The sequence below is a fragment of the Gossypium hirsutum genome, chromosome D13 (genome assembly GCF_007990345.1).
Source record: "Gossypium hirsutum isolate 1008001.06 chromosome D13, Gossypium_hirsutum_v2.1, whole genome shotgun sequence".
In the NCBI taxonomy this organism is placed as follows: domain Eukaryota; kingdom Viridiplantae; phylum Streptophyta; class Magnoliopsida; order Malvales; family Malvaceae; genus Gossypium; species Gossypium hirsutum.
The window spans coordinates 41,450,634-41,522,722 of record NC_053449.1 but is presented as its reverse complement, the minus strand read 5'-3'; the positions used below and the strand labels follow the sequence as shown (position 1 = coordinate 41,522,722).

The window sequence follows — 72,089 nt, the reverse complement described above, 5'->3', positions numbered from 1 at the left end:
CCACAACTCTGACACATAATCTTTAGCTAAACTGTCTCCCTTTTCCAATTGCACCTTCTCTGACCATATACAGACAATGGCATTGTCATCCACTTTATCAAGAAATTCGTTTGCCATGACATTTTCTAATTTAGTAACTGAACTCGAATCGACACTTCTTGAAATATGCAATGACATGCAAAACATCAACAAAACACAAACAAGTCAGTATAACACATCAACAATTCAAAGCAAGTATAAACATTAAGCACCTATCCAGGCAATCACTAAGGATTGGAATAATCCTAACTAGGTTGGGTTTCTAAGTCCACTATATGGGGCTTGGTTCTAGAGTCGAGGTACCCGAGCCAGCAGATTCCTCAGTCTTCACCTATTATAGGCTCATACAGACTGAGTTCAGTTCAGGGGAATACATTTCCCTATGGCTGGACGGAGATGAAGATCTCACGAAGACATAGGTACGGATGTATCCCGAAAGTGATCCACTATCCTGCACAGAGGTGAAAACCTTACGAAGGAGTAGCTTCTCACTTCCACTTAAAAAAGGGTAAGACCACACAGTCTTTATGCAATATGATGCCAAGGTATATAAGGACAATTTACAATGATCATACAAATAAATGCAAAGAGAAGATCGTAAAATTTTAAAAACCCAATTTTTAATTTCTGACAATAAGACAAAACAATCAATTTTACGGCCTGACTCTCTTGGGGTCCCCAGTGGAGTCGCTAAGCTGTCGAAACCACCCTTTTTTGAAAAACAAAAAAAGTTTAGTTGTCGAATTAAAAAAGAAAATTGGGAGTCGCCACCGATCTTTTATTAAGGTGTGATTGGATCACCTCGAAAATAATTTTAGGTCTGCCAGATTTGAGAAAATAGGTCCGGGAGTAGGTTACGCAAGAAGAAGGGTTAACACCCTCGTAACGCCCAAAATTGGTACCGAATCGACTGTTTAATGTCTTGGTGTCGAGAATTTGAAAAGATTTTAAAATATGATCTTTGAAGTTTAAATTTAAATAAACCAAATTGAATAATAAGACGGACTCATTTTGAAGGAATAAATTACTACACTCAGTGAGTTAGGGTGCAACAATTTGATCTTTGAAATTAAATTTGTTCCTTTTTAGAAAATCATGTGTTTAAGAAGGTTATTTGATTATCTAAGTCCATCGAGGAACCCGAACCCAGTAAGTTAGGGTTCAATTTCTCGAAATTCTTAAATATCGAACATTGCCTTTATTTTAAAATCGAGATAACAAAATATCGTATCCGGTAAGTTAGGATCCAATATTTTGAAATCTTAAGAATTTTATTTTAATAGCATGATTTTAATAAAATGGACGCTTGATCATCTAAATTCATCGAGAAGAATCGAAGCTCGGTAAGTTAGAGCACGATTTTCTCAAGAACCTATGAACATCATGCCCCTTTTTTAAATTTATAAAATGAAACGGTTATGAAGCTTTCATGAAATTCAACTCTAACGAAACATGTTTGAATAACGATACATGCAATAATTTAAACTTAAACTAGAAGCGATTAAATTAATAACAGGTAAATACAAACATCGACTTTGATCATATTATAAACATCCATATTAAGAATAAAGCATCCCACCAATTTATAATCAATTTAAAACAATAAAAGAAAAAAAATAGATAGTACAAATATTTTATACAATTTGGTAATAGAACTAAAAAACAAATAAAGGTTCACATAAAAAAAAAGAGAAAAATATAGAAAACGTGAAATAAAATAAAAGTGGATAGCTTAACATTAATATCTACATTTGGATTTGTATAAATAAAACTTAATAAAAATGTATAGTAATAATATATAAAAGTTAAATAAATATAATAAAATAACAAATTAAAAAAAGAATAAGGTTTTTATGCATAATAAAGTATTATTTGAAATTAGTGTATATTATTATACGTATACGTATGCTAAAAATATACTATGTGCATATATAAAAAATATAAAGTGTTATTACTAAAATTTCGAAGTTGGTTATATATACGCATATGAACGAAAATAAATAAAAGAGTATGTGTAAATTATATTAAGTTAATATCTAAAACATAAAAAAATATTTATAAAATCAAGTAATGATTACACGGAAGAATATTAAAACACAAAGATGAATTAACGGGGATTAATTTAGAAATTAAACAGAATTAAAGGGGAAATATCAAAAGCGGAATAACAAGGCGGGTCAAAGCGTAACGTGCGGATAACATGGGGACCAAATGGGAAATATTTCTCGTGCCCCAAAACGCAACGTCTTAGCTCGGACCAAATCGGAATGAACGCAAAAAAGCATGGCCAAATTTAGACGTAACATAAAGGTTTATTTGAAGGCAATACAAAAAAGAAAGACTAAGAGCGCAAAAATCCCATCAAACCCAAAATGCGCGGATCCTGCCCTTGGTTCGGGTCACCGCGCGGGTCGAGGGCAACCAGACGATGCCATTTTGAAGCTATCGCATTAGCTACAAACGATGACGTTTCAAATCTGGCGATTAAAACTAAAATAAGCCCTTAAGGAAAACCTAGCATTTATTTTTGTTTTAACACCTAAACTCTTTCTCTCGGTGCCTCTCAACAGTTCATCGCCTCTTTCAGAGGCTCTCCGAACCGTGCCCCCAACTCTGATGATAACGGAGAAAGAGAAACAGGTCCAGTCGAGAGGTACGCCTTCCTTCTTTTACTACTTTCTTTTTTCTTTAGTAAACGACTAATAGAGTCTCATAACAAAAGAAAAACGAACTGCGAAAAATAAGAAGGAAGAAAAAGAACCAGAAATCACCTTTTTGGTGTGTTTTTTTGTATTCTGATTGCATAAGTGGGTATTACAGCATATTCTTGGCCTTTTATAGTCTCTATTTACAAAAAATGAGAAATAAAAATCGAAACCAATCGCCCTCGCTCTGCCCTTTTGTTTTTTTCTCTGTGCTCCTTTTTCGTGTTGTTGGCGTCTGCTTTTCTGCTTGTTTGTGCGTCTCTTGCAGGTACGGAGAGCAGGGGTGCGGACGTGGAGGTACGGAGGAGATGGCGCATGCGTGAGGGCCGAAGCTTGGCACGTGCGGAGGAGTTAGGGTTGCTGCGGCGCTGGGGCTTACTTGCTGCTAGGGTTTCGACCTTGATCTGGGCTGGGTATTGGGTTTGTAGTGTTTGGGCTTAGTGGGTCTTTGAGACTTTAGGCTAATTGGATCTACTAGGATTTGGGCTTATTGATGTAAAGGACTGGACTGTGTTACTTTTTGGACTTTTAATTTTTAATTTGGTTTTATTTTATTCATTTGTTTATTTGGTTTATTTAACTAATGGGTCGGGCAAATTGGGCCTATTACAATGTGCAATATATGTTGCATGAAACTTATATTATTTGCGAACCATGCTCTATTACGAATTGTGAATTGCGAACTGTGTTATAATGTGCAATCTCTGTATAATTGCGAGCCCTATTATACTGAATATTGTAAATATGGTAAAAAGATATTTTGGCATTATGACCTTATGGAACCATTGGATATAGGTGGCATGCCATAGGATTGTGAGTACTCGCCCTTTTTATTGTGATGGACATTGTGGCCCAGAGATGCACTGGAGAGATAAGGGAATGTCGAGCATAGCTCCATTTGTCGTAAATAGCGTGGTGTGTCTGGAAAGTGTGAGCATACGTGCTACACTTACATGGAGATAACGTACGACTTTATGAGTGATATGGTGTGTTTTGGAGATCTTTTTATCTAATGTATGGTGATAGAGTCCACTTATAGGTGGTGATAAAGTCCCCTATAAGTTTCATAATCACAAAAATGTCAATTTATCATTATTTGAAATATATGAGTTATGATGGAGAATGAATTTTTATTTTGCGTGAATTGTTATATGTTATGAACTGTCATTTATTGTGAATTTTTATTTCTTATGAACAAATGTTTTATGCGAATTGATAATTTATGTAATCTGCCCATTTTATGTGAATTATTTATCATATGTGCACTGCTTATTTTATGAGAACTGTTGTGTCATGTGAGTTACTATTTTGTGTATACTGTAATAATATGTGAACCATTACAGTATGTCACCCTTTAACCCAACTGATGTGTTTATTTGTAGTATGTTTGAGCACTCACTGAGCTTCAATAATCTCACCCTATGTAGTTATATAACATGCGAGGATGTGTGGAAATAAGCTATCCAAGTAATCCATAATGAGCCTACACCTGGGTATGTCGTTGTGTTCCCAAACCTAATGAGGAAGGCAATATGGGACCAAATTATGAGATTTAGTATTAGGCTTACTTATAATTGTTGGGTTGTAATTGGACACTATGGACTATTTAATTGTTTGGTTTAAATCTTTTATATTGTGTTAGATAGATGATTGAATGAATTATGATTGTTTGATAATTGGTTTGAATAATTGTTCGACTAACTTGTAAGTGCAAGTTGAAGAGTTGTTGGTCATCGAGGTAAGCTTTAGATGTTTTATGGGTGATTTGGATATAAACATGTGCTTGGTATGCATGAGATGTAACATAGAATTTGGTCATGTAAATTGTTAAATGTCTGCTAACTAATTAATTAATAATGTTATGAGGTTGTGCGAGATGCTTTAATAGATTTTCCAAAATAAGACTTATACATTTAATCCTCCAATACTATTGTTAAACTTTGTGAAATGGAGTTTTTTCCCAACATATTACTATATATTACGTTTTAAATCTAATTATACATTTTTAAACAAAATGATTTTTCAAGTCCTTACAAATATAACCCTTTTAAAAAAAATACTCTACTGTATGCATGTATGTTTAACTACAGTTTTTGAGGTAATTGTTTGTTAAATATTAAATTATGAATTAGTCTTGTTGATTGCTGATCATAGTAGCACAATGGAAGCATGATATTAGGTTTTTATTAAATATTCCATGATTAATTGTGTTGTGTGATTGGTCGGTTGGTGTGTTTGTGGTGGTTTAAACAGAGAGTCACTTCAGTGGCTAATGTGACATTCAAAATACGAGCCGGACCGCCCCAGCCGAGTTTTGGGCACCACAAGGATTATCGTAAAAACTAAGGCTTTTAGACACCAATAAAATTTTGCCACATCATTAAATTTTAAAGACATGAAATTATAATTATACATTCATCTATAGAGAAATTAGTTTATTGACCCTTCTCACCACATTATTCATGGTCATTTACAATTATTTAATGACATTTCAACAACAGTTTCCATGTAATTGACACGCTATTTTTATATTTTTTATCCTGAACCCTAAATCAAGAATCATGAACCATGAACCCAAAACCTAGAACCCTAAATCTCAAACTTGTAACATATAACCCCAAACCCTTGAACACTAAACTTGAACCTTGAACCTTGAACCCCAAACTTGAACCTTCAACCTTAAATCCTAAACACAAACCCCAAATCTCAAGTTTCGAGGTTCAAGGTTTGTGGTTCAGGATAAAATAATTATCAAAATTATGTGTCAATAACATGGAAAAAATTGCACAAAAACTAAGTAATTTAATTAAAGTTAAATTAATTTGGAGAAGGTATTATATATAAATGAGTGTTTAATAGTAATTTGTTATATTTAAAATTTAATATCAGGTAACTCCCTACAATTTCATATTGCGGCAGAGATAAATAGCGGTTACATAGTGTTTCCTGTTAACATGGTCTCTTATTTTCTTAATGTATTCGACAGTTTTGAGGTTAGGATATGGGTTTCGCCAACTTTATCTTAAATATTCAAAAATGTCAAAAATGTGAGTAGGAATGCTGTTAAAATAATGAGAAAAAGAAGATTGTAAACTAGATCGAAATAAATATGGATATAGCTTACCCATGTCTCGAAATTAAAGGGAAAAGCAAGAGGTTGATAAAGATGGAAACATGAAAGTAGAGAAGAGAAAGAAAAACAAGAGGTTGATCAAGATGAAGAGAGAAAACAGCCAAGTGCAACTACTGTATATGTATAAATGGGGGCTGGCAGGGGCCCAACCGTCCAAAAATTAAAAAGAAAATAGATTTACGTAGATTTGAACTAAAATGTATAATTTTTAATAAATACATGGATCAAATGGAATAAAAATGTAAAATAGAATGATATATTAAGAAAACTTAATATAAAAATAAGTAAATTGCAGATGGCTGGCAGAATTTGATTTATAAGAATTTCATATTAGCAAATTGGGAATAACTTACATTAGAATGATCCTAAAAATTAATGTTTTTAGGCACTAATAAAATTTTGCCACATCAAAAATTTTAGAGACATGAAATTATTATTATACATTCATCTATAGAGAAATTAGTTTATTGACCCTTCCTACCACAATATTCATGGTCCTTCCCAATTATTTAATGACATTTCAACAATTTTTTCCATGTAATTGACACATTTTTTTCTATTTTTTACCCTAAAACCCAAACCCTGAACCCTAAATCAAGAATCCTTAACCATAAACCCAAAACCTAGATCCCTAAACCCATAACCTCAAACCCTAAATCTCAACCTCATAACATGTAACCCTAAACCCTTGAACCTTGAACTAATAAGTAATTTAATTAAAGTTGAATTAAGTTGGAAAAGATATTGGATATAGATGAGTATTTAATAATACTTTGTTATCTTTAAATTTTCATATCGGAAAATTTGATAATTAAGATAGAAAAAAACAACAACTAAATAGATCAATGATTTGAATAATTAAATAGGAACAAACTAGAATAAAGAGAAAAATAAAACAAATAGATGGAAAAGATGAAATTGGGGTGTAGAAGTCCTAAGTAACCTTGGAAACCCGATGAATCCACTATCCCTTTCAAACAGTTCTAATTTTCCTTCCAAGAAAGAAAATTTGGCAAGAAAAAGCTTGAAGATGATCCCCGCAACCTGAAAAGATTGTTAAAACTCTTTTAAAAGAAAACTCATGAAAAATTCTTAAACAAAAAAACTCAAAGAGAATTTTATAAACACAAAGTGAATAATGAATGAATTCCTCCCTTATGTATAATGCAAAGGCTTTTATACAGTCTAGCTAAATAAATCTAAATAAAACTCTTTAGTATACTAAAACTCTAATTAACCTAAACAAGAGGTAGTTTTAAACTAAACATTCTTATTGACATAAAACTCCTAAATAACTTAAAATATTTAATAATCATAAAAAATTCATAATAATAAAATAATAAGAGCTTATAAATACAATATTTGGTTTATATATAATAAAAATTAAGCCTAAAACCCGAACCCAATATGAAATGCCTAAGCTTGTGGGATTGTTGGGGTCCTTGAAGTAAACGCCTAGGCTTGTTAACATCTTCCACATGCTTGTCATCATAGATTGAGAGTTTAGGCACACGAACAAAATTAGTCCTTTCTAATTCATCCTTGCTCCGTATTGAACTCCAAAATACATTGTCTTGAAGCTTTAACTCTTCTTCTCAAATTTCTTTATGATAAAATCTTGAACGAATAAGTTGAGTTTTGACTTTAGCTGCTTGGATTTGGATCTCGTGATTGGGCCTTGAGGGAAACTAAGCCTATATCTATTATGGCCTTTGAATTGGACCGAGTTGCTAGTATCATTCCACCCTTACACAAAAGGATTCGTCCTCGAATCTGCAATATCAAAATGAGAAAGGACAGCAACATTAAAAGTGACACTAACATTATACTCACTGGGAAGATCGATTTGATATGCATTATTGTTAATGTGCTTGAGTACATGAAAATGTCCATTGCCACATGGGTCAAATTTTGTTTTGTGTTTAGTTAAAAATCGTTATTTTCTTATATGGACCTAAACCCAGTCACGGGGCTCAAAGATAACTTGCTTGCACCCCTTGTTAGCTTTGTTGGCAATCGCTTCATTTGTTTTGGTGATTCGTTGTCTTAATTTCTCATGCATGGATTTCACCAATTCAACTTTCTTCTCACCATCTAAACTAGAAATGTTTTCTATAGGCAATGACACAAGATCAAGTACAGTTAGTTGATTAAAACCATAAACAAGTCTAAAAGGGGAATAGTCAGTTGTAGAGTGAATAGATCAGTTATATGAAAATTCAACAAATGACAAACATTCTTCCCAATTTTTAAGGTTCTTACCTACAATAGCTCGTAATAAAGCACCTAAGACTCGATTGACTACCTCAGATTGTCCATCAGTTTGGGGGTGACATGTAGTAGAATATAATAATTTAGTACCAAGCTTACCCCACAACACTTTTCAAAAGTGGCTTAGGAACTTTAAGTCTCTGGCAAATACAATGGTACGAGGTATCCCATGTAGGCACACCATCCCTCTAAAGAATAAGTCAGCCACATGTGTAGCATCATCCATTTTGTGACAAGGAATGAAGTGAACCATCTTTGAAAACCTAATAACATCAATGAAATTACTATCTCGACCCTTTTTAGTTCGTGGCAAACCAAGAATGAAATCCATGGATAAGTCTACCCACAGAGAAAAAGGAAATAGCAAAGGAGTATAAAGTCCATGAGGCATTACCTTAGATTCTGTTTGTTTACAAGCAATACATTTAGAACATACCTTTCAACGTCCTTCTTCATGTGCGGCCAATAAAAATGTTCTTGTAGAGTATCTAGTGTTTTGGCAACACTAAAGTGTCCTATTAAGCCTCTACTATATGCCTCACGAATTAATAACTCTCTCATGGAACATTGTGGAACACATAACCTGTTTAGGTGAAAAAGAAACCCATCTACAAGATAAAACTTGTTAAAGGCACCATTCCCACAATTGGAAAAAAATATTTGCAAAATCAACATCATTTAAGTATAAATCCTTTATATGTTCAAACCCTAAGACTGTAGCATTTAATGTAGTTATCAAGGAATATCTATGAGATAAAGCATCAAAAACTACATTTTCTCCACATGTTTTGTACTTAATAACATCTGGAAATGTCTCTATGAATTCTACCCATCGAGCATGTCTTTTGCTCAACTTACCTTGTCCTTTTAACCATTTTAGGGATTCATGATCCGTATGGATAATGAACTCATTTGGAAGCAAGTAATGTTGCCAAACTTGTAGAACTTGAACTAATGGAAGCAACTCCTTGTCATAAGTTGAGTAGTTTAATTGTGCCCTATTCAATTTTTCACTGAAATATGCGATTAGTCTTTTCTCTTGCATCAAGACGGCACCAATTCCAATACTTGAAGCATCACATTCAAGCTTGAATGTATTAGAAAAATTAGGTAATCTAAGAACTAAAGCAGAACATAACTTATCCTTTAAGGCTTGAAAAGCCTTTTCTTGAGCTTCTCCTTACTTAAACCCCATAGACGTTTTAATAACCTCAGTTAATGGAAAGGCAATAGTGGAGAAATTCTTCACAAAATGTTTATAAAAACTTGCTAAACAATATAGAAACATCTATAAAGATCTCATCTCGATAATTGGTTTAAGAGTGGGTCACTCCTGAATTGCCTTTACTTTATCCTTATCGACATGCATACCTTGAGCACTTACTATAAAACCTAAAAAGATTAGTTTATCATAACAAAAAGTGCATTTATCAAGGTTGGCAAATAACTTTTTAGTTATTAAAATGTCCAAAACAAATTTAATATGAAAAAGATGATCATTTAAAGAAGTTGAGTAAACCAGAATATCATAAAAATATACTACCACAAATTTACCCAAATAAGGTCTCAAAACATGGTTAATCAAGCGCATGAAAGTACTAGGCGCATTAGCCAAACCAAAAGGCATGATTAGCCATTCATATAAAGTAAACTTATTTTTGAAGGTTGTTTTCCATTCATCCCTCTTCATTCGAATTTAATGGTAGCCACTTTTTAAATCAATCTTTGTAAAGATACAAGCACCATAAAGTTCATCAAACATATCATCAAGCCTTGGAATAGTATGTCTATACTTAATAGTAATTTGGTTAATTGGTCTACAATTGACACACATTCTATACTTACCATCTTTCTTTGGCACCAAAATTACTGGCACCAGAAAATGACTTAAACTTTCACGAATGTGACCCTTCTCTAAAAGTTCATCCGCTTACTTTTGTAGCTTATTTGTCTCCTCGGGATTGCTTCAATAAGTTGGTCGATTTGGAATTGTTGACCCAGATACTAAGTCAATTTGATGCTCAATAACCCTCAAAGGTGGCAATCCTTTAAGTGCCTCATAAAAATATCTTCATATTCATGCATAAGAGACACAAAAACACTAGGCAAAGAATCGTTAAAGTTTGTCAAAGATAAACAATTTTGCCTAAATCAGACAAGGACGCAAGGCTGTTTAGTGAGTAAAGCTTGTCGCATATCTTTTTCACTCGCATAAAAATTTTGAACCACTCTTTTTTTCCCACAAGACGATGCACTCACCATTGGGCCATCATTAATTTGACTATTTTCACTAAAGGCCACTTTTCTCTTAGCCTTTTTTTGAATTTTGTGTCTCACTTCCTATAACCCCCTTACAGAATTTGATCATTGTGAACATCTTTCGGATTCAAAGGGGGCCAAAGTATACTTCTTCCTATGGAAAACAAGGGAATATCGATTCAATTTACCATGGTGAATAACATCACGATCGTACTGCCATGATCTACCAAGTAACAAGTGTGCGACATGCATGGGAACGACATTACACTAAACGTCATCAATTTAATTCCCGAGTTTAAAAGTGCTTAAGGACCGTTTACCACATGTACCTCTTAACCTTCGTTAATCCATTAAAAATGGTATGGGTTAAGGTGTTTGCTACATGGCAAAGTAAGAGAGTCCACAAGGTAGCTGCTCACAACGTTAGCACAACTTCCACTATCAATGATAAATAAGTAAAGTTTACCTTTAATAAAACACCTCGAATACAGTATATTAGTCCTTTGAAGATCATGCTCATCCCTCAATTGGATGTTGAAGGTGCACCTCACAACTAGACAATGGAAATCATCTCCCTCTATTGGTGGTTCTACCAACTCTTCTTCACCATAAAACTCACCTCCATCATTGACATCATCAATTAATTCAAGCATATACGGATCTATTTTTTTCTAAACCAAAGCTATACTCACCATCTTCTTTCATAAAAAAAAGTATTGTGTTGGCACAATCACAACTATAGTGCCCTCGCCCTTTGCACTTAAAACATTCAATTTCACAAGTTATTTGTTATTTTGTTGAAGAATTAGTAAAAGTGGGTTGCTTAGAAGATGTAGAAGAAGGTTTTGTAGGAGCCCCACTTTTCCACTCAAAAGGTTTAGTCTCATCACATTTTGGCAATAACTTATTAGTAGAATAAGGAGGTTTCAAATTCTTGAAAGTAGAATTAGAACTCATACCTCTATAATATTATAATGCACCAAATGGATGAGATTGACGTTGTTAAAACTGCTGTTCAATCTCAATTGTCTTGTGTACCATCTCATCAAGATCAATGTAGGTTTAAAGATTAAGAGCATTGGTTATCGAAATGTTCAATCTATCTACAAACTGCACCATAGTAGTCTCTTCATCTTCTCACACATTTGCTCTTTACATAAGCATCTTCATCTTCTTAAAGTACTCATCAACAAATCGATTACCTTGAAGAAGGCGTTGAAGTTTCCGTTTAATATCCTTATAATAGTGAGGTAGGACAAAACATTTTCTCATGGTTTACTTCAATTTTTTCCACAAATCAACATCTCATTCATGATTCATTTGGCAGTTCAACACAAGTTGAGTCCACCAACTCAATGCATAATCTTAAAATTCCAATGTAGTCAATGGAACTTTCTCCTCCTCCAAACATCTATAATAACGAAACATGATCTCAATTTTAGCCTTCAAATCACATTATGCATCTGGATCATTCTTCCCTCAAAATGGTGGAATGTTGAACTTTTGTTTAGCTACAGAAGGCCGACAACGATCATGGGTACCCAAAGTCTCATCAATGTGACGATATCCTCGTCTACTAGTATTAGAACGAGTATGAGACTATTCATTTTCCCCATCATGAGTACCCAAAGTCTCATTATGAGTACCCAAAGTCTCATCAATTGTTGATGTTGATGATTTACCATCCCTACAATATTCTCACATGTAGCATCTTATTTTTTGTTGTTGGATGGTGTCTTATCATGGTTTTTACGGTTACGAGTGTCACTAGTCATTGTGAAAGCCTAAAAAAACACAACACTTAAAAGAAAAATTAAGCAAACCTCACCTTATGCACTCAGAAATAAAATTAAATTCTAAATGAGTTAATAATTAATCTTGTGAGTCTTTTAAAACTGTTTATATCAATTAATCAGAATGTATTAGAATCAAACTAACAAAGCAAACCTAGTAGCATTAGGAGTCCAAAATCGGCTAGACACAAAAGAATTGAGTTGCACGAAGGAATGAATGTGCAACGTGATTTAATCTACTAATACAAGAAACAATAAAGTGTTAGAATGTGTAATGGAACAATAAAAAGTAAAAACAAATGAAAACCTAAGGCTAAGAGTCAATGAAAATCCCTGAAACCCGAAAAACTAAAAAATTGGGAAACAACTTGATAAACTTCGTTCGAGGTGTTCCTAATTTCCAAAAACCACAAATTTTAAACTGGAACCTCCTCAAATAATGTAGATTTGATCTAAAAAATTTCAGCACGAAATTCAACGCACGAAATATTTTTATTTTTTTGTATTTTTATATGTTTTCACTTGTTCAATCACTTTTTGGGGGGAAATATTTTTTAATATTCTAAAATAGTGTCAAGAGTCAGTATGCAAAATTTCAAATCGTTTGAAAAATATTTACCCATTGAAAAATATTTTTTCCCAAGAACTTTCTGGATAAAAAAATATTTTGACGATGTTTGCTGGAAATCAAATTACTAGAACATAAAACACCCAAGAATCTGATACCAAATGATAAAGAAAGGATGCGGAAGAGGATCGTAAGTTTTTCCAAGTTGTGAATTTGACTTAGGGCTCCAAACGTTCGGAAAGAAACTTGGATTTTGACACAACCTAAAACGCAAACAAATCCAAGTCAGATATAAGATTTTAAATTTTAAAAGAAGTAATTAAAATTAGATAATTAAGATAGAAAAAAATAACCAAATAGATCAATGATTTGAATAATTAAATAGGAACAAACTAGAATAAAAAAGAAAAATAAAACAAATAGATGGAATGTAACACCCGAAAACCCGGCCTAGAAGTTTTGCCCAGATCTCGGAGGTTACATTGATCACTGAAGTGATCTAAAGCATTTTATAAACGGAATGTTAAAATCTCATTTCAAACACAGTTTGCTACATCTGAACTAAATCGTTTAACCATTTAGGTTTCAAAACAGAAAATTTAGCTACATAAAAAAATTCAGAAATATAAATCCGCAGTTTCTGAAATTCAGTCCAAAATAACCATATACGAAAACCAAAAATAGACTTATACCACAATCCCTATAAATACTTATAGTCCAAAATAGTTTGAAAACTAAGAATTTAAACGAAACACTTCATTTAGCTAACTCGAAACTTATCCGTATGATACCTCTAGTCGCCAAGTCTCGGCTTCAGAACACGAGAGTACCTGAAAGGGGAAAAACTAAGGGGTGAGCTACGTGAACTCAGTGTGATTTCGAAACACAACCAAATACCAAAAGACCGAATGACACAACACAATATTCCAGTGTAGCATATGTTTACATATCACATGCAAATACCTCAACGGCAGTCCGATATACAGAAACATATCGATCCATATGTACCCAATCGAATGCTTCTATATTAACATTCCAAACACTCATGTACCCAATCGCATCAATACAGAAACATATCGATCCATATGTAGTTAATCTCACAATCATACAGACAGACAGACTTGACCGAATGTGAAATGAATGCAAGAGTATAAATCCCACCCTAACCATCCGAACACCACTTCGACCACCCTGCACACGTATGAGATATATCAAGCCCATCCACCCTGTACACCACATAGAACCTTGAAAGGCTTATCCACCCTGCACACCACAATGTGGAACTAAGCCACTATGATAGCAATATGCAGCTGAGCTACCATATGAATATGATGCGGTATCACCGCTAATAAGTAATGCAGTTAAACTGACGGATCAAACTTCATTCTCTTCACAACCAAAAACCCAAATTTTCATGCATATGCTCAATGTACATAGCTTACAGATAGTCACACAACAGTCAAACAAAACAGAGGTACACATATGCGTTCGACCAAAGTAAGAAATAGTTATGACGGTACTTAATTTCTTAGTAACATCATTTAATACCTAAACAAATCATTAAATCAATGCTATGATTATAAATAACGCATAAGTCTAGGCCGAAATAGAGTCCCAACCACCCTTACTAAGGCCTAGCCGAGGTTCAAAACACACAGTAACACAAACGAGTCAAAATCTGACACAAAACGAAAATTTGTGAAGCAGGGCCACATGGCCGTGTGCCCCGACCGTATGGAACTACCTAGGCCGTGTGGAGGCCTACATGCCCATGTGAAGGAGGCACACATCCGTGTGAAAACAGGCACACGGCCGTGTGGTTATGAAACATGCCTGTGTGACCTAGAGACATGGTTGTGTGAACAGCCCGTGTAACTCTCTGTCCAAAATTGCTAAAATAAGGTACAGGGCAGACACGACTGTGTGAAAGTCTCACACGCTCATGTGGTTACCGACTAAAATCCCCAAATTCAGCCACACGGCCGTGTGAACTGCCCAGGTGTGGCAGACACTCGTGTGGCCACCCGTGTGGTCACGAAACCACACCGAAATAGCCTGAAAATCACATAATTTACCACCAAACTGACCCTTAATTGCTTAAACTCAAAAATATACCAGAAATTACAGAATTTCCTATGATTTAACAATAAATCAAAACCTGAACAACACCTCTATTAGTCAATTGCGGAAACACACAGAAATTACCGAATTTCGGAAAACCTAAGCAACAATTCAATAAAGGAACAGATTAGTTTCCGAACACACACCTAATTTCGGAAACCAAAGCTCCCGAAAGGATCGAATGTCACATCCTACCTAATTGAAATCTCAATTCCACAAACAAACTAATCTAAGAAATCGACTAATTTAATTTAAAAGTCACAACAAAAATATACCAAAAGACGACACTTACCCGATTCAAATCCTATTAGACAGAAATGCGAGGACAATGATATATGGAATTGAAAAAAAGCAAGAAGAACAAACTACAATGATTCCCAAAAGCAAAACCACCAAGAAAAACCAAAAGGGAGAAGGAGGAGAAGACAAAAAGAAAACAAACGTGCTAGAGAGGGAGAAAAGAATGTGCTTTAATTTTTTAATTCCCTAACTACCGTAAAACTAATAAATAAATAAAATAATAAAAAAACACATAAATATTTAAAACACTCGTAAGGAATCGAACACGAGACCTAAATGCAACCTACCACACTCATAACGACTTAACCAGCAGGTTCATTCTGACACTAAAACACGAAAATAAACATAATTGTTCGACCTAGCCACTAACCCTACCTACAAACACAAAACTTCTAACCCCGAAATCAAGGTGTTACATGGAAAAGATGAAGATGACGTGTAGAAGTCCTAAGGAGCCTTGAAAACTCGATAAATCTACATCCCCCTTCAATCAGCTCTAAGTTTCCCTCCAAGAAAGAAACTTGGTAAGAAAAAGCTTGAAGATGATCCCCACAACCTGAAAAGATTATTAAAACTCTTTTAAAAGAAAACTCGAGAAATTCTTAAATAGAAAACTCAAAGAGAATTTTATAAACACAAAGTGAATAATGAATGAATTCCTCCTTTGTGTACAATACAAATGCTTTTATATAAAAGAACTAAATAAATCTAAATAAAACTCTTAAGTATACTAGAACTCTAATTAACATAAAAAAGTAGTTTTAAACTAGACTTTCTTGTTGACATAAAACTCCTAAATAACTTAAAATACTTAATAATTATAAAAAATTCAGAATAATAAAATAATAATAGCTGATAAATACAATATTGGGTTAATATATAATAAAAATTAAGCCTAAAATCCGAACCCAATATGAAACGCCTAAGCTTGTGGGATTGATTAGGGTCCTTGAAGTGAAACGCTTAAGCTTGTTAACATCATCCACATGGGCTTGTCATCATAGATTGAGAGTTTAGGTACACGAACAAAATTAGTCCCTTCTAATTCATCCTCGCTTCGTATCGAACTTCAAAATCCATCGTGTTGAAGCTTCAGCTCTTTTTCTCAAATTTTTTTGTGTGATAAAATCTTGAATGAATAAGTTGAGTTTTGACTTTAGCTGCTTGGATTTGGATCTTGTGATTGAGTCTTGAAGGAAACTAAGTCCATCTCTATTATGGCCTTTCAATTAGACTGAGTTACTCGTATCACCTTTTAACATTAGGGGCTTTTGGGCCTATCCCATATCAGGTCTAATTAGAAGTATGTCACAGACTTTTAACTCAATACATTATAATTCGATCCAACCCGATATTTATTTATTTTCTTTCCAAAAATAAACTTCCTAACATATTTCCAATTAAATAATATTCTCAATATAATTCTAATTCCGTTAAAATAATGATGTCTTTATTGTAAGAGAATCTATGAGAAAACATATTTAACTTTTCTGTATTCAATGGTTCATTATAACCAAATGGCTTATTTCCATTTTGAACTTCATTTAATTCGAAAAATATAAATTTATTTTTCAAGTTATTTTCATTTTCATTGAGGAGAAAAACCACATTCATTTCCAAAAGATTTCATTTCTCCATTTTCATTTTCATTATTGGAGGAACCATAATCATTTCCAAATGATTTCCCATTTCTCCATTTTCATTATTTCTACTCATTCTTGTTCATTTGATTCAACATGCAATTCATTTCTAGTTTCAATGAGCTAGCGGAGGGACCGACTGGACATATATAATTGAAGCTCAAATGATTTATAATTAAGTTTCAGCTTTTTGCCTATTACTTATAAACTCATTTAGTCACGAAGTCATTCTACTATAGTATCGTGATTAAGCTCTCCCTAATGGCATACCATTACGAAAACAACTCAATCAATGCTCATCCAATGACATTGTCATAAGTGTGTTACCCTCATAGGTTATCCTTAATCTCTTTGGGATAAATTTTCTCTCCCAATATGATCCTATTTTATCTTATGGCAACCATTACATCTTCCTTCATGAAAAGCCAGTTACTATCAAATAGTAATCAAGTAATTCATGACAAAGATGAATGACTCGTTACCACATTTACTTTTCATCTACCATGTAATGCTAATGAGAGGATATCATTTACCCATATCTTGGGTTATAAATTCCATTGTTGTGAATGACGCTACCTACTGTAGAAGTCGTATACCCAACACACCAACTTTCGGTTTCTTATCTATTTGAACTCAGACTTTACTTACATTAAAGTATACGGGTCATGCATACATAGTCTGTCATCCACTCAGAATTTAGGTATGCCACACTTTGAACGTCATAAGTGAATAAATCCATAAACAGTTTGAATTTAGGTATGCATACATAGTCTGTCATCCACTCAGAATTTAGGTATGCCACACTTTGAACGTCATAAGTGAATAAATCCATAAACAGTTCAAGATCTATTCTTCTTAGGTCCAGTCCAATGTATTATCAATTTAGTTAGTCATATCTATGTATTTATCTTCTAGCAATCATTTACTCTGATACCCAAGACAAGACATCTTCCCAATTGGACTTTACAGATGCATATTAGTCTTTCAATTGGTTTGCTCATTTTTTATTAAACTAATGACATGTTTAGGTTAGTCTACTAATATAAGTTGTCTTTCCGTATTACGCCCTGACCACGTAATACCGCATAGTATTAGTTTAAACATTAGACAACCAATGAACCAATATTTGTTTTTATTTTGTTTTGCATACAAAAACAACATGAGGACATTATACTAAGTATATGAATGTTACCAAAATACCCTTATTTTAAAGGGTAATTAATATTATTTTAAGAGTAATTTTTTATCTTTTCATACTTTTATATAATTTTCAAAAAAAAAACAATTGAAAACATTATTTGGGATCGAACATAAAACCAGCAAATCTCTATAAAAAATTATTATCACTCCACTAATAATCACTCCAGTAATAAGTGTATTATAAGATGTAATAAAAAAATAAATTACATAAATAAATATGATACTTATCACATGTGTCAAATACTTATCTTTTTATAAATATTTTTTGAATAACCCAAAATTTTTCTCTAAAATATTTTAAACCGGTTTCACCTGAGCGTAACTGAGGTCACCCTAGAACTCCCGGTAGTTTTCACTTTCATTTCTACAATTTGATCGCCGTCGTGATTTGCCGCCCATTGACTGATTTTTTGAGGCTTAGCGCTCAGCCCCCAAGCTCTTGTATCTCGTCAAGTCTAAGGTTCTCAAATTTCCTTACAATATTTAATTAAATTAATATTGCATACTTACTGTTTGACAAAATGCTTGTTAAACAGATTATTTGGAGTATGCTTAATTAAAACTTCATTCCAATTAAGGATTGCCCAGATGGAAACATAATGTAAATTACTTATCTTTGGATTTCTTCGTAGTCGCAGAGAATGAGGAGATTCCTTTTCTCTCAGACCAGTTGTTCCCTGTTGAGAAGACAAAGAAGACCGAAAGACATACCCCACCGTTGGTTCCTATCATCCGCTTCCTTCTCTACTGCGGAATATGACGACGGCGACGCCTTTCAAAGCAGTCCTTCTAAAGTCAAGATCTTCGATCGCCACCTCAAACGCACACAGGTAGGTAGTATAGTATTTTTATTTTCATATTTATATGAGTCTACTAATTGTTGATTGATCAATAAGTGATGATTGATTTTTGAGCGGCAGCGTGATCGAGCTGCATGGTTGCTTCGTCCCAATGATTCCTTTGTACATGCTGTAGCTGAGAATCTAGTAGATCGCTTGGAGGTTGTTATCTGATTTGCTTTGCTTACCATTTTATTTCACAAAGAAGTTTATTCTTGTTTTAGTGACACAATATTCTTGATCGGCCATGCTAGTTTCACTTCAGGAAATTGTGAAAAAGACGGTCAACTGGTTTGCTCTACCGTACCTATTCTTCGTGCTCATTTGCTTCAGTCTTCGGTTCTCTAGGACATAAATGTCTCATGCTTCTATTAAGTATTCAGTGGCACAAAATTTTGTACTGACTAGTGGTAGTTGGAATGATCTTAGCTTTTAGAAGGGACAACATTTTTTTAAGGCTGAAAGTTTTCCTTCGTAATTTGGGTACTTTATGTTTGTTTCTTTACCTTCTATCTTTATTTTGAAATTTATGTCTTTTTTTTAAAGAAAAAAGAATAAGAAATGCATAATTTACTTTTCCACTGAAAAATTATATTAGAATTGAGGATGCTTTTATTCCTTTTAATTAATTACCCTTTTCTTTTAGCAACTTCTAAAGAAACAATAAGAAGCATGTAGCAAAAGCAACAGTATAAGCAGAATAATAATAGTAATTGTAGAAATTAATTATGTATGTATTTTCAATTTTTAGGACTGCAAGAAAACATTTCCTACTGCATTATGTTTGGGAGGCTCGTTGCAAGCTGTGAGGCAAATGCTGCGGGGACGTGGTGAGTGTTAGTTATCAAGTTCCTCTCCTATCATTTATATTGCTATTTATGTCGTTTAACACTATAACTAGTCAGTGGCTTTTTTAAATTTTAGAGGAAAAATAGTTTAAATGATGGGATTCTTTCCAATGATAGAAATGTGGAAGATAAATGTGAGTGAAAATTTTCTTTTTATATGGTTGTGGTTAAAGTTGTTAAGAGTTAGTGTATGAAGTGATTGACGCTTTTGTTTTCAAATGAACTTGTATGGTTTCTGTGCCTGTTCTAGTACCTTTTTTTTTTTCCTGTTAGAGATATGTAACTAATTCTGATTCTTGTTATTTCTGTTTCTTTATGGAAAAGGCTTCCTTACCAATTAGATAAATGCTTTACAACACCCATTTGAAATCAATGAAAATATCAAGGATTTTGAGCAGATCAAAAGCCAATTTGCTAATAAAGTGTACAAAATTGTATGTGTTTGTAATCACAGTTTTACTGATTTAGGTTCTATTATATGAGATGGTTGTTGCTATGTTAAGGCAAAGGATATAACTTCTGCAGATTTCCATCCAAGAATGATTCTTATAATATGCTCAATTTTTGTTTATTTTGGGTGCTTATGGTTATACATGTGCATGTTTATTTCTTGGAGTTTATTTTTAAGCCCCTTTTGATTGTTGATTTTGCTACTTTGCAAGTAAAAAAGAAAAAAATAAAAAAGAAGAAAGGGATTTGGATACAAAAACAAGAAACATTTTATAAGAGTGTAAATTAAAAGCTTTATTTTAAAGGTAATAGAAGCTTCATTTATATTGCATCACATAATTGTGCCTGAATCAGAGCTATTGTTTGGAAATGTGCTCGATTTTAATGACATATAGTTTTTGCTTTTCAATTTTTACTCTTTTGCAAAATGTGAGGATGTACTAAGCTAGCAGCAAAAGGTCAAATAAAGGGAGCCTTGTTAAGTAAAGGCCAAAACAGCAAAAAGCTATCCTACTCTTATGAAAATTGTGTTTTTAGCACATTCTTACATTGATCAATTTGTTTTTCATATTTAACTTATGCTGCTGGTGTTACTTCTTTATATGCATTTGTTTCCTACTACCACATTCGTTTAGTATCTTTTGCATTTCTTTTACCTTATTTTCTCCCTCTAAGTTCAAATTAATCAAGACAATTTCTTTTCTTAGATCCTGAGTTTTTGATTTTACACCACTTTTATATGTGTTATTTGATATCTAGAATGTCATTTTTGTATTCCCTTACAGCCTTACTGAATATTCAGTGGTTGATCAAACTTCCTCCTCATCCTTGCAAGTTGCAGTTATTTATTTAAAACTCATTTTAAGAATGATCTTCCTTATTTCTGAACTTCTGCAGAGATATGTTATTAATGTTGGTAAATATATAGTGGTGTTTGATTTATTTGAATGATTGAGTCAAAGATAGCCTCTGTAGTTAGTAACCATCATAAATCATAATGATTCTGAAATCTGCAGGTGCAATTCAAAAGTTTATTATGATGGATACCTCTTATGATATGTTAAAGCTGTGCAAAAGTTCTCAACTGGATTCCGGCAATGAGAATATTGAGACTTCATATGTGGTTGGTGATGAGGAGTTTCTGCCCATCAAAGAAAGGTACTCATGAAAACCTTACTTTATATGTTATCGTTGAAATTTTCTTTCAAATTCTAACTGATTGTATTTGTTGATGTAAAGTTCAGTAGATTTGGTAATCAGTTGCCTAGGGCTCCATTGGACAAATGATCTTCCAGGGGCCATGATACAGGTATGTATTTTATATTTTTCAGTGCATTAAGCATTAACATTGGCTGGAGCAGGCGATGCATGTTATGACTTATGGGTACATTATAAGCGAGTAGTGTGGTGCTTGAGATATTAGTAATACGCTTGATTATTGTGCTTAAACTTGGAATGCTCACATACACATGCATATGTGTGTAGTCTATCCTTCTAGGAAATACTATCTTTTTCTTATATTCCCTTTGGACAAGTTTTGATTTCCATACTCTTAAAATATATCACAAAATAGTAAAATATCATTCTTGTTAATGTTTTTATGGCTGCAAGTAGTAAATATGCATCCAGTGTTAAACAGGAGTGTATATACTTTTGTGCAATGTTACCAGAGGTAAACCTTGGCTGCTAGCTGTTACTGTATAATAAGATCATCAATGGTTGATTGAAAGGTATAGAATCATTACTATGGGTAAAGATGTATTTTAGTCTAGGAGAGGAGTTTTATAATTCATCATAAGGGCCTCAGTTATATAAGCCGGTTTTCTCTTGTTATAATTTATTTTAGTTCTGCTGGCACTGAAGAGCAGCTCCCTGCTTTCCCTGCCTCTCTTTGTTATATTGCTTTTATTGAGTTTCTAAATAAACCATACAATCAAATGCAAAATATTCAGGTTGCTTCTATATCCATGTGAATGACAATGATATTAATTGTATTTCTGACAGTGTAAACTGGCATTGAAGCCGGATGGCCTATTCTTAGCAGCTATTCTTGGAGGAGAGACCTTAAAGTTGTCTATACCCTTTCATTTTTTTCCTTTGCTGATTAACCTAGATTATACATTGTTGCATGTTGCCTTTCTGGCTCATGTTTGTATCTTGTATTTTTTAATAGGGAGCTGCGAATAGCTTGCACTGTAGCTCAAATGGAGCGTGAAGGAGGCATTAGTCCACGGGTATCACCTCTGGCACAGGCATGTGACCTATTTACATGTTTTCTCTCATTTCAGTTGTTCACATGGTGATAGTTTTGTGTTTCTCAATCTTTATACTAAAACTGATTCTGTGGGTAGATATGTGTGTTTTTTTATCATTCGTTCTTGTTCACTTTAGCAATTGCAATTCAACCATTGATTTCTGATGTTCATGCTTCTATTTGCATATCTATATATCTATACACATGCTATATATAAAATGGCTTAAAAGTGTTAAAACTTCTGAGGAGATATTACACAGAGAGAGACACTCAGGGACAATTTTTCTGCATCTTGCAATTTAATTAGGTTCTATGTAATTTAACCGTGTGAATCTCTCTGACTAGGCATTAAAAATGAGGCTAATTTGTTTTGCTTTTTTACTTTTACTGTTAATGGATCATCTTCTATCTCCAATTAGAACTGTTTTACTGTTAGCCTGTATAAAAAGCAAGGCTGAATCTCTTATTTGAGTTGTTGATCATGATATTGTAAAACTAAAGTTGATGGTCATGTTCATATTCCAAACTTAGAAAACAATAAAGAAAAACAAGCTATTAATGTTATTTTGCTTTTGGGCTGGGGTGGTTAAGAAAAAGTCGGTGTGAAAAAAAGTATCGGTAATAATGGTGCAAAAGTAACACTTGCAGCATCCTTTATAGTAAATGTGAGGGAAAGCTAGCTCCCTACTGCAAATTTCGGTTTGGCTTTTCCGTTGTGATCTAAATTCAGATAGAGAATTGATTAAGCTTGTTTTGAGTTAAATAATCATAATTCAATTGCATAATGATGTCCTAATGCACCTGTTGAATATGAAAAATAAAGCCCTCATAACATTTCTTTTTTCTTTTTTTAAATAAAAAGAAAAAACATTGTCTATTACCTTGGTGTTAAATAACAGTTTAGCTTTTGTCTTCAGGTCAGGGATGCTGGCAACCTTTTGACCAGGGCTGGTTTTGCACTTCCTGGTGTTGATGTTGATGAATACGTGGTTAGATACAAGAGTGGTAAGATTCCCTCTTAAAGTTTTTCAGTTTTGAATGTGGACATGTACAGTTGTAATAGCTGTCTGATAAGGTGGAATATATCAAATTTAAAATGTTTCCAACTACGGGCTTAAAAAATGTCTGGGTGAAATTTCATGTTCATTAAGTACAACTTATTTCCAGGATTGCTTTAAACTGGTAGAGATGTATAATAGAGAGAGCTCAAATTGTTGAATTATTTGTAAAAGGGAATGCTAAGTTTTTATTGTTGAAGGTTCTTTAAAACGCTTATCACAAAGTTCTTATGAAATGTCTTCCACATTTATTTGTGGATTGTAACATAACAGAGTAAGAAACAAAAACAAATGAGATTTGACGCTGCAAGCAACATGCTTAGTTTCCTATTAGTGATATGCTGTATTTCTAGCAGCCAAAGTGCTTCTAGCTGTAATAATTCACCATTATCAGGACTACAGTCATAGGAAATGTGTATCAAGATGATTTCTAATGCAGCTGAGTATTTCATAGATGCTAATGTGCCTTACCCTGTATAGGTTGTCTTTGATGATTAATTGGCCTGCTATTCTTGACATTGTTAATTTGTGAACGTTATTTTTCAATATGAATTAAACAATGTTTCTCTTTCATGCAGCCTTGGATCTAATTGAACATCTGCGAGCAATGGGTGAAACTAATGCGCTTCTGCAAAGGACCAATGTAAGACATCTTTTAGACAATGATGTTCAAATCAAGAAATCTAGGTGATGTTCAAACAAGGAATCAGCTAAGCTAACCTTAACCCTTGCTATATTTTGTTTACTCTATCTTGAAACCAGATCCTGAAGAGGGAAACAGCTCTAGCAACCGCAGCCATCTATGATTCAATGTTTGCAGCCAAAGATGGCACCATCCCTGCAACTTTCCAGGTCAGTGCATTAATATCCATTCCAAGAGCTGTAATTTGGAAGAAGAGAATATGCATACCATCAATCTTTTGTTCTCTAATTTAGCGATTTGGAATCTATGATCTAACTTCACTCTAATTATTCCCCATTTTCTACTTCTACATTATTGTTTGTAAATTGACTGAAAGTGGAAGAGCTAACTCAGCAATCTAACCATATGAGGAACTTAATAAAACAACCAGTCCAGTAGGCCTCTCTCCTTTTTTGGTAGAAATGAGGGCGAGGTCCCTAAGAGTAATATGTTAACCTAGGGGACTAACACCTACCACATCAGCTACTAATATGGACTGCAAGTTTGTAACACTTCAGGGCATTATGCAGGATGCAGACTCCATTTTGTTGCAATAAGCTATTCTTGGAAAATGAATCAGCTATGGTTTTCTTCTTCTTAGAATATGATCTGTTTTCTCTCCTTCACTATTATTCTTGGTTTTGAAATTCTCTGTTTCATTGACGTGGCTTGTAATCGTCATTGGCAACAGATTTTGTTTACCTTTTTTTCTCTGTTCTGCCTGTCTCTTTAACTGTTTCTTCCTTAATCCACCGAGATAGTGATGGATAATTCCTATCACCCCTGGGGGGCTATGTGGGAAGCGATCGAAAGTTTAATAACTCGAGTCGAGTCGAGTCCAATCCAATCTCCCCTGCAGGGGCTTGGAGGGGGTAGGAGGTGAAATGGTCTGATAAAGAAAGCTTTAATGACTAGATTAACTTATCAGCATCTAAATGCGGGAGTTGAAGTTGAGAAAGTCTCTATTCCATCCCACCACCTCTCGTAGGGCTGGAGCAGCTTATATGTTTGACCTTTGCTTTAGCCTCGTCTAGGTTAATCGCAAAACTACTAACCCCATTCTTTGCTCTATGGCACGGGCATGAATTGATCACCTCAGCACATGTAAACATGGTTGAGACCCATTCAGTGAAAGATCACAACCTTGCACTTTGTAGTCAACACTTAAGGAAGGTGAGATTTTTTGTGCACTTTTCTGGCATTTTCCGCACCACTTCATAAGTTTCTTCAAATCGAAGGTCTGACTTGAGTCTTGGAATGAAATGATTAAATAATCATCAAGTTATGGTTTTTGACCTTATCATTTATTTGTCTTGTAGGTAATATACATGACAGGTTGGAGAGAACATCCTTCTCAACAGAAGTCCAAAAGGAGGGGTTCTGCCACAATATCATTTAAGGACATACAAAAGCAATTTGGAAATGGGAGTTAATCTCTATGTTTGTGTGGCAGTGTTCGTCTATTTATGCAAAGAATATGTAAAATACTAAAATCTGAGAGCTGAGAATAGCATAGACGTGTCAGGTAACAGAGAAGAAGGTTTAGAGATGATGCGAATAAACTCCTTTGTAATTGCCATCATTCACTTCTATTTGTAAGCTTTAGGTAGGAAGTTGATGGTTAAAATAAGAAACTGGGAATGGACGTGTTAAAAAAAGTGGGAAGTAAAATTAAGAGTTGATGAACGTCTACGTAATAAACGGTTAAGCATACACAATCAATACTTTTATTTTATTATTTTTTTAATCCACTCTATAGTAATTGTCTCATATATGCTTCGATCTACGCAGCCAGCAGGGTTTTGAAATTTACACCATATTATATCTCCACCCACTTAAGACGTGGTAGTATGGTATGCCACGCCACTTGAAAAGTGACGTCCATCCGTTACAAATCGGGTGTTCATCAAAAACTCTTTCCCAATTTGACTATCTGATCAGAAAAGATATAGCCGTTCAAAGAAGTTAGCCGTTTGCTTTTCTGCCGCTATTCGCTCTTTCTGTGATCTTTTGTTAATGTGATTCTTCAGGCCATCAAATCTCATGTGAATTCAATTATTCTGTATCACAATTGAGAGGGAATGATAATGCGTCTCATTATAGACTTTTGTTTCACGCATTTAATATTTCTACATTTAACGGATTTACTATACCCAAATAATTTATTTTTATTTTCGAACTTCATTTATTTCGAAAACTATAAATTTATTTCTAGGTCATTTTTATTTTCAAATGTTTTTCACTTCTCTAACATTTCTATTTTTATCCATTTCTGTTCATTGAATCATGCAATTCATTTCTGGTTTCAACGAGCTAGTAAAGGGACCAGTTGAACATATGCGATTAGGGCTTAAATGATTTATAATTAAGTTCCAACTTTTCGCCTATTAATTATAAACTCATTTAGTCATGTAGTCATTCCACTATAGTATCATAACTGAGCTCTCCCTAATGGCATACTACTACGAAAGCATCTCAATCAATGCTCATCCAATGACTTTGTCATAAGTGTGTTACCGTCATAGTGTGGCACCCCAAACCCGATCGGGATAGTCTGGCTGGGATCCAAAACATCACATTAGTCATCGAGGTGACTCAAACCACATCGCAATATTTGCACACACAAATAATTTTTTTTCTATTTATCTGACCTACAAAGAAAATCATTGACATGCAATTAAATCATACATAATCATGAATAAGAAAACAAACCTAGTTACATGCTTTAACTAACACAAATCGTTCAAATTGTAGCCAGGGGCAAAATCATCATTTCACATCCAATATATGAACACACTCATATAACAATGATTTAAAAATACATTTTAATTCCAAAATCCTTTTAGAACCATTGTTGAAAGAATCAACTTAGTCCAATTAAGCATTCTCAGTTAATTTTGAATACAAGAGTTTTAGGGACTAAATTGAAAGTGACAAAATATCGAAAATAACCACATTACAAAATTATCTTTGGATTTACGAAAATAGACATCTAAATATCAAGTAAGTATGTTTTCAAAGAATTTTATAGCATTTTGGACACCAATTACATCACTTAAACATTAGGACTAAGTTGCAAAGTTAGAAAATCAGCCCATGAACGGATAGTGTATCACGCCCCAGCGATACGATTCACCACAGCGCAGTGTGATCTGGAGGAGGCCTCTCATCACGACGATGCGAAAAAGGGCATCCCGACGTTGATCCTCGTCGCAACCACATCCGAACGTCTTCGCGACGTTGCCTGCAATTTCTATAGAATCAGCCTAATAACCTGCAATTTCTAACTTTGGTCACTCCCAAACATACCATTTCCTGCATTTTAACCTATTTCACATTTCTAACAAGTCATATTCCCCACAACTCACATTTAGAACATGCTCTAACATACCATAACTCACAAAAACATATTTTGACACTTTAAGTAAATGTTTATGCCAGCATATACACTCTTAACTTAAGTAAATCAATCACACAACATACACATATCAGCATACCATAATTTCCTAAGGCTCCCACATATTCAAATTAAGTCATTTGTTTATTTTTGACATGCCAAAATTTCCAGAATTCTATTTTAGTTTTTTTAGCACTTTTTAACCATATTCCATGCCTTTTTAACACTTGAACTCCGATTAGACATAACATGCATCATCAACAATATTCTCAAGCACCCGAAAAATACAAATCAATGTTCAAAGTCCTTATTAACAATCCAAAGCCTAGTCCCACATGACAACCCACACTGCATTTATTCAAAGAGTTCAAAATCGTTATAACATACTCAAATGTTATGCCTTGTAGGGATCACCTCTCTTGCCCACTTTATACTCCTTGTAATAGTACTTTTCTACAAGGTAAATGAAAAACAAGGGTGAGTTTAACCAAAGTCAGTGAATGTTCAAAAGCACTACAATGCAAACACGAAATCAAAGGTTAAGCAAAAGCATGCTAAAAGAAAACTTATAAACACTTTCTCACCATGTCAAATCATCATTCCCATGATCCATTTTGCCCACATAAGAAGGTTAAACATTTTTGCATTATACTTACATAAGACACCAAAGAAACATCATGATTTTGCTCTTACACAAGATATTCAAGGCATAATTCAAACATTTCAATTTTGATATATTGGCTCATTACGACTATGAAACATATGTACATAAGCACATTTCATTACATTAGATGAACGAATCTCCAACACACCAATGACTCCAAGAGTTTATCATGTCCTAAAAAAATGAAGCGTTAAGCCAACACACCAACCATGTCTATATGAATGGAGCTTAGCTAAATATTCCCTTTTTTGTCTAACATGTCCCGAGCCTCAATGCTTATATACAAAGGACATGTGTGAGTGCTCAAATCCTATGGCATGCCACTATATCCAACGGTTTCAAAAATATCACAAGGCCAACATATCCACTTTTTCGCCTGTTTAGTTACTGTGTTACGCACATTTTTTCTATTCATATTCATCATAAGCACAAACAATAATTTCCACATAGCATGCTTGTCATATTCACATTTGATCCACTTACAAGTGCTAACACAATGCTTAATAAGCCAAACCATATTAAATCACATATATGTGCATAAAACCAGTAATTCCCATATCATATACCAACAAAATCACATATTACTTGTTGCATTAACACATCATATTACACAACATCACATAGGTACTAGTTTGCAAAATGAGGCAAAATGAGTAAGAAAGCTTACACACGAAACTTAGGATAGGTGTTGAGGCTAACCTAAGCTCCCGATTAACTCAATGAATCATGTGTACAAGCAACGACTCCAAAACACTTACCAAATCAGCTTTCGCTTGCACGCCAATAGCTTAAACGAGCTTCACCTTACCATTCACCTTACTTATAGAGGGCTACGATGGATCCGAAACTTCACATATACATTACACACAATACAATATGATCCTTAATAGGCATAAACAGATCAGAATCTCAACAAAAATACAAATCCACACTACCCTCTCATAAGCTGAAAATTTAATTAGTTTAGTCAAAATCTTCGATTTCTTAACTATATCTTGTTTCCCTTACTTAAACCTGATTCTAATAATCTCCTTAATCATTTTAGGATGAAGCTAAACTACTTAGTACACTTAAGAACTCATAATTAAGTTTTCAGAAAAATCACCTGAGAACACCTTGAATGAACAAGAAAAATCATCAAATCCTTGAAATCTCGTAATGATCTATTAAAATAAGATTAGAAACCTTTTAATCTCATTAAAATATGATGGAAATCATTTAGAAACTGAATTTTAGATTGGAAATATGAATTTCACCCTTTTAGAGCTTAATTTCGACATATTTCTTTAGATCTTTAAAAATCTTGTTTTAAAGGATCAAATCTTGATTTGAAAATGCAAAATGCATAAAAATAGAATCTCACCTTGTTTGGAGAAGTAAAACAATTTAGAGCTTGAATTTATTAAAATCCTTTAAAAATGAATAAAGAAATTGATGAATATTTTAATAGTTTTCCAGAAAATTGAGAGGAAATTGAGTGTTTGGGAGAAAAGAAAATCAGGGTTGTTAGTTTGTTTTGAGAGAAAAATGTGTAGATTTTGTTTGGCAAAATTTTCAAATGAAGAGGAATAAGGAGGGAAGGGACATGAATGGGGGGTTTTAAAGCTACAGGGGAAGAACTAATTTTTAAAACAAATGTATAATTGCTTTTGACCAGCTCTTAAGTTTGACCCTTTTAAAAATCAGTCCTCTTTTCTAATTAAAAGTCTTTTTCTTGATTCTTTTTAAAATCTATTTTATTTTTTAAAAAAACCATTTTAAGGAAAATAATTTCCAGACACCTAATTCCAATTTCCCGAACCTAACTTTAGGCCCTATTTTCGCAAATCCTCTTGAGATCCAAATCGAATACCTGGTCCACTAACTCGAATCTACTAGACCAAATTTTGGGATGTGACAATTCTCTTCCTCCAAAAAGAATTTCGTACTCTAAATTTTCTTGAGTCAAACAAATAAGGATACTGATGTCTCATTACGCCCTTGGCTTCCCAAGTAGCATTGTTCATGTTGTGGTTACTCCAGAAAACCTTAACCAACTAAACTCTTTTATTACGCAACACTTTCTCCTCTCGAGACAAAATCTCAATCGACTCCTCCTCATTCATAAGATCAGGTTGAACCTAGATCTCCTCAACTAACACTATATGCAATGGGTCAGATCGATACTTCTGCAACATGGACACATGAAACACATCATGAATACACTCAAGTTTTGATGGGAACTTGACTCGATAGGCCACCAGTCCAGTCCTCTCAACAACCTCATAAGGTTCAATAAATCTTAGACTCAACTTACCCTTCAATCCAAATCTTAGAACCTTCTTCCAAGGCCAAAATTTTAAAAACACTCTATCTCTGACTTGAAACTTTATATCACGGCGTTTCAAATATGTATAAGACTTCTACCTATCTGAGGTGGCCTTCAATCTCTCACAGATCAACTTCATATTTTCCTTAATCTCCTGAATTAGATTCGACCTAACAATCCGCTTTTCATGTAGCTCAAACCAACACAAGGGAGTTCTACATTTCCTACCATATAACACATCAAACGATGCCATCTAGATACTCATCTGGGAATTGTTGTTATAGGTAAATTTCACTAAAAGTAGATATCATTCCCAACTTCAACTAAACTAAAGAATGCAACTGCGTAGCATATCCTCAAGAATCTGAATCACCCTTTTCGACTAGCCGTCCGTCTGAGGAGTATAAGTCGTACTAAAATTAAGCTTCCTACAAACTCATCCAAAACCTAGAACTAAATGCAGATCTCTATCTGAAATGATGGAGATCGAAACACCATAGAAAGCATGATCTCTACTATGTACAGCTCTGCCAACCTTTGTAATGAATAATTACTACACACCGCTAGAAAATACACACTTTTCGAAAATTGATCAACAATCACTCATATTAAATCTTTCTTTTTCGGGATCAAAGGCAAACCCCAGACAAAGTCTATAGTGATTCTCTCCCACTTCCATTCTGAAATCTTTATCGGCTAGAGCAACCTTGAAGGATACTAATGTTCTGCTTTGACCTTTTAGCAAACTAGGCACCTAGACACAAAACTCGTAACATCTCATTTCAGTCCAGACCACTAATACATTTCTCGAAGATCACGATACATCTTATTACTACTGGGATGCATAACATACGGGCTACTATGCGCTTTGGTGAGAATCGCATGCCTTAAGTTCACATCACTAGACACACAAAGTCTCTATTAGAAACTCAATATACCATCTGCATTAAGATCAAAATCTCTACTTCCACATTTCTCAACCTGACGAATCTTCTTTACCAAACTCTCATCTACGAATTGCTTCTCCTTAATATACTATGACAAAGTCGACTTCACCTGAAGTTTAGCCTGTTGCAAAAATTTCGATTTGGAAATAGTTTTCTTGCACAGCGAAAAATTAAAATTTTGAAAATCGACTTGATTTGTGATATTTATAGCAATAAACCTTAATTGAATATGTACATGTGTTTTTGAATAAGTGGATCTTTGAAGCTTTCCAGCTTTCAACCAAACGATCTTCTTCGCTATTCCCATACCACGAACTGCTTCGAGTGTGGGCTCGAACCAATTGAACCCAAACACAAAACTAGAAAAAAATTTCTTTTAGAGGTAAAAATAAAAATTCTCTCTGCTTAGTAGAAACCGGTAAAATTATTATTTTGGAAAAATATATTTAAAAGTTGAAAATAAATTCTCTCTAACTTTCGGTAGTATAACAATATCTCAGGAGATGTGTAAATAGCTCTACCAATGCCATCTATTTATGGGAAGAGAAGGTAGAACCTTTTTATTTTAAATAGAATAACAACATACTACTTAGAGTAGGAGAGGGGTGAATGTCCCACCCTTGTAATTTTACTAGGTTTGTCGCTCCCTTCATGTTATACAAGGGGTTTTAGGCCTCTCTGACATCGAGTCCAATTACAAGTACTCTTGGGTCCCTTTTCTGACCCAATACTCTATAATGTGATCCAACCCGATTCAGTTTTTCTATTTCCCAAAATAAACTTTAATATTTACATATTAAATAATTTTCTCATCCTAATTTTACCCTAGTAAAATTTTGATGATTTTACCCTTAGTAAAAATTTGACGATTTTACTCCCGGTAAAATTTCAAGAAAATTCGTTCAATATGTCACAACTCAACATGTTCACTATAACCGAATGATTTATTTTCGAGCTTCAAAACAATCCAAAAACATAAACTCATTCTTCCACAATTTTTTAACTAATCCTATATAGGATTGCAAGTTTCCATTTCCATGTCCATTTTTGGAAACCTACATTCATTTCCAAATGATTCAATTTCTCCATTTCAGAGAAAGCCATAATCATTCCTAAATGTTTCCCATTTCTCTTTTTTATTCATTTCGTTCATTTTTATTCAAACACGTAATTTATTTCTAGTTTCAACGAGATAGCGGAGAGACCGATTGGAAATATGTAGTTGAGGCTCAAATGATTTATAAGTAAGTTCCAGCTTTTCACCTATTAATTATAAAAACATTTAGTCATGAAATCATTCCACTATAGTATCGTGACTGAGCTCTCCCCAATGACATACCATTACGAAAGTAACTACTCAATACTCATCCAATGACCTTGTCATAAGTGTGTTACCCTCATAGAATATCCTTGATCTTTTTTAGATAATATTCACTTTCCGAATATGATTCTATTTTATCTAATGGTAATCATTACATCTTCCTTCATGAAAAGTCAATCACTATCAAATAGTGATCAAGTCATCCATCACAAAGATGGACAACCCGTGACCACGTTTACTTTTCATCAACCATGTAATGTCAATGAGAGGATATCATTTACCCATGTTTTGGGCTATGAATTCCACTACTGTGAATGACTTTACATACTACAGATGTCGTACGTCCAACACACTAGCTTTCAATTCCTTATCTATTTGAACTTAAGCTTTCAATTACATCAAAGCGTACGAGTCACACATACATAGTCCGTCATCCACTTAGGATTTAGGTATGTCACATTATGAACATCACAAGTGAATAAATTCATAAACAGATTCAGGATCTATTTTTCTTGGGTACCATCTGATGTACTGTTAGTCCAGTCAGTCACATCTATTTCTCTATCTTCTAGGAGCCTTAGCTCTGATTCCCAAGACAATGCATCTCCCCAATTGGACTTGATAGACGACATATTAGTATTTCAATTGGTTTGGTCATTTCCGATTAGACTAAGGACATGTTTAGGTTCATCTACTAATACAAACTATCATTCGGTACTACGATCCGACTGCATAATACTGTTTCGTATTAGTTAAACATTAGATAACTGATGAGCAACATTTGCTTCCATTTTTCTTTGCATGCAAAAACCATGTGAGGAAAATAATATAAATTATATTAATGTAATAAATAAATTTGTTTTATTAACCAATCTGTTTAAAAATTACAAGTGTCTATTAACGAAAATACTACACTTAGGGCACCAGATCCAACACAGCCAACAACCCACCATCTCTAGTCACACTCAAACATACAAACGTAGCTCGCAACTCAATCATCGATTTCCTACTCAAAGCATCAACGACTACATTCACCTTACTAGGATGATGCTCAGTCACAAAATCATAGTCCTTCAATAGCTCAATCTATTGTATTTGTCTTAAATTTAACTCTTTCTAAGTGAGAAGATATTTAAGACTCTTATGATACATGTAGATAGCATATCTCTCACCGTACAAGTAATGACATCAAATCTTAAGTGCAAATACCACCACAACTAATTCCAAATCATGGGTCAGATAATTACATTTATGTGGTTGCAATTGTCTTGAGGCATATGTAACGGGATTTTTGTGCAAGTGTACATAGTCATTCAAGTAATAAGTAAGTAAAATAAGTTATTGTCTGCACAGGGACTGTGTGTTAATCGATTATTTGAAAAACTAAAAATTCACAATTTGGTATAAAAACACAATAATTTGAGTGATGATGATTTAACTAGATTAATTTAACTAGATGCAAAATTGATCTCTAATGCAATTTTAAACTAAGTATGCAAAATTAGCTAAATGTATGAATGAATTTTAGTAACAGAAACAAAACTTCAACAATAAATAACATGTATAGGCTAGGATAATTACATTAATAAACTTAATTTATTTTCATCATGCTTAACAGTGTTCGAAAAACATTCCATGACAACTCAATCTTTCATGAGTTTAGAAACCAAATTAAGTCCTTTCGGATCTTTTACTTAGTGAAACATGCATTTTACTAATCATATTAAACTAAGGGTTTTTTAGTATTTATGAGAGGTAACAGGGACAATTAAGTTTGAAACAATTTAATCACATAAACCTAAAAACTATGCAAGACAATAGAGCTAACTAAAGATATTATGAACCTCTAATTTAGTCGGGTTTAATGATTTAAATTGAGCATTGCAATTTTCAATTATGTGTCTACTAGTCGTCATCTGGTTAGGATCGTTCAGCTAATCTGAATGCATCCAATCACGTATGAGTGAAATACATCATGATTTTAATTGAAAACATGATCGACTGAGGCACAAAAACGTTAAACATGAATCAAACAAATATTATTGAATTAACATAATCATTCTAGCTAAACAGAATTAAGCTATCATTGTTCATTGCAAGATCAATAAACACTTAGCAAACATGTTTAAATTAAACAACAAGGAGGAAAGAGTAAATTTTAATTCAATTCAGCAGCCTTTCAGATATTTCTGACTGAGGTGTTTCTCCGATCTGCCCATTGCTCTTTTGCTAAGGGTTTCTCAAGGTGGCCGACCAAGAGATGTTCTTGTTAAGGATTTTGTTGGCTAACGAATGGAAGGGAAAATGGAGTGGCTAGGGATGGGGAAAAAGGAAACGGAAATGGAATGAGAGAAAAGAATATAGAATGAGAGATGTGTTATGAATGAATGGATGAAGAATGAGGGATGAGTAGTGTGATATTTATAGGTGAAGGTGAGGGTGAAGTTTACTAAAAATAGACTTTAAAATCCCTCAATCTTCTCCATTGCATGGCTGGCCACAAATTGTGGAAAGGGAGGTGGTTTGGTTGATTATTTTTGTTAGAGTTGTGTGACCCAAATTCTAAGAGACTATTTGTAAGTCAAGTTAAACAAAATATATCTTCTTTCTAGAATATTTAGTATTTATGAGTATAATATATTTAACATTTATTAACATAATATATTTGACTTTGATTAGAATTAGGTTTTTTTCAACCTATAAATAGATGTAGTCGAAACTCCTCTTGTAATTATTCGAATTTGACATAGTGAATTTTTTCTCCTCTGCCCGTGGTTTTTCCCCGAAAGGGTTTTCACGTGAAAATCTGTGCGTTCTTTATTTTTATTTCTCTTTTATTTGCGATATATTGTCATTACTGACATTTTATTTTCACAATTTCAAAAATAAAATCATGCTATAATTAGCATAAAGTAGATGGTTTCGAAGGCATAGTTTGTGTGCAGATTTCTGATTAAATTGCAATTGTAAGGACCTCCAATGAAATATCCCAAAGCTATTTTTTGGCAGCCATATGCTTGTGCCGAAATTGTGCTTGACTCCCCCTTGTTGGATGGTTTCATGATCCAAAAATTAATTAGACATGTCCACTTTGTAACACACTTTAATTGGGTCAAATTAGCATCCTTATGACCCAAATTTGCATGGTATTACCGTCCAAGTAAGGTGAACATGTCCATGTCCATCCACGGACACATTGCATAATAAAATTCACATATTAATAATTAACATGAAAATAATATAATTTATGCACAAAAATCATGTAATAAAGCATAATTTTGCATACTTTATAAATTCATGTATCATATTAACATTTAAGCAAAATCCACTTAATTTATTAGTAATTACTTAAGATTCATATAATTATTAAGCCAAAAGGTGGTACAAATAAATAGAAAAATCCTATATAATTTCAAGTTTACAGCATACACCACCACATTCCCATCCTGCATCAATACACATCCGAGACCCATATATGAAACATCGCTATAGACCACAAAACCTTCCTAGACTCTAGTTGAATCAACATTGGAGCTTTAGTCAAAACTGTTTTCTGCTTCTTAAAGCTCTTCTATCTCTTATCAGTCCACTCAAACACCACATTCTTTTACAATAGTTTCGTTAAGGGTGCGACAATAATGGAAAACCTTTCAATGAACCTACGATAATAACTAACTAGACCCAAAAAGCTTCGAACTTCAATAACACTCTTCGTCGGACTTCACTCTAGAATAGCCTCAATCATCTTCTTCAGATTTACACGAATTCAGTCTGTTGATACAACATGACCTAGAACCATAACCTCTTTCAGCGTGAATTCATACTTACTCAACTTCCCATATAACTGCTTCTCCCGTAATATTTGTAGAATAATTCGTAGAAGTGCATCATGATCATCCTCGGTACGTGAATACACGAGAATGTCATCTATAAAAATAATCATGAATTAATCTAGATACGAATGAAAAACATGATTCATCAAGTCCATGAATGCAGCCGAGGCATTAGTCAAACCAAATGACATGACCAAAAATTCATAATGACCATACCGGGTCCTGAACGCAGTTTTTAAGACATCTAACTCCTTCACCTAAACAAATAATACTTGCGCACCCTAAGGGGACACACTCAGTCGAATGGAACCTCGGTCAAGCAATGCTTGCAACTGAATTTTTAGCTCCTTAAGCTCCTTTGGTGTCATGCGGTATGGTGCAATGAGCACCGGTGCAGTACCAGGGAAGAGCTCAATACAAAACTCTACCTCACGGTCCAATGGTAAACCAGACAACTCTTCTAGAAACACGTCAAGAAATTCCTTACTATACGGATATCTTGAACTCTCTCTTCATTGTTTCTCGAATTCAACACATAAGCTAGATAAGCTTCACAATCTTTACCCATCATCTTTTCAGCTTTGGTTATCGAAACCATGTTAGAGAGAAATTTGGGTCTCTCCCCAACTACCACAATCTCCATCCTATCTTTCCCTCGCAAGGTAATATGTTTCAACTCAAAATCCACTTTTGTCTTATGTTCGGTCAACCAATCCATATCAAGAATCACGTCGAAACCATGAAAAGGAAACTCCAAATCTACAAGTAAAACATGTCCCTAAATCATCAAAAGACACTTACGACACCCTATTCATTACAACACTTTCACCCAATAAACTAGTGATAATCATATCCAATCTAACCATCTCTACCAGAAGCCCCAACTCACCAGCTAATTTGCCTAAGATGTATGAATGCGTAAAATCAAAATCAACTAACAAAAATAACGGAATTGACAACAAAGTAAAGGTACTTGCAATCATTTTGGTCGAATTACAGTCCTGCAGCTTCTTATAGGTATAAACTCGCGCTGGTCCCCAGGTTTCAGCTTGTATAGCAACGGTGTGTACGATAGTCCGATGTCCAATTTGTCTCCCATTACAACCTTTACCTTGGCCTCGATCTTGACCTTTAGTGATTGCAGGTGCAGAACCTTAAGTTCGGGAAACCTCAACTTTCCTAGATCAGTCTTCCAACTGATGCTCCCTAAAACCACATTGAAAACATCCCCTAGTATGCTTCCTACACTCACTTGGATACCTACGGTCACAATGATCACAAAGCGGCCATCCCGAAGCTCTCGATGTCCTACCATTACTAACTACTACACTACTCTACTGCCTAGATTGGCTTGGTTAGATTCCATATCGAGCACCTCTACTAGATCCCTGTGAATCACGAACTCTTTTAAGCGATTGTCCAGATACACCAGAATGATCAGAGGTCCTCTTTCCAGATTTAATCACCACTGATCACGGCTGCTCGACCAATTTCTCCTTTATAGTCTTAGCCTTCTCAACCATCTCATCGAAGACCTCCATACCATGTGTTACTAGGTATACTCGAATGTCCTAATTCATTCCAAACTGGAACCTCTTGCATCGGTCTTTCTCAGAAAGAACCATTTTCAAAGCATAATGGCTAAGTTGAAAAAACTCTGACACATACTCAACCCCTGTCATGGTGCCTTGAACCAAATCAAGGAATTTTCTCTTACAGGCTTCTATATATTGTTCCCCCATAAACTTTCTCTTGAACACCTCTAGGAACTAATCCCAAGTCAGACAGTCAGTTGTAGTTCCTCTCTTCATTGTGTTCCATAAATGGTGGGCTTCACCGTCAAGTAGAGATATGGTACAACCCAACTTCTCTTCATCAATGCTAGACATCTCCTCAAGGATCCTCTCAACTCTTTCATGCAACAGCCCATTTTCTAATGGTTTCAGGACCACAACTCTAACGTGTTAGTTTGTAAATATTAATTATTTAATATTTACAAGGTCATTAGTATTGTATTAAAAATTGATTAAGAAATTTTATCGTTTAAAAAGTTAATTAAGAAAAAAGGACTAAATCGTAAAAGTTGAAAAAGTTTATTACTGTTAGGGTAATCCGCAATCTACTGGAGTTCCCCAATCATAGCTTGCATCAGTGGGTCAACACTTGCTTCCAATGCATTTCTCCTCGGAGGTGGCACAAGTGGTGCAGAGGATGTATCACCCTTCCATGCGTTCATATTTACTCGTCTAGGAGGCATATTTTATATAATATAAACACAAAATAAAACGAGAGTGTGAATAATGGTTAGTGATCCAAGGTATTTTCCTGTAAAAAACATTTTATAAAGGCAATGTGTTCTCGTTCCTACGATGAAAACAAACAATTTCATTCAAGGGTATTTTAGTCAAAGGTACTTTAGTAATCTAGGCCTGAGTGTTGCTAGCCTACCTCTGATACCACCAAATGTGGTAGCCCAAACCTGGCCAAGACTGTTTGGCTTGAATCCAAAACGTCACATTAGTCATCGAAGTGGCTCAAAGCACATCGCAATATTTATAGGCACAAATCTTTTTTTCTATTTATCTAATTGACAACGAAAATCATTGAAATGGAATTTAATCATACATAATCATGAATAAGCAAACAAGCCTAGTTACATGCTTTAACTAACACAAATCGTTCAAATTGCAACCATGGACAAAATTATCTTTTCATATCCAACATATGAACACATTCGTCTAACAACAATTTAAAAATACATTTTAATTCTAAAATCCTTTTAGAAGCATTTTTGAAAGAATCAACTTAGTTTGATTAACATTCTCAGTTAATTTTGAAGATAAGGGTTTTAGGGACTAAATTGAAAAAGTGACAAAATATTAGAAATAACCACATTACAAAATTATCTTTGGATTTACAAAATTAGACATCTAAATCTTAGGTATGTATGTTTTCAAAGCATTTTATAGCATTTTGGACTCCAATTACATCACTCAAACATTAGGACTAAGTTGCAAAGTTACAAAATCAACCTACATCTTGACAACGCGATTCACCACATCACAACGTGATATGGAAGAGGCCTCTCATCACGAAGATGTGAAAAAAAGGGTGTCTCGATGTTGATCTCTCGTCACAACAACATCCGAACGTCTTCGAGACGTCACCTGTAATTTCTACAAAACAACCTAATAACCTGAAATTTCTAGTTTTTGTCACTCCCAAACATACCATTTCGTGCATTTTAGCCTATTTCTCATTTCTAACAAGTCATATTCCCCACAACTCACATTTAGAACATGCTCCAACATACCATAACTTACAAAAAAACATAATTTGACACTTCAAGTAAATGTTTATGTTAGCATATGCACTTTAAGTAAATCAATCACACAACATACCATATTAGCATACCATAATTTCCTAAGGCTCCCACATGTTCAAATTAAGTCATTCGATTATTTTAGACAGGTTAAAGTTTCCAGAATTTTGGTTTAGCCCTTTTTTTAGCACTTTTTAACCATATTCCATGCATTTTTAACACTTGAACTCCGGTTAGACATAACATGCATCACCAACAATATTCTCAAGCACCCAAAAACCAAAAATCAATGTTCAAAGTCTATATTAATAGTCCAAAGTCTAGTCCCACATGATAACCCACTTACCTTTATTGAAAGAGTTCAAAATCATTATAACATACTCAAATGCTATGTCTTGTAAGGATCACCTCTCTTGCCCACTTCACACTCCTCGTAGCACTACTTTTTAGCAAGGTAAATGAAAAAAGTGTCTAAGCTTAACCAAGCTCAGTGAATGTTCAAAAGCACTACAATGCAAACATGAAATCAAAGGTTAAGTAAAAGCATGCTAAAAGCAAACTCACAAGCACTTTCTCACCATGTCAAATCATCATTGCCATGATCCATCTTGCCCACATAAGAAGGTTAAACATTTTTTCATTATACTTACATAAGACACCAAAGAAAACATCATGATTTTTCTTTTACACAAGACACTTAAGGCATAATTCAAACATTTCAATTTTGATGTGTTTGGTCATTGTGACTAACATATGTACATAAGCACATTTCATCGCATTGGAAAAACTGATCTCCAAGACACCAATGTGTCAAAGAGTCAATGTGTCAAAGAGTCTATCATGTCCCAAATAAAGTGAAATGTTAAGCTAACACTCTCCAACAAACCAACCATATCCCAATGAATGGAGCTTAGCTCATCATTCCCTTTTCTCTCCAACATGTCTCAGGCCTCGATACCCATATACAAAGCATAGGCGGGTACTCAAATCATATGGCATGCCACTATATCGAATGGTTTCAAAAAGATCACAAGGCCAACATATCCCCTTTTACGCATATTTAGCTATTTTTTATGCACATTTTCTCTATTCATATTCATTATAATCGTAACACTATCATTTTCACATAGCATGCTTGTCATATTCATATTTGATGCACTTACAAGGGTTAACACAATGCTCAATAAGCCAAAACCATATTAAAGCACATATATGTGCATAAAACCAATAATTCCCATATCATATACTGACACAATCATACATTACTTGCTGCATTAACATATCATATTACACATCTCACATCACATAGACACTATTTTGCAAAATGAGTAAGAAGGCTTACACACGGAACTTATGTAGGTGTTTAGGCTAACCTAAAATCCTAATTAACTTAATGAATTGTGTATACAAGTAGTGACTCTGGAACACTCACCAAATCAGCTTTCGCTTGCTCATCGAAAGCTTAAACAAGCTTCGCCTTACTCATAGAGGGCTCTGATGAATCTGAAACTTCATATGCACATTACACATAATAAAATATGGTTAGTAGAAACCATAAACAATTAATCTCAACAAAAATGCAGATCCACACTACCCTCTCATAAGCCAAAAATTTAACTAGTTTTGTTGAAATCTTCGATTTCTTAACTATTTTTTGTTTCCATTACTTAAACCTGATTCTAATCATCTCCTTAATAGAATGAATCTAAACCACTTAGAACACTCAATAACTCAAAATTTAGCTTTCTAAAAAAATCACCTTAGAATACCTTAAAGGAAGAAGAAAAATAATCAAATCCTTGAAATCTCATAATGACTTGTTAAAACAAGTTTAAAAACCTTTTAATCTTACCAAAATAAGATGGAAATAATTTAGAAACCAAATTTTAGCTTGGAAATATGAACTTCTCCATTTTAGAGCTCAATTTCAACATATTTATTTAAATCTTTAAAAATCTTGTTTTAGAGGATCAAATCTTGATTTGAAAAAAAGAAAAATGCATAGAAATAAAATCAAGAAATAGAATCTCAACTTGCTTGGAGACGAAAAACGAGTTAGAACTTGAATTTCTTGAAAATCCTTTAGAAAATAATGAGGAAATTGATGAAGATTTTGATAGTTTTCTTGAAATTTGAGAGGAAATTGAGTGCTTGAGTGAAAAGAAAGTCAAAGTTGTTCGTTTGTTTTGAAAGAAAAATGTGTAGATTTTTTTTGGCAAAAATTTCAAATAAAGAGGAATGAGGAGGGAAGGGACATGAATGGGGGTTTTAAAGCTACAGGGGAAAAACTGATTTTTAAAACAAATGTATAATTGCTTTTGGGCAACTGTCAAGTTTGACCTTTTTAAAAATTAGTCCTCTTTTCTAATTAAAAGCCTTTTTTTCGATTCTTTTTAAAATATAATTTATATATGTTTAAAATCATTGTATGGAAAATAATTTTCAGACATTTAATTCCAATTTTTCGAAACTAACTTTAGGCTCTATTTTAACAAATTCTTCCGGGATCCAAATCGAATATCCAGTCCACTAACCCAAATACTAGACCAAATTTTGGAATGTGACAACTCTCCTCCTATAAAAAGAATTTTGTCCTTGAAATTTACCTGAGTTAAATAGATAGGGATACTGATGTCTTATCATGTCCTCGACTTTTCAAGTAGCCTTTTTTCATTTTGTGGTTACTCAACAAAACCTTAACCAACTGAATTCTCTTATTACACAACACTTTCTCCTCTTGAGACAAAATCTCAATCGGCTCCTCCTTATACTTAAGATCAGGTCGAATCTCAATCTCCTCAATCGACACTATATGCAATGGGTTAGATTGATACTTTTGCAACATGGACACATGAAACACATATGAATACACTCAAGTTTTGACGAAAACTTGAGTTGATAAGCCATTGGCCCAGACCTCTCAACAACCTCATAAGGTTCAATAAATGTCAGACTCAGCTTACCTTTCCATCCAAATCGTAGAACCTTTTTCCAATGTGAAAATTTCAAAAACACTATCTCTAACTTGAAACTCGATTTCATAATGTTTCAGATCTGCATAAGACGAACGACCCATGGTCGCGTTTACTTTTCATCAACCATGTAATGACAATAAGAGGATATCATTTACCCATATCTCGAGCTATGAATTCCTCTGTTGTGAATTACGCTACATACTATAGAAGTCGTATACCTAACGCACTAGCTTTAAGTTCCTTATTTTTTTGAACTTAGACTTTTACTTACATCAAAGTATACGAGTCACACATGCATAGTCTGTCATCCACTCAGGATTAAGGTATGCCACACTTTGAACGTCACAAGTGAATAAATCCATAAACGGATTTAGGGTTTATTCTTCTTGGTCTAGCCCGATGTAATGTCAGTCCGGTCAATCACATTTATGTGCCTATTTTTTAGGAGTCATCCACTTCGATGCTCAACACAAGGCATCTCCCCAATTGAACTTGATAGACGACATACTATTCTTTCTATAAATTTGCTCATTTTCGATTAGACTAAGGACATGTTTAGGTTCATCTACTAATATAAGTTGTGTTTTTGCATTGCAATCCGACCACGCACTACCGCTTAGTATTAGTTAAACATTAGACAACCTGTAAGCTAATATTTGCTTCTATTTTGCTTTACATGCAAAAATCATATGTGAACATTATACAAAAGATATTCATGAATAATTTTATTAACCAATCTGTTCGAAAAAAATTACAAGTGTACATAGACGAAAATATTACACTTAGGGCACAAGATCCAATAATTTAGATACCTCTTATTCAATTAAGCCAATTCATAAAAAGAAATTTATCTTTTTATAATTTTTAAATAAAATTAGAGTTAAATTGATGTAAAATATAACTATTGAGGATTAATTTTATTATTATACCAATAAAAAAACTATTAATTAGTTAACAATTAGGTAAAATGTTTTTTTTGGGAGAAGTAAAAAACATTTACTAACCCAAAAGGAAAAAAAAAGCGCAAAGTTTGCTACATTTGTTTACTCACAAAATAAGTGAATCTCCTAATTCCCCTCTAACCCGCATGGAGTAAAACATCAGAAACATTTAGGGCCAGTTCTTCATTACTTTTGAAAAGTATTTTTGAAAAGTGCCGTGGAAAAGTGCTTTTGAAAAATTTGAGTGTTTGGTATTACTGTCAAAAAGTGCTTTTGAGAAATAAAATGTCTATTTTAGACATAATATTATAAAGTAACAAATACGTATTTAAATAATGTTCAAATTAGTTAATGTTATGATATTTTAGTAAAAATATAAAAAATAATTTATTATAACTTATTGTTAATATTTTAATATATAATATTAATTTTAAATATTTCTAAGTAATTAATATTAATTATTTATTAAATTTAATTAGAATATATAAAATATATTTAAATATTTAAATATAATAATTAAATATTTGTAATTAGATATTGACACAATTGTATTATTTTAAAAATTATTTTTTATTTTTAATTAATACTTTTAACACATTTGTATTATTTTATTTTAAGATGTATTTGAATATATAACTCATATTAGATATTAACATAATATAGAAAACATAAACCTAACAAATTAAAATATTACATATATTTGGATTAAAGTTTTAAAAAGGGATAATATTTATATACCAAATATAAATACTAAAAATTTTAGGAGAAGACAAAGGTTAAAAATGTAAATAGAAGCCAAAAGTACTTTTGGCTGAAGAAAAAGTTAAAATTTTCAACTTCTCCATTTGTCAAAAAATACTTTTTTTAGTTAAAAATTTTTCTGAAATAATGTTTGTTTTTTAATAGTTTTAAGGAAAAGTACTTTTTATTCCAAAAGTCTATCTAGAAGCATTAAAGAAGGCTTAGAGTGATCAAAATAGTTAAGGATGAAATTGTAATTTTTTTGTGGTTGAGTGATTAAAATAAAAGATTTTACATATTTTGTTGATCACTAATGTAGCTTACCCAAAAAGAAAGATTACGTGATTTTGGTTTTGCTGGGTGAGATGGATGAATTGGGATGCCTTCTCAAAGCCAATCCCTTAGCCCATAATTCCATTGGGCTTATTTCCTTTTATTATGGAGGGAGGCATTGCTACAAAATCTGGATTTTTCTTGTTTCTACTACTATTATTACAAAATCTGTTAGTTATGGCGTCAAAATTCCTTCCTTCAAGACTTCCTTTGCCGCTCAACTCTCCACGTTTCCACCGTCTTCCTTCAACCAACAAGACAATGATCCCAATCGCCTCTTTCTCTTCTTCTTCCCCTTCAGCGTCATCTGTAGACAACTCCGTTAGAAAACAAGAAGAAGAAGAAGAAGAGCTGCAAGAAAAGGTAGCTCAAGCCCTCACATACCATCATCAAACGAAGCATGGTTTCGCCAACTATGCCAGAGGACCGCGTGGCCTTGACTGGGCCAATCAACCTAACCCTTTCCGTCGTTACATCTCTGCTCCTCTGCTTCCTCTCCTCCATTTTCCCACTGACAGACCAATAGTTGCGGTGACAGATGATGCTCCTTTGTATTCTTCTCTCTTCCATTCTCTTCCTCCTCCTAAACCCATCTCCCATTCCACTATCTCCCAACTCTTTTTCGATTCTTTGGCTCTTTCAGCTTGGAAAACCACCGGGTTTTCCACTTGGTCCCTTCGGGTTAACCCCAGCAGCGGCAATTTGCATCCCACCGAGGCTTACCTTATTGCCCCTCCTATTCAATCAATCTCTGATTCTCCTTTTGTAGCCCATTATGCTCCCAAAGAACACTCTCTCGAGCTTCGTGCCACAATCCCATCTGGGTTTTTCCCCAACTTCTTTCCTGATAATTCATTTCTCATTGGAATTTCTTCTATTTTCTGGCGAGAAGCATGGAAATACGGAGAACGTGCGTTTCGTTACTGCAATCACGATGTGGGTCATGCAATTGGAGCTATTGCAATGGCTGCCGCAACGCTTGGCTGGGATGTCAAGCTTCTAGATGGGTTTGGATACAAGGATTTGGAGAAGCTAATGGGGCTTCAGTTTTTCCCGGACTTTAAAATACCATCAAGACCAATCAAAGGCAAGTTTCCTGAGATTGAATTTGAGCACCCAGATTGTTTGATTCTTGTTTTTCCTAACGGGAGTAATCCATTCGATGTGAACTATAAGGAATTGAGTTCTGTAGTAAATGAGTTTACGAATTTGGAGTGGAAAGGGAAGTCAAATTCGCTTAGCAAGGAACATATTTGTTGGGACATAATTTATAGGACAGCCGAGGCAGTTAAAAAGCCATTGACGATTCAAAAGGGTGAATTTCTAGTTGATCAATTTAAAAGCAGTGGGATCTGTAGTGAAAACTCTTACAAAGGTTTTACAATTAGGGAAGTTGTTAGGAAAAGGAGGAGTGCAGTTGATATGGATGGAGTAACCGTAATGGATAGGCAAACATTTTATCAGATTTTGTTGCACTGCCTTCCATCAGGGAAGGGGGAGAAGCATAGAAGACAATCAACATTGCCATTTCGGGCTCTCTCTTGGGATGCGGAGGTTCATGCTGCTATATTTGTTCATAGAGTGATAGGTTTGCCCAAGGGATTGTATTTCTTGGTAAGAAATGAGGATCATTTAGAGGAGCTTAAGATGGCTACCAGATCTGAGTTTAAGTGGGAGAAACCAGAGGGATGCCCTGATGATCTACCTTTGTATGAACTGGCAAGTAGTGACTGTCGAGAGCTTGCCAAGCGCCTTTCATGCCATCAGGTGTGTGCCATTTCTCTTCTTTTTCATTTTCTTTGTGGTTTATATACACTGCCAAAACAAATTGCTTAGGAAGAGCTTGATTCGGTAAATAGAAACAGATTTATTAACAATATATCGATATCCTTTGTTCATCAATGCATGAAGTTTACAAACATAAATACTGGTTGTTGAATATGAATAATAGAGGTGGAGGAAGAGCCGTTTGCAAAATGCTTGAGAATATTATTGTTTTGAATGACCTTTCCTGCAGAAGGCTTCTTTGTTGCAGAGTGCAAACCTGCAAAGCATAGTTTCTATATGTAACTGAAACACCAAACTTCTACACACAGGATATCGCTAGCGATGGCTGCTTCAGCCTTGGAATGGTGGCTCATTTTGAACCTACCTTAAGTGAGAAGGGTGCCTGGATGTATCCTAGATTGTTTTGGGAAACTGGAGTTCTTGGCCAGGTGCTGTACCTTGAAGCGCATGCTGTTGGCATATCTGCAACTGGAATTGGTTGCTTCTTTGATGATCCTGGTATGTCTTTTAATTTTCACCATTATTCTAAACTTGTATTCCGAATCAACAGTGATTATATATGGTATCCTAGTCTTCTAATAAAATTCTTCATCAAATATAGGTTAGACATCTCATCTAAATGATACTGCTTCCTTGTCAGTTGTTTCATAAGGTAGTCTCATCTTTGGTGAGGGTGTTTAAGGCAGTCTCATTGCAATTTGTACATTGATATAAGATTATTTACAATGAACTGAGGAAATAATACCCTTAAGGAGCATACCCCTTTTTCAGGACTAACACAAAAATCCAAAGCCTGCCCTTGCCTCAACATCCCCTTATAACTACAAAGTTGGACCCATCATTTCCCAAACATCAAACATTAATGACGTCTTTTTTTTTTTTTTAATACTTTGCAGTGCATGAACTTCTTGGGTTTAGAGGATCAAAGTTTCAGAGTCTGTATCATTTCACTGTTGGAGGCCCTGTGTTGGACAAGCGGATTATGAGCCTGCCAGCATATCCGGGGCCTAGCATTGATGCATGATTGCAGGGTCATTTTTATGTTCAAAATTAGAAGCTGTTGTTTAGCACAGAGTTATCATCAGTGGAGCCCATACTATGAAAGGCCTATCAAATGATTGTTTTCAATTTGGTGGGTTTATATAGAAGTTTGTGGCAATTGTTAACTGTTTTCAATCTGCTGTATACTGTAAAGTTTACATTCTTTACTAATCAATGTAAATTAAAATTAATGCATATAGGTTTTATGATAAGATAATTTAGTATAGAGCGAATGATCTCATATTTTCATTTTACAACAGTATCTTAAACTGCTTCGTTGAGCAGTTGTAGAATTTAATATTCAACATTAGAAGCTTTTCTATGGAACTGTGTCCTTCTTTATTTTTTATTCAGAGGAATGTAATCAAGATTGTTTAAGCTTTTTTCATAGACTACAGTTTAAGCTTGTGTATCTCTCAAGATCAGGAAGAAGAGCAGCAATGGGGAACTAAGTTGGAGCTGACTGCTGGCCATTAAATATACTAGCTCTCTCCATACCAGTTCTAAACTCCAGTTTTGAAGAAAAAAATTGGTATGCCTAAGTCAATGCTTTCCTTTTTTGGATTCAGTGAAGCTTATAATTGTTAAATACATGTGGAAATTGGATTTATGTCTATTTGGATAAGTTTAATTGTGCAATTTAGTGCGATTTTTGTTTAGAAAACTGAAGGGCAAGGGAAACGATAACTGCTGTAATATCTCTTTAAGCCCACGGTTATCCATGATGCCATTTTCTTGTGGGTGTGACTTGCTGCTAGGCATGTGAATATCATTAGCACTGTAGTTGTGTTTATGAAAATGAATGGAACTGTAAAATAACAGTCGCTGCATCCCATCAGGTTGCTTAACTCCCTTCTTGCCATCTATCTTTGCTAGTATTTTGGGAGTTACGTCTCCCATATCAATTAGGGCCTTGTTGAGAGTACCTTGGAGTAAACTTAGAAGTTCCAAGGCCCTAGGGTTAAAAGAGTAACACATGTTCTTATGATCTATATTCTCATTTTGTGGTAGTGGAGTTATTAAATTTCTCATTCTGTGGTAGTGGAGTTATTAAATTTTGTAAGTATGGTTAAAAGAGTGACACATGTTATGATCTATATTCTCTAGACTAGACAGAAAAATGAAAAACAAACTCTCTACAGGTAATGCGTAGAATAACTCTGAATTCTCGCTACACAACTTTTGCATAACAGTTTTTCAAGTAGATAAGACAGTCATATTATATTACAGGTTCCTGCTCCGTGGCTTTCTTATTAGGTATAAAGCCTTACATTCTGATTTTAGTGCATCAGGTTGTTTGTTCAGGCGAACAAAATAAATTACCAATGGAAGTGGTGTGGACCTAGGATTCTTGGGTAGGACAATACATTGTTTTAGGACTCTTAGAATAGAAGTATTTCATATGGTTTTATTTAGTTGATATATTTTTTTATTTAATTATTGTAATCTCTATTTAAAGGAATGTATGTTTTAGGTCTGAGTCGTATGATTTCAGTCTTCCTTCAACGAGTTGGAAGGTTCCGATCTTCCTTCGATGAGCTGAGCTATCAATCCCAAAGCCAACTATCTTCGGCTGTGGCAGAACAGTGTTTGCCAGAATGGCGAGCAGAAATACCCAATAAACTTGGGTATGCAAACAAAGATGCTTGATTGTACATTGCATTATCTTCATAGAAGTATTGTTGTAACCTAACGCAAACTAATTGATGAACTGCATGAAGGAATTGATAAAATAATTATTGGTAAATAAGTTAGTAACTATAGGGTAAAAAAAAAAAGGTAGACCTTTTAGCTGGCATCAAACCCTCTTAAGATCATCTCCATAATCACAAGCAACTTCACTCTTCTATCTTATCCTATAAACCACTTTTAAACTCATATCCAACAATCCATCATGTAAATTTGTTGAGGTATTTTTGAAAATTGTGAAATTAATGCTTTATGAAAAATGATTAATACCTTCTGTCTCAATTTGTTAGTGCCTTTTTTCAGAGAGGTTGAGAAAATTTATTATTTATTTATTTCCTTTAGGCTAAGGTTTTAGAAAAGAGTTTTATAGAATGTGTAACTCAGTCCAAAGTTAACCCCTACACTTGAGTGATCATTTTTTTCCTCATTGAATAAAGAGATTAGGAAGGTTTTTCCTAGAATCTCTCTTTATCTTAATTTAGGATTTGATTACTACTAGAATTACGTATAAAATTGGTGGCTTTCTGTTTTTGAAAATTTTATATATAAACAGTTTTTGTCTATAAAAGCAATCATCTCTCACTTCTGTTTTCTTCTTTGAAGCTCTACATGGTAAGAAAAATGATTTTTCTATGAAGAAATGGAAAAACCAACCTTAAAACTCAGCCATCAAAATTCATCAACCAATCCAACTCCTATCGACAATATGACTGCAACATGCTGTATTGCTCAAATAGGCTACGAGCCACCCAAACTCTTGGATAGTATACTCGGGTGCATCGGATCATATAGCTACTAATGCTTCCATTGTCCAAAGTGGCCGGGATAGAATCAGCAGTTATCATCCAAAGCCTGATATTGAATGCCAATACTAGGAGAATGATAGGCGGTGCTAACGCTCCTAATAATCCCGGAAAACAAATCCAAATTTCAAGTAGTGTGTCAGTTCACTGTAATGCAAGGTCACCTCAATTTCCAATATTTAAAAACGCTATTCCCAACTCTTTCAATCAAACGAGCCTTTCCAATTTTAAGTATTCAATCTAATGGCATAAAACATCTCATCTTTTTGCAATGATTCATAGTGATAATATATATTCTATTAATCATAATTAGAATTAATTCAATATAAAGCTCAACGAACTAAAAATTAGAATATATTCGGGCTCAGATTAGAATAAATTTGGATAATATCTATACATGATGAGATATAATTTAAACCTAACATAATCTAAAAAATGAACTTCACGCATGATAATTACGTATGATAAAACTCAAACTTGAGCCACCAAGGCCCTAGGGTCTCAACTAGACTTGTCCATGGGATAGGCCACCTGGCCTGAAGGTTCGCCCAAAAAGTGGGAGAGTTTGGTTAAAAATATAGACCCGAAAAATGTCCTTGAACAAAAAATTTTGCTTGTTAAGTTGCATCTATCTTAGTATTATTTAAGTACATATATTTTTTTAAAATTTATTTTCAATTTGTTGGGAAACATTTATTTTAATGTTTTTAGTATTTTTTTATGTATTATATAATTTTTTAAAAAATTATATAATACATAATATAAAAAAATTAATACGGTCGGGCCGGGTCCGAGTTTTAGCTTTTTTATACGGGCTGGCTTGGGCAAATTTTAGGCCCATTTTTGGGCTGAGTTGGGATAGGCCTAGCAAACGGACCTAAAATTTTGGTTGGGCCTGCCCGGCCCATGGACACCTCTAGTCTCAACTTTGCCAACACAAATAAAACATCATTGGCAAGACTTGGGTTTTAAGTTAATGGGTTTGGGTTTATAATTGGATCGAGTTGATCTTGGGCTAAAACAAATTAGTTCAAGGCCCAAGCCAAATGGAAAGCAAGTCTAAAATCTTGTCCAAACTCATTATTTAAACTTTATACTTTTATCCAAATTCTCTCATATTTTGAGTTCACTTTTGAACTAATAATCCAATCCTTAAAGACTAGTCTACATTAGAGGTGATCATGGGTCAAGCAGCCCGGCCCGGCCTGATGGCCCACCCGAAATATGGGAGGGTTTGGGTAAAAATATAAGCCCGAAATATGGGTTTGGGTAAAAAAATGAGGCCCGTTTAGAAAACAGGCCGGCCTCGAGCACCACTTTTTTGGCCCGGGCCTGGGCCAGGCCCAGCCCGAATATAATAATTATTTGTTTTTATTTATTTTTTAATTTTAAAATATTTTTAAAATACTTTTTTTATTTTTTTATTTTTAAAATAATTTTTTTGTGTTTATTAAAAAAATAGGCCGGGCCGGGTTCGGACTTAGGAATTTTTTCCGGGCCGAGCATGGATAAAATTTCAGGCCCATATTTCGGGCCAGGGCCTAGGATGCGGTCCGAATTTTTTTTGGGACTGGCCCGGCCCGGCCCGACCAATGATCACCTCTAGTCTGCATGAATAAAAAATTTATTTAAGCCAAAAATAAGTAAAATTGCATTATACTCAATAGATTCAAATCTCATTAATTACTTAAAAATTTAAAAAAGAATATAAATCCAAAAATTTTCAATTATTAAAACCCATTTTCTGCTGTTTATGTTTCAACATATTCAGTCATATGTATACAATAGTGAACTGAACAGGTCGTTGGTTTCCATTTTCTGCTGGTTACATATTCATAATCTGATTGGCTGGTCTAGTCCGCTTTTTCCACCATTCACAAAAAGAGATGCCAAAAGCTAAAACTATCATTATAGATACATGAGAAGAAAAATATACATGGAAGGGTAATGTTAGCTTTGTACACTAAAAACCCCATCCAACCATAACCACAATACAAGTAAACTCCTCTTGCCCATCACATGCTATGCTATTCTAGTAACCCCAACAAATTCCTTGAAATTTCATCAAGCAATAAGTGTGGGGACTCAGTGTGTCACTTAGTGGCTATGTACGAAGTGGGTGGTGAAAACAGTTGAAAGAAGATTGGATCAAGCTTCAGGGATTTTGCGGAAACCATTCTCCATTATGATGCAACTGTTCACTTGTCAAGACGTGCTTTCCGTATGACCTGCTGGATTTGCCTCTCGTGTTCTTTAAGTATATCCTCAATGTTTCCTCCAGGAGGCACCATTGGTCCTGAGTATTGGATCTTCGTCTTCCTTGGAGCATAACCCTACCATTGCCCCATAACATTAGTTTAATTACTACATCTTGAGGATGATGTACACTTAAAACAGTTATAGTTCAGTAAGCTTATGAATTCATGCATTGGGTTCCATATCTCATCCAGTGCATACAATGATGATGATGGTGGTGGTGGTAAACAATAATATATAGTAACAAAAATTACGCAGAAAGAGTTGGTCATTTACCGATGCAGGATCTTCGTTGGATGCTTTATCACCTTTCTTATGGGAAGTATTAGCTGCCTGAGACATTTGTGTTCTGAAGCTGCCACGGTTTCTTGTAGAATCTGCATTAGTATCTGATCCTTCTGGTGTAGGCACTTCCTTAAAATCTCTTGAACGTCTTCTAACAGATTCAGGCCCTCTCCCCTTTACAGCCTCTGCTTTTTTCCTGATGTTCCTCCAGAGAATTCAGGTTTATCAATCCAAAAATGAAAAAGAGAACAATAATAGAAAGATCATACAAAATGAACACTAAATGGAAAAATATAATATGAACACAACATGAATACACAAGAACTGAGAACTGTAAAAGATTGACAATAAGGACTGAAAAGAGTACCTTCTTGCTTCATCATCTCGACGTTTGATATCTAGTTCTTTGCTGGGAGGATACTTAGGCAAACTTGCTGGATCACAAGGTAAAGGTTCTGTTGAAAAGAACTGAGCTCTAAGTGCAGAAACAACGGAGCCACGATTTTCGGGTTCCATTGCTAGGAGTTTATCAACAAGAGACAAGGCAGACTGAGGGAAGTTTTTGAAAGTGGCAGCAATACGACGTTTGTAAGGTTTTTGGGGTTTGAAACTTGATGCATGTGGTAGCTCTGTTTTCTGCCAGTACTCCTCTGAGGGTGAACCACACAGCTTAAATATCTTGTGCATTTGCTCTACCTGCAGATATTATTAACTAAGAACACTATGTATCAGGTTCAGGGGTTTAAATTGTGTTTATATAGACAGACTTACCTCTGTTCTTCCAGGCATAATAGGCTTCCCAGCAAATAACTCAGCAAGTATGCAACCAGAACTCCACAAATCTATAGCAACTCCATATTCAGTGGCACCAAGCAAAAGCTCAGGTGCCCTGTACCAAAGAGTTACCACACGACTTGTTAGTGGTTGCTTAGGATCAGCCTGGAAAAATGTAGCCAAACCAAAATCTGCTATCTTAAGAACTCCATTGTCGTCAATCAGCAGATTTGCTCCCTTGATGTCTCTGTGCAGGACACCCCGGCTATGGCAGTGTTCGAGGCCACGAAATAGTTGTTGCATGTAACATTTAATCTACAACCAAATTTGTAAACACTTGAGGTTAAAGATAAAAGCAATTCAACATCTGAGTTTATTGTACCTCACCTGTGCTTCAGTGAAGTCTATGCCAGGAGTTGCTGCAAGCCCAGCAAGGTCATGCTCCATGTACTCGAAAACAAGATACAAGCTGCGCGACATCCGAGAAGCGACTATACCTTCAAGCTTCATAACATTTGGATGGTCAAGTTTCCGCAAAATATTGATTTCCCTAGCCATGAAACGAACACTCTCCGGATCCATATTAATGAACCGAACCTTCTTCATGGCAACTATTTTGCCAGTTACTAGATCCCGGGCCTTGTATACACTACTGTAAGTTCCTTCACCAATCTGCATATGCAACTTACTATGTCAATATGGACAGCAAAAAACATGGAGAGCCACGCATAATTTGACATTCACATGATAACATAGCATAAAAATATGATATTTACGTATGCAGCTGCAAATGTATATCAAATTCCATGAAGCAACAAGTATCCCAGTATGAAAAGATGGTTTAATATGGACATCCTTAAATGAAAACCCCAATGGGCAATGCTCAAGATGATTCATCCAACAGTTGATACTAGATATGAACCAAATAGAAGTGGAGAGTGCAGAACTTTTTGTATATAGAAAAACAGGTAAAAGAAGCATTGAGGAAGAGAGTAATTACTTTTTCTAACTTCTCAAAAGAGTCAGCCCGCCGAGGTTGCCATCCTTTAACAGCATCTCCTGCTACTGAAGCTAACCATGATGGCCATCCAGCAGCATCTAGTTGATCACCATCACCGAGCTGCTTTGGAACAAAGGATTGCTTTTCTCCATCATTGCCACCTTCTAAAATGTCTTCTTGTGTGGATGAAGGAGCAACCAATTGCACTGCTGCCTTGTTTTTTCTTTTGTTCAAGTGTTTCTCGTTAATGTTGTTATCTTTGGCTCCTTTTGAGCAAAGGCAGCCCATAATCTCTCCTCAACAATCCTTTGTTCTTGAATTGATGGCTAAACATGCGTACCCTAACTATCTACAAAAGCCAACGTTGTTTTCACCATGCATTAAACAAAAAAGGAAACCCTGAATACATTATGGGATTCCCCCACGTCCACCATTAATTGTTTCAAATTTTTAACCTCACTACGCATATGACATTAAATTCTCAACCATTTTCAGTCCTACCAAGCATTCAACGCTATTTCTTGATAATCAATATATATTTATTTTTGAGTTTTTCTATATGAAATATTTAAAATTACGTAATTATCAACAGTGAAGCAATCAAAACATGAGGAACCGTAAAATGATCATGATGAGTAAAACAATATTTTTAAATATCTAAGGTTAAAAGAGAAATGAGAAAAAGGTTGATAGATAAAAACTACTAAAAATCTAAAAGCATGAAGGAAAAGAATGAAAACCCAGATAAAAAATCTCACGAATGAACAAAAATATAAAAATTTATTTGTGTCCGGAATAACAAAATCAATGCTTTTTTGTTTATCCGGGACATAAACCTAGAAATGAAATGAAAAGAGGACAATATTGGGAAAAAAAAGGAAAAAGTATAAGAAGCAGGAGGGAAAGTGGGAGAGAAACAAAATGTAGAAGGTATTTGTGAGATTCGCTCCTACAATTATGTAAAACCAAAGATTTTTTAGATGTGACTGTTCTTCTTTCCATTTAGGTAAATTATACCATCATAATACCAATGATAAGAAATTAATGTATACGATTGCAACAAAGTTTTACATGAATATCCTTTTCACCCTTTTTCTCCCTTAAATATATGAATACATTTAAGAACAACGGTTTTTTATTGAACAAATTTTACTATTTAAAATAATAAATTTTATATAATATCAAATTTACATACTATAATAGCATCTGTGACTTGAAATATCATATACTATATAACAAGTTTAATGTGTACATTTACTACAGTATATGCAACTTTACCTTTATATAATTTTTCTGTGAAGTACTTATTAGTTGACATGGCATATTTCTCATTTATAGAGTTTTTGCGTACTATACTTTCTGATTCTTTAATCTTATGCGATTCAGATTTAAAGAGAAATGTTGGTTATAAATATGTATATAATACGTATATATTTATTTTTTAAAATACATTTTGATATATTTGAATTATTATATTTTTATATCTAAAATATGTGCATTAAAATGGATATCAAATACGAATGCCTAAAAAGCAGTAGAGGTTGAAATCATTTGCATACGTATGCATTATGCTAAGGATAAGTTTATCTGCTCATCAAATTGCGCATTAAAGAGAACTTATAGAAGAAAGAGTTTTTTTTTTATAAATAAAAAATAGAGAATATTTGATCAACAAACATTGTATAAGTTTTGTGCATTATTAGTGAATAAAAACATGACATCATCATTGAATAAGATAAAAAAATAATGAAAAACTCTTTATTTTTTATTGTAAATATTAATAACTTTATTTAAACAAAATTAAATATTAAATATAATTATTATATTAATTTTTGAACCATTTTCAATCCACCAAACATTCATCATTGTTTCCTCATAATCAATGTATATTACTTCGTAGTTTTTCTATATGAAAAATCGAGAAATTATATGATTATCAACAGTGAAGCAATCAAAACCTGAGGAATTGTAAAGTGATCATGTTGAATAAAACAATATTTTGTTAGAAATATGTAAGGTTATAAGAGAAATGAGAAAATGGAGAAATTAGTAAACATGTAAAAGCATGAGGGAAAGAGAATTATAGATATTCAGTTTTGACTACTAACCTTTTATCTCTTCCTTGAGGTAAATAATATTATATATTAGTAAATTGTATTAACAAACGTGAAATAAGTAACATTGTTGTTTCACTTGATATCTTTTAGAAAAACAACTATTGTTTAGAATAGTTGTTCAAAACAACTATTCTTTATGTCTGGAATAGTTATATTCAGAACAATGTTTCAATTTAGAACAACTGTCATCTAGTTATTATTTAAGAACAACTTTTATTGAAAAAAACTAAAGTTTGAAACAACTTTTGTTTAAAATATTTACATTCCAAGAATAGCTATGTTCAAAACAGAAAGGGAAGAAGGGGAGGAAAAAGTGGGCGGGAAATGAAATGTATTATCATAATAAGGTAGATAAGAAATTAACGTATGGGATTGTAACAAATTTTTACATCAATAACTTTCCACCCATTTTCTCCTTATGAATACATCTAGCAATAAAGTTTTTTTATTAGTCCTTTTGATTTATTTTATTTAACAAATTTTATTATTTTAAATAATGAATTTTCGTTATTATATAAAATAAATAAATACATAACCAAAAATTATCATCAAATAGATGATAAGTTCTTTTTATATCAAATAACATAAAATTAGTTGAAAAAAATTATATAGAAACCAAGATAAAATTATGTCGTTGTAACAACTCGTTTTCAGTGAAATTGGAACAGTGGTTTCGGGACCACAAATACGAGTCCGTAAAAAATAATTATTTTAAAATTATTTTATGGTCTACCGTATGATAGGAATATCATATAAAAATTTTGTTAGGAAATTTTATCGATTACATGTTTAATTGATAAAAGGATCAAATTGCATAAAATGTAAAAGTTGAATTCTAGTAGCTAAAAGGATCAAATAGCTATGGAATTCAAAATTTGAGGTCCTTATATGGAAAATAGACCATTAAGAGGAGTTAGGAGATAAGTTTGATGATTCATCCATGGAAAATTAAATAAAGAAAATGACTAAATTGGAAATAGAAATAATTAAAGATGATAAAAATCTAATATCATCTTATTTCATCATCTTTCCCAAATTAAAAATACATGGAAACCTTAGCTAGAAAAGCTTGAAGAAGACAAACTTATTTAGCTAAATTAGGTGAGTATTCTTGTCTCATTTTTCGTAATTTTTATATTTCTGAGATCGTAATAACTTAATCTAGCTATCTCGGGGATTAATTTGCAAGGTTATTAAAGTATTAAAGTTTTGACATGGATGATTATGCATGAATTATGAAGTTTTATGGTAGAAAATGAAAGGTTGTTGATAGATAAAAAAACTTTTGTAAATGAAACTTTAATGAAATGGTGATTTAGAGACTAAATTGAAAAGATGTAATATTCATAGAAAAATTCTGATTTTTGTGAAATACAATGACTGTTACTGTTATATGTAAAAATCGGCTAGGCATGGAATAAGGATTAAATTGCATGAATTTCATTTTCCGAGCCTAGGGATGAAATTAGAATTAATTAAAAGTATAGGAGCAAATGGTAAATTTGCTTAAGACATGAATTGGATTGTATTGAATATGAATTTTATTAGATTGATGTTAAATTCATTCATATAGATCCGAAAAACTCAAATGCGAAGTTATATCGTGGAAAAAAAAAGTGTCGGATTTGTCGATTTTACGTACACGAATAATTGTCAAGGTAAGTTCGTGTAACTAAATTGTATATCTATATGTTTGAATTGGATGTTATATATGTGAATTGTATAAATGTCATATGTATGAAATTGATCACATATCCGATAATAGTTGATAAATATTAAGTCCCGTTTGGATAAATGAGATTCGGTGGATACAGGGTTCTCGAATTGGTTGTGGTCCTGTATGTGTTGCGAACACACCATAGCTCGAAAGGGCGTCCTATTATTAGCCCTCTCGATCTTCCCGTTATATGGTTCTTGCGAGCTTTCCGTTAATAGCTCTTCGGAGCATCCCGATCGGTTGTGATCCTGCATTTGTTGTGGGCACACCGCAGCTCTTATGAGCGTCATGTTATATGGCTCTTCGTAAGCTTCCCGATTAAAGGCTTTTTGTGAGCTTCCCGATTAATGGCTCTCCGGAGCTACCTGATATGGGTCACTTGAACTTCCCGATATATGGCTATCCGAAGCTTCCCGTTAATGGCTCTTCGGACCTACCCATTATAGCTCGCATGATATGATTGATTACGAATAGATTTTGATATGATTGAAAAATTATATGAAATGTCTATTATATGTTCTGTAAATTTCGGTAATGCTCCGTAACCCTGTTCCGATGACGGATACGGGTTAGGAGTGTTACAGTTGTCTTGCTCAAGTCAATTTCGTATCAATTTCAAAACTAGTTTATTGGGGATGGGATTGCAGTTGATGAAAAAAAAATCAAGCTTAAACATAGGATTACATGAAATTCAAAATTTAATAAATGTACATGATAATACTGTTTAAACTATATATTAAGTTCTACTCTTTTTTTTCTAGATAGTAAATATTCTACTATGATTTGTAAGCCACTCTTCCCTTACTCTCAAGTTGATTGATGATTATATGGTATTTATAGGTTAGGTTGGGTTTAGTTAAGATTTATAGATAGTGTTGTACAAAATTATCTAAACTTGGTTTGACTTGAAATATGAGTTTCAAATTTTGCTTAGGCTTGTTCATATATATAAATTGCTAACCTAATCTCGTTAGGTATGTCCATATAATTTATATTTTTAAAAATTAATTATTTTATTTAATATAATATCATTATTCATTTTAATTACTTTTCTAAACATAAACAAATTAATATATTTTATATTATATAAATTACATAATATATCAACAAAAAGAAAAGAAAAACATATTATAAACTTAAGAGCAAGTTGGATCAGGTTTAGGCCTTGAATATTTAAGCTCAAGTTCCACTTATATTTTAAACAATTTTTTTGTCCAAACTCATTTTTCAGGTATAATATTTTTGTCTAAACCTTCCTAAATTTGAGCAAACTTGGGCAAACAACTCAACTCATGAATAGGTGTAGTAGTGATGGTGACTTGAGTAGGGTGGACTTTTTTAGGGTCTTTCTTATTTTGTTTCTAGTCTTCTTTGGCATGAATTTGAACTCTATGCTTGTCTGGTTCTTGCTTGGAACTCTATGCTTGTCTGGTTCTTGCTTGAACTTGTGTCTTGTATGAGACTTGAGCTTCTCTTTTCATAAATGAAGTTTCTCATTTAATAAAAAAAGAACATCTATTATGCTAATTATTCCTTCAATCGAAACATTTACAAAATCACTTTCATATGAAATATCATGCTTTAGAACATTTCTTAAATAATAAATTACTAATGTCTATGAATAGTTGGAGCCTAGCTAATTATATACTTAGCTCAACAACATGCAATCAATCAAAGCTATACATATTTTCTTTGTCATATGAAAGCAACCTAAATATTTGTTACATGTACAATTGAGGAAGTGTTTCTTTTGTTCAAGTGTTTTTCATTAATGTTGTGATCTTTGGCTCTTTTTGAGCAAAGACAGCCCATAATCTCTCCTTAACAATCCTTTGTTCTTGAATTGATGGTTATACATGCATGCCCTAACTATCAACAAAAGCAAACATTGTTTTCACCATGCATTAAACAAAAAATGAAACTCTGAATAAATGATGGGATTCCCCCACGTCCACCATTAATTGTTTCAAATTTCCAACCTCACGACATACATGATTTTAAATTGTCAACCATTTCTAGTTCCACCAAGCATTCAACATTGTTTTCTGATAATCAATATATATATTTACTTCCCAATTTTTCTATATGAAAGATCCAAAATTACATGATTATCAAAAGTGAAGCAATCAAAACATGAAGAACTAAACATGAATAACTATAAAGTTATCATGATGAGTAAAATATTATTTTCATACAAATATCTAAGGTTAGAAGAGAAACGAACAAATGGTTGATAGTGAAAAACTACTAAAAATCTAAAAGCATGAAGGAAAAGAATGAAAACTTAGACCAAAAATCTCACAAATGAACAAAAATATAAAAAAGTTTCTTTGTCTAGAATAAAAAAATGAATGCTTTTTTTGTTTACCTCGGGACATAAACCTAGAAATGAAAGGCCAAGAGGAAAAATATTGTGAAAAGAAGAAAGACAAAAAGAAAACATATAAGAAGAAAAAGGAAAAATGGGCGAGAAACAAAATGTAGGCGGTATTGTGGGAAGGTAAGTGGTATTGAGATTCACTCCTAAAATTATGCAAAACCGAAGAATTTTTAGATGCTACTGTTCTTTTTTTTCATTTAGGTAAACTATATTATCGTAATACTAGTGATAAGAAATTAATGTATATGATTATAACAAACTATATTATCCTTTTCACCCTTTTTCTCTCATAAATATATGAATACATTTAGCAACAAAGTTTTTTTGTTGAACAAATTTTATTATTTAAAATAATAAATGTTATATAATATCAAATTTACATATACTATACAACAAGTTAAATGTGTACATTATACTACATTATATGTAACTTTACCTTTATGCAATGCTTCTGTGAAGTACTTATTAGTCGAATGGCATATTTCTTATTTATAAAGTTTTTGCATACTATATATATTTTTTATTTTCCATTCCTATGCCACTTAGATTCAAAGAGAAATGTTAGGTATAAATATGTATAGAATACAAATATATTTATTTTTAAAAGATATTTTGTATATTTGAAAGACTATTTTTATATCTCAAATATGTGCATTGAAATGGATATCAAATACGAATGCCTAAAAAATGTTGAGGTAATATAATTTTTCTAAGCTCATGGTGCAAGAACTTCCTACTAGTCTCACAGTTGCATGCCTTTCAATTGGTGCTACTAATTTGTTAATTAGTTTTGGATTTCAATCATGCTAAGGATAAGTTTTTCTGCTCAAAAAATTGCATATTAAGGAGAACATATAGAAGAAAGAGTTTTTAATAAATAAAAAGTAGCGAATCCTATGTTGCCCTATGTTAAATATAAAGAGATGGAATCCTATGCCTTCAACTTATCACGATTTTGGGTAAGAATATTTAATTTACCCTTTGAATGCATGGACAGACGCGTAGCTATGGATGTGGGCGGTGCTATCGGGGAAGTTATTGCCATCGACTAGCGTGATAGAGATGGTGGATGGACAAAATATATTCGACTTAGAGTTATAATTGATATCTCTAAACCTCTACTTAGAGTGGTCCAGTTTATGAATAGAGAGGGTGTCATTTCTATTTGCGCCATAAAATATGAGACAGTGCCTACATTTTGTTACAATTGTGGCCTTATAAGCCATTCAACACAAAAATTCCAAAAGACGATTATCCAAAGCAAAACCAATGAAACTAGTTATCAATATGGAAACTGGTTAAGAGCTTCTATAGGTATAGCTAATCAGGATCGGGGAAATTAGAGAAACGAGATTGAAGTTATTGAAGCAAAAAGAATAGTGAAAAGTGAGTTGAAGGGAAAGACACAAGGAAATACTAAGCTAAATGGTCTTGGCAAAACAAAGGAAAAAGAGAAAACTAAGCTGACTAAAGAAGAGTCGGGTTCAAGCTTTCAAGTGGAGAAGCGATCTTTGAAGCTGTCTCGTGAAACATGTGGGAAACTGAGTAATAAAAAGAAGAGGGCAAGAGGCAGCAGTAGAGAGTTAATCGAAGACAGCCCCAGTAGAACAGTTTATAGAAAGCTTATGGATGGTTTATCACCTTTTAAGGCGACAGCTGGCGATTAGCCCCACCAAGATCAATGAAGTTTCTTTGCTGGAAATGTCGTGGGTTGGGGAATCCCGCGATACTTTGGGAGCTTAAGCAACTCTTAGTTGTTAATAACCCTGATGTTATTTTCCTTAGTGAAACAAAAATGAAAGCTAATGATTTTCAACGTGTTCAAAATAGATATAGGATGCAAAATGGTTTGGCTATGAATTCTGAGGGAAGAAATGGGGGTCTCGCGTTGATGTGGAGGGAAGGTGTTGATTTAACATTCAAAATTATTCCAAGTTCCATATTGATGCCCTGGTTCAATATGAAAACAAAAAAAGTGTTCGTTTCACTGGTATCTATGGTAATGTGAACTCGAGTCTTAGAAATAGTTTGTGGGAAATGCTAACAAGGATTGGTGGGACAGTTGGTGAGGACTGGATTGTAGGGGGGATTTTAATGTAATTTTGAATGATGTAGAGAAAGAGGGTGGGCGTAAGAAGGCCAGGTCGCAAATAAATGAGTCCAAGGATCTTGTGGATGAGCTAGCTCTTGTTGATATCAAGCCCGATAAATGGTGGTTTACTTGGGTTAATAATAGGGATGGGAATACCATGATTAAGGAGAGAATGGATAGATTCTTTACTTCGGTGTTTGTTATTTAGAATTTCCCTTTTATGGCTATGTATGTGGTGCGTCAAACTAATTTTGACCATGATGCTATTGTCTTGGATACTTAGGGCTGCAAGCCTAAGATGCAAGATAAAGATCCCAGGCTTAGTTTCAAGTTTGATGAGTGTTGGGCTATTAACAAGGAAGCTAAGAAAATTATCAAAGGCGATTGTGGCAATGCAGTGATAATAACTTTGTGGATAAGCTTGATAATATGTGCATGTCGCTGGGCCTTTGGCAACGTGGTAAATATAACAATATGAAGAAAGACATTCGAAGACGGGAACACAAGATTGATAGGATCATTGACTCGCCTCAAGGAATTAACAGTACGTCATTTTTGAAAGAAACCCGAAGTAGGCTCAATCATCTCTATGCTAAGGAAGAGAAATATTGGTCCCAAAGATCACGGTCTTTTTGGTTAAATGAGGGTGATAGAAATACTCATTACTTCCACGCGAGAGCTACTAGGTGACTGAAGAAAAACAATATTAAAAGGCTAAAAGACTTAAATGGCAATTGGGTGACGAATAATAGAGACATTTGTAATGTTGCTAAGAACTACTTTTGTAATTTGTTTTGGTCTAATAACTATGTTGATGATATCCATGTTTTGAATTATATCAGTGAGTGTGTTACCAAAGAATCCAATGATTGGCTTGAAGAAGACTACATAGAGAGTGACATCGTCCAAGCCATTAAGCAGATGGATCCTAGGAAGGCCCCTGGAGTGGATGGTCTCTCGGGGAGTTTCTTCAAGTACAACTGGGAGATTGTTGGCAGGGACACTATTCAATTTTGCCTAGATATTCTGAACGGGAATAAAGATGTTCCATTTTTAAATGAAACTATGATAATCCTAATCCCAAAAATTTGTGACCCTAATGATATTACTAATTACTGCTCGATTAGCTTATGCAGGTTCATTTATAAGGTCATCTCCAAAGTTCTTGCCAACTGACTCAAAGTAGTCCTCCCTAATTGCATAAGTCCAAATTAGAGTGCGTTTATCCCTGGGAGAATGATACATGACAATATTTTGATCGCTCACGAATTACTCCACTATCTTCAAAGTTCCAAAAATGGACCCAATAAAGGCCTCATCGTTAAGCTAGATATGAGCAAAGCATACAACCGAGTGGGGTGGGACTTCTTGGAGGCGGTAATGTTGAAGATGGGTTTCGGTAATAGTTGGGTAAAAAAAGTCATGAATTGTGTTTAGACCGTCCGCTATATTGTAAAATGCAATAATACGTTGTCAGATGTTATTATTCTTGAAATGAGACTTCATCAAGGAGATCCCCTCTCCCCTTATTTGTTCTTATTTTGTATGGAAGCACTCTCGAGAATACTTGTTCATGCACAGGATAATAATGTTTTATGTGGAATCAGGGCTAGAATCAATGACCCTAGAATTAACCACCTCTTTTTTGCGGACGATGTCGTTATTTTTGTTAAAAATAAAAATTGTGATGTTTTTGCTTTACTTAATATTTTAAAGGACTTTACTACTATTTTAGGACAGGAGTTTTAGTAAGTCTATGGTTCTTTGGCTTTTCATGAGATTAACAATCGATTGTCTTGCAAAATTAATAGCTGTTGTGCCAACATGAGACTTTTGTTGATCAAAGAAGATGGTGAACTTTGTGAACAGGAAAAAAATGATAATGAGAATTTTTTCCTTGAATCTATAGAGTTAGATGAAATAGAAACATCATGTTTTCCTACAGAGATATATTGCACTAAATTGAATATTCATAATACTTGTGAGGGGGATATGGGAAGTGAGGAAGAATCATGTGAAAAGACAGAGAAAAAAGAGACCTTGAGTGATAAAAGTTTACTTGATGGTCCAAATTTGGTGAGTGAAAATCCATATGAGTTAAATTTGGAGAGTTCTCAAGTGGAAAAAGAAAATAAAAAGCAAGAAAATACCCATACAAAAGTGAGGAGTGATTCTGTTTTAACTAACCCTAACTCAAATTTGTTTAGTGGTGTTTCTTTATTATTGGACTCCAAGGATCCATTGACGGACTTTCAATTATATTACTCTACCATCGATAGACAATTTTACTTGTGGGAAAAAGGTAAGTTGAATATCGATAATTTCCCACAAGTGCTACAAGGTAAAGAATGTAAAGAAACAATAGAAATTAATTTAAGAAGGCATACCTTGAATATTTTTTTTTATAAATATGCTACTAATTTTGTTTGTCAAATATTTCCTTACAACATGTTTTCTCGTTAGTCAAATTTTATTAAACCTTGGTCTGAAAGTTCAACTGATTTGATGGGTTTATCTACCTTTGTAAAGGTTAAAAATAGTAATTTTGTTGCATCAAATAGCTTTTTAAAGCATTTTAAATATTTTTTCTTGCAACAAAATTTTCTATCTTGACCTATAAAGATGAATTTTTACATAATAATATTAATTTTTTTAATTTTATAATTATGTGAAATTCTTGACTTATCGTTGGAAATTTATATGGATGATCATGCATATTCAAAAAAAGTTACAGGTTAGTTTTTACTTGAACACCCATGTGCCTAATATTTCTTTATCTAGTGTTGATGGTTTGTTTTTTAACGAGAGATACTTGATCATATCTTTGATCCTGGAGATAGTTTTGGTGCACAAGAAAGCTCAGGTAAGTATTTTATTCATTTTATTGTTATTTATTCTAATCCATTTTCTTTCTATGCAGCTAAAGATTCGGGGACGAATCTTCTTGAGGAAGGGGAGAATGATGCGAGTCTCAAGGCACAATTTTAGACCCATGAATGTGATGGGTTCACACTACCTCAGGGTCCACCAACAATGTCAAAGGCTAAGCACATCAAATCATGATTCGATCAAAGACAAGATTCGAGGATGAATCTTTTTGAGGAAAGGGAGAATGATACATGCACGGATGGGGTGAAATTTATTAGATTCCAATCACCAATACTGCCAATTTTCAGGCTTGGGAAATCAACAAACTTGTGATGACTTTTTGGATGGGATCCTGGTACTTCTTGGTTGAGATGTCTGCATGACATTTGAAGACCTCTCTCTTAGATTCGAAATGCATTTTGAATCACTGAATTTTGAGTTCAGGACCAAAAATTATGACCGTTTTAGTGAAGACTATGCGAACAGAATTTTTGAATGGGATTATGACGGGAATTACGAGTTTCGGGCTTTTAATTCGAGTTTAAATAATATTGGGTTTGAGTTTTAGGCTTAATTGTTATTATATATGAGCCCAATATTGTATTTATCATCTCTTATTATTTTATTCCAAATTTTTTATAATTATAAAGTATTTTAAGTTATTTAGGAGTTTTATCTTAACAAGAAAGTTTAGTTTAAAACCACTTCTTGTTTAGATTAAATTAGAGTTCTAGTATACTTAAGAGTTTTATTTAGATTTATTTAGCTAGCCTATATATAGGCCTTTGCATTGTACACAATTAAAACAATTCATTATTATTCTATTTCTCTTTGAGTTAATAAATTCTCTCTGAGTTTTTCTTTTCAAGAATTTCTCTTGAGTTTTTTTTAGAAGAGTTTGAACAATCTTTTTAGATTGTGAGGATCATCTTTAAACTTTTTCTTCCCAAGGTTTCTATCTTGGAGGGGAAATTAGAGTCGCTTGAATGGGGTTGTGGATTCTTCATATTTCCAAGGCTTTTTAGGACTTCTACACGCCACATTCTATCTTCCCATTTATCTTCTTTATTCGCTTCTTTATTATTTTAATCTTTGATTCATTGTTTTATTTTAGTTATTTGTTTTAATTGTTTTATCTGACTTGGGTTCAATTTCGTTTCAAGTTGTGTCAAAATTCAAGTTTCTTTCCGAACGTCTAGAGACCTAAGTCAAATCCGCGACTTTGACAAGCTTTATGATCCGCTTCCGCATTCATCTGTCTCATTCTTTATCAATATGTTAAGCTTGATATATGACATATTTGATGCATGGTTTTGGTCATGTTTGGTGCTACTAGAAGGGATGATCTTAAACTTACATAAGTTTGGTATGTTAAATGTTGCAAAGTGAAGTAGTTAAGAAAGATAAGTTGATGAATGGTTTGAAAATGGTAGGTTTGAATGTTGAGCATGTATTATAGTTTAGTCTATACTTTATTTGGTACATGTTAAGACCATAATAAATTTTTGATTCTCAAATTGCATAGGTATAAATGTATTTGAACTTGAATGGGGTAGCTGGGCATGGCTAGATGAATAAATGGCTTGGATGAGCTTAAATGATGATCATGAGATGTATGCCAAATTAAATGTTTGGTTTCAAATATTCACATGCTTGAATGGGTATAGATTGGTATGGAATGAGGTTGTTTTGATTGTGGAAAGATGTTATGGAAGTATGTGGGTGTTTGATTGAAAACATGTAAGATGTACCAAAGTAGTTTTTGTTAAAGCAGGGGAAACGTCATGACCTCAAGTCCCTAATGTCGCGATGTAATCGACAGTGAGTGACGTTGTGACGTCAAACTTCTTGAGTCGCGACATAACTCACTGACTGATGTCCTTAATCCTCGAATTAGTAAAAGAGCTTTCATAAGCTTGTATATGACCTGAGAATGATTTTACATCATATTGAAATGTGTTTTATACAAGTTATAAGCATGTTGCATTGATTGAAATGTTTTGAAATTTGTTGTAATTGCTCTAGAAACGAATATATCATCTTGTAGCTCAGACTTAGTGATCGAGTTGGGCAAGAGGTGTTACATAATTCCTCTAAGCTCATGGTGCGAGAAGAACTTCCTATTGGTCTCATAATTGTAGTAGATGCAGCCTTCAAAACTTAGTTTCTTGCCTTTTAATTTGTGCTGCTGATTTGTTAAATAGTTTTGGATTTCAATCATTTGCACACACATAAAGAGAGAGTTTTTAATGAATAAAAAGTAGAGAATATTTTATGAACAGACAATGTATAAATCTTGTGCACATACACATAAGGCAGACTTATTTATAAATATTATCAAATTTATTTAAACATAATTAAATATTAATTATATTAATTTTTTTAGTGCTATCACGGAAAGAATTTAAATTCTAAATTTGGAACCCAAAACTGGAGAGAAAAAACATATAATTAATATAATTAATATTTTAGAGAAATTAAAATCTATTTTTTTTTCAAAAAATTTCTTAATTTAAGTTTTGAAACCACAATTGCAACACTGAAAACCAGTTTTTGACCCCTAAAAGTAATTTTAGTTATGAGTTATAAGTCCGTTGTTCAAAATTTCAGGTTTACGTGCCAATTGTATTTGCTTCAGGTATTTATTTATTCTTAAGTTTGCCGTTTCATTGGTTTGTTGGGTTTGGATTACTTTTGACTTTCAACACTTATGGTTATTGATCGGTAAAACTTAAGTGGGTCTAACTTGCCAACTTTTTTAGCACCTGTTCACATTGTTTGGATTTTGACAAAATTCACCTTTTTCCCCCTTAATTTGCCTTGCGTTTTCTCCTTTGGAACTAAATTACTTTGTTCTTATAATATAAATACTCAATAGATATACACCTAATAATTTTTAGAAAAATAATTTAAAGTCTTAAATTTTTATTCTAAATTATTTTAAAAAATTCAATGCTGTTTTTAAATAATTTATGATGTTTGGAACTTTAGATATAAAAACTAATAAAAGTTGGGTAAAATGGTAAAGATCTCTTCTACTTTAATTAATGATTGAGAATTCCATCCTCGTCTTAGATAAGGAGGAGCTTTAAAACTTGTGGTCAATATTTACTTGTTACCGTAAAAGATTAATTACCGAACTCTCTAACGAATATTTTAGAAAACCCTCCAAAATGAAAACTCATAAATATATATATATGTCGGAGGAATGGGATGTTACTAAATTTCCGAAGTCCGCTAAAATTTTTAGTCAAAAGTTGCTGAAGGTGATCTCATGAGAAGGATTTGAATTCCAAAGGTTTCACACTGTTTAACCAAATCATACAATCAGACCTAATACTTATGAATTGATATTGACTATATAACTCAACTAAAGATACAAGTGCAGTAACCAAGGTGGATTTGGCTTTGGAGTAGGGATTTGAATGTCTTTCTAATAAAATTTCGAGTTTTGATTCAATTGGAATCGCAATACAGGAAATTGCAGTGCAAACCCCACCCTAATCATGGTACTTTATAGTTTGTATATACAAAATTATCTTGCATGTAAGACAATGGCAGATGGAATATTGAGATGTTTCAAAAATAGAGATAATCATCAACAGAAATGCTCAAAGGCTCCCCTTGTTTTTCCCAGGAACCGCAACTGCTATGGTGTTCGTTGTCCCAGGGCTCAGTCTCCACGCCTATATCCACACTCATAACGTTTTCAGTTGCCCTGGTTTCTTAGCGGATCATGTGGGCGGCATCCACAGCCATGCCAGCATCCGATGCTGCTCTTTGGATAGACTTGGGGGACATGTTTGGACTGACATAAGGAGGTAACATGGAAGGAAAGTTGAGAGCAGTCATGGAAGATGGTCGACGCAGGCAATAGAAAGCAAGGTCATGGGCGATTGCAGCAGCTTCCGGGGTTGAATAAGAGCCTAACCAAAGACGTTCTTGGCTGCCTGGGACCCGGATTTCGGACACCCATTTGCCCCATCTTCGACGACGCACTCCTTTGTATTTCGTTTCACCGCTGCTCCTTTCTTCTGCTGCAAAGCCACTCATCTTGAAGGATTAAAGTTTGAGAAAACAGGCAAGGGAATGAGACAGGAGTGAGGAAAGGAGATGGAACTAACACCTTATATTGGTTGACAAATTGAAAATAGAAGTCAAATGGCATTTTAAAAACAGATGTGTTAAACTAAATAAAATATCTATTAGGGTAGACCATGAAGCTTGAAGAGAGAGGGTCAAATAACTTTTAAGGTCAAACCGGACGTGCCTTTGTATTTCCATAATCATCAAGTTGGAGCGGATAATTAATTACAAAGCCTTTGTCAATTCGGTGTGTTGTTATTATTATTATTAGATTATGCATGGTGAAAAATATTATAATAAATATGTAATTATTTAATGAAATTGATAAAGTTAAAAATTTAATCATTCATTTAAAAATATTATAATATATATGTAATCATTCTCATATTAATATAATTTATTTTGTATATAAAAAATATTTTAGTCAATTTTTTTAAATAACTTAACTCAATTCTTTTATATATAAAATTGAGAAAAAAGGATAAAGATAACACAATTCAAACTTATGTCAAACGAATGTCTGATAAAAGTTTTAACTATCGCTCCATATAAATTAAAATAACATCTAACATAGCTAAAAGCTTAAATACAATATATATAAATTATTTAAATATTACGAGGGGACTAATTGAATAGAAGGTTGAAAGTCCGATCAATTTAATCCGCAATATATATATATATATTTGAAAATAATCTGAATCATTTCAACCAAAAAAATGACAATTGAAAAAGTAGATTAAAAATTGAATCTTTTTCTCTATTTTTAATTTTTATGATTTTTTAACAAAAACTTTTAGATTTTGTGAATATAAATTTTCATTTTTTTCTATTTAATTTTTATTCTTTTAAAAATTTGAAAGGGGTTAAATCAAAACTCCAATCATTCCGAAGACCAATTCTTACAACATTGATCATATTATAGTTAATATATACAGAGACTGAACATTAATTATTAACACTTTTTGTTGATTTGTACATAATTAAAATTGTACTTTTTCTTATTTTAAAAGTTTATTCAAGTCTACATTAAAAATTAGAATTTGAGTATAACTTTAGTTAAATATTATTTAAACATAATAAAAATATATAGAGTCGATGTGTGAATAACGTGATAAATATTTGTTTAAGAATGGAAAATTATGTTGGATAAATCATTTTTCTGTTATTGATATGTTAATATCATATTTTAAAAATTTAAAACGTAATATTGTTATATTATTTTATTAGTGTGGAAATTAAATCGGTGGATGGGTGGGCAATGAAATAGATTTGGAAAAGAGGGCGGTGAGAGTTGGATTGTGATGGTCAAGTCGTGTTTTTGAATTCATGGGATTAAACGTGTCCAATAATTTATCTTATTTCAATTAAAAGCCACACATAAACATGAAGGGAGATGCAGAATGAAGACTGGAGTGAGGACCGTCGCATAATGCATGGCATCCCTCATTCCGCATTTCTCAAAGGCATTAAGGGTGAGTTTGGATGAACGGTACGTTTACTTACGGTTAGTGTAAAAACAGTGGTGGCGGTGAGATTAGATATTGTAGCGATCCTGTAGCGTAAGATAAACAGTAAACTAAACGTATCGCACCGCACCCAATTGTCCATCCAAACCCACCCTAAGTCAATCCATTTCATAACTTACAAAATTTCAGTCAACCAATTTGTCATACTCTTCCTTTATTATTTGCATCAATTGAATGCAAGGAGGCTTGGTGATCTAATATTATATTCTTCATATTTACTCTTTCATTTTCTTATTTTATAACACAATTTGATTTACAAAATCAATAGACTATAGAATTTCTTTTTTATTTGACTCAATAGAGATTTCAGGTAAGAGTTTTGTTAAATGATTTTTTTTTGTATCCCATTGAAAGGGACAATTGAATATTTATACACATAGTTACTGTTTATGAAATTGACGTTCTTAGTAGGCTTTATGCATGTTGGATACGTGTATTGTTCTGGTCTTCTTGTTATACTTTGTAGCCCCCACACATGAACTCCTTGGTATATGCGAACTAGGATTGCAAACTTCCATTGTGAGTTTTCTGGCGAACCCCCACTGGGATCGCGAACTTCCCTTGCAAGCCCTTCTGGCGAACTCCCACTACAAGACTTGCATGCATCCAACTTGTCGAAACCAACTTTTATTTTGGAAAAAAACAAAAATTAGTTGTCGACTTTAAAAAAACAAAAATTGGGAGTCGCCACCAATCTTTTATTGAGGTGTGATTGTATCACCTAA

The 72,089-nt window shown here is 33.6% G+C and overlaps 4 protein-coding genes across 6 annotated transcripts; 2 read left to right on the top strand and 2 right to left on the bottom strand.

Moving 5' to 3' along the window:
• The first annotated feature begins 18,116 nt into the window (after positions 1-18,116).
• Positions 18,117-25,930, top strand: LOC107920758 (putative methyltransferase At1g22800, mitochondrial). 3 transcript variants are annotated; one of them, XM_016850603.2, is made up of 12 exons: positions 18,117-18,489; positions 18,662-18,859; positions 18,950-19,030; positions 19,620-19,698; positions 21,183-21,324; positions 21,406-21,475; positions 22,171-22,235; positions 22,340-22,418; positions 23,338-23,425; positions 24,057-24,121; positions 24,241-24,330; positions 25,480-25,930. In XM_016850603.2, the coding sequence occupies exons 2-12, from the start codon at positions 18,671-18,673 to the stop codon at positions 25,591-25,593; spliced, it is 1,062 nt and encodes a 353-aa protein (XP_016706092.2). In that variant the 5' UTR covers positions 18,117-18,489; positions 18,662-18,670; the 3' UTR covers positions 25,594-25,930. The 3 variants fall into 3 exon arrangements, with proteins under 3 accessions (XP_016706092.2, XP_016706093.2, XP_016706094.2); XM_016850604.2 differs by having other exon boundaries at positions 18,272-18,489; positions 18,668-18,859; XM_016850605.2 differs by lacking the exon at positions 21,183-21,324 and having other exon boundaries at positions 18,335-18,489; positions 21,411-21,475.
• A 19,147-nt stretch (positions 25,931-45,077) lies between these two features.
• LOC107920725 (uncharacterized) lies at positions 45,078-47,962 on the top strand. Its single transcript, XM_016850560.2, has 3 exons — positions 45,078-46,709; positions 47,039-47,228; positions 47,627-47,962. Exons 1-3 carry the CDS (start codon positions 45,120-45,122, stop codon positions 47,752-47,754), a joined length of 1,908 nt encoding a protein of 635 aa, XP_016706049.1. The 5' UTR covers positions 45,078-45,119; the 3' UTR covers positions 47,755-47,962.
• A 4,034-nt stretch (positions 47,963-51,996) lies between these two features.
• LOC107919638 (probable serine/threonine-protein kinase At1g09600) lies at positions 51,997-55,517 on the bottom strand. Its single transcript, XM_041109725.1, has 6 exons — positions 54,579-55,517; positions 53,966-54,250; positions 53,576-53,893; positions 53,172-53,500; positions 52,796-53,000; positions 51,997-52,596 (listed from the first exon to the last, which is right to left on the bottom strand). Exons 1-6 carry the CDS (start codon positions 54,864-54,866, stop codon positions 52,462-52,464), a joined length of 1,560 nt encoding a protein of 519 aa, XP_040965659.1. The 5' UTR covers positions 54,867-55,517; the 3' UTR covers positions 51,997-52,461.
• A 13,704-nt stretch (positions 55,518-69,221) lies between these two features.
• LOC107919700 (ethylene-responsive transcription factor ERF020) lies at positions 69,222-69,831 on the bottom strand. The gene has a single exon (XM_016849093.2). The coding sequence runs from the start codon at positions 69,803-69,805 to the stop codon at positions 69,479-69,481; it is 327 nt and encodes a 108-aa protein (XP_016704582.1). The 5' UTR covers positions 69,806-69,831; the 3' UTR covers positions 69,222-69,478.
• Positions 69,832-72,089: the final 2,258 nt, after the last annotated feature.

What these genes read in the sequence shown, in the direction of transcription:
- LOC107920758 (XM_016850603.2), top strand. Translation starts at nt 18,671, where the DNA reads ATGAGGAGATTCCTTTTCTCTCAGACCAGTTGTTCCCTGTTGAGAAGA. An exon ending in TTCCAGGGGCCATGATACAG is followed by an intron (nt 21,476 to 22,170) that starts GTATGTATTTTA and finishes TATTTCTGACAG; the next exon opens with TGTAAACTGGCATTGAAGCC. An exon ending in GGGTATCACCTCTGGCACAG is followed by an intron (nt 22,419 to 23,337) that starts GCATGTGACCTA and finishes TTTTGTCTTCAG; the next exon opens with GTCAGGGATGCTGGCAACCT.
- LOC107920725 (XM_016850560.2), top strand. Translation starts at nt 45,120, where the DNA reads ATGGCGTCAAAATTCCTTCCTTCAAGACTTCCTTTGCCGCTCAACTCT. An exon ending in AGCGCCTTTCATGCCATCAG is followed by an intron (nt 46,710 to 47,038) that starts GTGTGTGCCATT and finishes TTCTACACACAG; the next exon opens with GATATCGCTAGCGATGGCTG. An exon ending in TTGCTTCTTTGATGATCCTG is followed by an intron (nt 47,229 to 47,626) that starts GTATGTCTTTTA and finishes AATACTTTGCAG; the next exon opens with TGCATGAACTTCTTGGGTTT.
- LOC107919638 (XM_041109725.1), bottom strand. Translation starts at nt 54,866, where the DNA reads ATGGGCTGCCTTTGCTCAAAAGGAGCCAAAGATAACAACATTAACGAG. An exon ending in TAGACTTCACTGAAGCACAG is followed by an intron (nt 53,894 to 53,965) that starts GTGAGGTACAAT and finishes ATTTGGTTGTAG; the next exon opens with ATTAAATGTTACATGCAACA. An exon ending in TTATGCCTGGAAGAACAGAG is followed by an intron (nt 53,501 to 53,575) that starts GTAAGTCTGTCT and finishes TAATATCTGCAG; the next exon opens with GTAGAGCAAATGCACAAGAT.
- LOC107919700 (XM_016849093.2), bottom strand. Translation starts at nt 69,805, where the DNA reads ATGAGTGGCTTTGCAGCAGAAGAAAGGAGCAGCGGTGAAACGAAATAC.